The sequence below is a fragment of the Lycium barbarum genome, chromosome 9, assembly GCF_019175385.1.
Source record: "Lycium barbarum isolate Lr01 chromosome 9, ASM1917538v2, whole genome shotgun sequence".
In the NCBI taxonomy this organism is placed as follows: Eukaryota; Viridiplantae; Streptophyta; class Magnoliopsida; order Solanales; family Solanaceae; genus Lycium; species Lycium barbarum.
This window is the reverse complement of record NC_083345.1, coordinates 59,324,132-59,396,220: the sequence shown is the minus strand read 5'-3', so window position 1 is coordinate 59,396,220 and position 72,089 is coordinate 59,324,132.

The window sequence follows — 72,089 nt, the reverse complement described above, 5'->3', positions numbered from 1 at the left end:
ATGCGAAAGTTGCAGATTTACACTTCGGCCCAGTGGGTCGTAAAATAGAATACGACCCGTAAAGTGGTTTACGGACCGTAAACTGCTATCGTCTTTCAACATTCTAAAACTTCAACTTTCTTCCAAATGTCTAAATGGTTAAATACGACTCATAATACGGACCGTAAATCGAAATACGGCCCGTAAACTGTGACCGTAAACTACCATGACCTCCAGCAAACCTTACTGGTTCTGTTATGCTTAAATACGGTCGTGAAAGACGGACTGTAATCCAGAATACGGCCCGTAATCTGGGTTTACGGCCACTGTGCACTTCGACCACTGTTCATAAAAATTAGATTTTAAGTTAAGTATAAGGGACCCTTTTTGTCACGACCCAACCCCGTGGGCCGTGACTGGTGCCCTAGCTGGACACCCATACACACTCACTTACCTATTCGATATATCAAAACTTATTCGCATTCAGCGTACATTAATTTATACAGATACTGAAATCAGATGTCGTCTTAAGCGGTCATATATAGCAAGATATCATACAGAAGCCGATGAGGCTGGCGGAAAACACATCGCCCAAATATATATACGTCCAGACACACACATATGGGCCGTTTCGGCCATCACAACAAACGGGACCGCCTAAAATGCCTATCACAGACAAAACCAGACAATAACGACCCATGACCCACATATATGTCTACAGACCTCTACAAACAACAACAGAACATATGACGGGACAGGGCCCCGCCGTACCCCAAATAATCATACATATATACAGAAACATATACAATGAAAGATCTGTACCAAAAGTGTGGGCTCCGAGTCAAAGGAGCACTCCAAAATAGCGGAATATGTATCCTACACTGGCGGATCACCATAATGGACGTCTGCACCTGCGGGCATGAAACGCAGCCCCCGAAGAAAGGGGGGTCAGTACGAAATATGTACTGAGTATGTAAAGCATGAAATACAGTAATCCAAACCATAACTGAAGTGAGAAGTACGGAAAATGGATACAGAGTTAGTATATCAAAACATTTTCTGAAAGCATAAATAATGCAAATAAAAATCATGCATAGGCTCAGGAACGTGATCGCCACTCCGACGCTGGCTCCACAACACATCATACTCCAGAAGGTTTCAAATCTCCGTACAATCCCGAACATATCGTATCATCATAACATATCACAACATCATAACACATCATATGCCATAACACATCATATCTCCGTATATAAGCGGTACCCGGCCCTATGGCGAGGGTCTCGGGAACCGTAACACATCATACTGCCGAATATAACATAGTGCGCACGAAGACAAAATCGGCCCGGGACCCGGCGAATGATGTAATAGTAGTATGCACGAGCGGAGTAGTGAGAAAACCAATGGACAAATATATTTACCGACATCTGAAGGCTCAGAAACAAGTTTCGGGTCAATCGGAATTAGTATAAGAAAGTTGCGAGCTTTTGAAGTACAGAACCTTCTAAAAGCATTTCAGAAGCCATTTTGAAAATTTAAGTAACATTCATATTAGGAAACTTTCAACTAGCGTTATGGATCAAATCAAATAGAGCCTTTAGAACCATATGTACGTATAAAAACATATATCCAAGACTTTAGTCATATCAATTATTTTCCGAACAACATTCAGAAACATATCAACTAGAATCTTCGAACATCATAAATACGTATCAAACCATATGGAATAGCTTATGGAAGTCGAAGACATTGGCCATCCTAGTGGCTCTAAGAATAGGATTTTCTTTAGAGTCATACATATACGTCATTTATTCGTTCCATAAAGGTCATGCCAAAAGAAAGAAAGGTTAGACTTTACATACCCCGCTCGCCTCCTAAGCTAATTCCAACCTCAAGTCTCGGGCTCCCCAAGATCTACAATAACGTCATCAATTACCAAACGTTAGCTACAAGTACTTAGAAATTCAATTCTAACTAGTACTTGTCTACAGAAATTTCGGCAGCATATCCCCTGTAAATATAATAACCCCGAGAATTTAACTCGGCCAAAATTTATCAAAAACCATACCAACAATCATTCAAACAATACCAACAATCAATTTGGAACATATTCTAACATTAGTAACCCGCACAACATTCAAAACAATCCAACCAACTCTATTTCACCCGAAACTCTACAATTGCAACAAAAGCCACAACAATACATTTTCTTCCTTCAAATTTAAAAACTACAACAACAATGCACACTTTAGCAACTCCATTTCCACAATTACATAAAATCACATTAATTCCTACAACAAATTTCAATGCCGACTTGAACCATTAAACCTTCATTTACATCATAAAGTCCATAACAACACAACTAACATGCTAAATAAAATCTTATTCATCTTCATCCACCAAACAACACCACACGGCCACCAACACACACACACACCCACACGACCTACACACAACACATAATATTTCCATGATTTTCATTCAATTCTACTTACTACAACATATATAAACCCTCCATAACATATAAAAGAATATGAATTCTTACCTTTTTCCTCAACTTCTCACTTGAATAGAATTTTTTTGAACTTGCCACCAAGGGTATTTTCTTGCTTCAACAATTATATCACGTTGAAGAGGGTCTTTGAATAAGTGGGAATACTAGGAGAATTAATTTTTTTTGAATCAAAGATTGAAGGCTTCAATTTTTTATTCTTTTTCTCCTCTTGGCCGAACCCTCTCCCTTTCTCTCTCAAGTTCTTCTTTTTTCTTGAATGTTCTTAAAATGATGAATAATAGTAGTGGCCCTCTCTTTTATCGCTTGGATTTAAATTCTACTTGGGCCTTGGCCCATTTCTCCTATGCCCCCCCCCCCCCCCCCCCTTGGGCCTCTTTTTTTTTTTTTTTGATTTTTTCCAAGCCCAATTACTTATGACTAATATTTTTGTAGTTCATGAGACTATTTTCCATATTTCCAATTTTGCCCTTAGCCTTCCTCAATATTTCCGCACCAATATTTTTCATGAACAACATATATATTAATTAAAATCAAAATATTGCCTTATCTCTTACTAGTCACAATTATTTCGATTTATCCAAATGTGCAAAATTACGGGATATAACACTTTTTCATTCCATTCATTTCATTTTCACTCCACACTTCAAGAAACATCTAGAATACTCTCTAATATTCATCCACAAGAGAACCAAAGGAAAATCAAGATCAACAACACTAAATCCATGAAATCAAGAGTGTGAAACTCATCAAAGTTCATCTACACCAAGAAATTGCAAAGGAAGTGAAGTAGGGTTTTTGGTATAGAAGAGTATTGCTACTCAAGGCTCGTTCCTACCACATCTAAGGTAAGTTTTTTGACTTTCTCATGATGATTGAAGTATTTATACGTTGAAACACTTGGATCATAGAAGAGTGTAGTAAATGGGTCATAAAATGTGAATAGTGTCATAGTTGAATGATAGTTGGATTGAATTATGAATGTTGATGAGTTGGGAGTATAAATATGTTATAAATGACGTGTAGACCATGAAATAGGTGTGATGCATGAGAAAATGTGATGATGAGCTAAAACCCATAAATGTGGAGAAATTGGAGAAAAATGGTGGAATGTGGTAAATGTAGATAAATGACGATTGTTGATACGATATTGTGAGTGTCGTTGTGAATGTTTGGTAGTCGAAATGAAACATGGGAAAAGTAGTAGAAACAAAGGAAATGCTGCCCAATTTTCCCTAGAAATAGTAGCGCGTTCTTCTCGTCGATTGACTAACGATGGTACGAATTCTCTCTTGAAGGTAGAGACGTTACATCAAAGGAAATCAAGCAAACGATAGCATAGTTAAACAACAAAGGTATGTAAGGCTTATCTTTTCTTTCAAAAGGCATGAATCCTTCAAGTCTTATATAATCCTTCTACAAAATGAAGCCTATTAGTTCCTCAATATATTGAATTACATATGAATATGATGGTGATGATAATGAGCTAGAGTATAGTGATTCAAGAAACTGTGTGTCACGACCCACCCCATGGGCCATGACTAGTGCCCGAACTGGACACTCGTATACATATCTGCTAAATATAATCAAACTGAAACTAAGGACGGAATGGAAATTTATAAAAGCAACTATAGATTCACAATGCCATATATCATCATAAACCTGTCTCTTGAGGAGTCAGAGCTGATCAAGTATAACACAATACGCAAGCCGACGAGGCTGCCACTATACACGGGAATATCCAGAACAAAGCATATCGACACCGCTGATCATAACCCATATACAACCCACATATGTCTACAATCCTCTAAGAGTATCATAGTGAAATATGACTGGACAGGGCCCCGCCGTACCCCTGGATATCCATAAGTCTGTATCAAAAGATTTATATCAAAATAATCCAGGCTCCGAAACAATGGAGCTCTCCGAAACAGCTGGGCAGAAGTCCTAAGCTGGAGGGTCACCAAATTGGGTATCCGTACCAGCGGGCATGAAACGCAGCCCCCCCGAAGAAAGGGGGTCAGTACGAGATATGTACTGAGTATATACAGCATGAAATACAATAAAGAGGATCATGACTTAAATAGAGATTACAGGAGACAAGTATGACATTCAAAATACAAATACACTTGCCTTACGAAGTGTAAATCATGCATATCAATATCATATATCATACCCGGCCCATTATGGGACTCGGTGAATAGAGTCTTCACATACCGTCCTTGGCGCCATAATCACATCATCATATCATCACATCATCGTATCATCATATCATCATATATCTATACCGTACCCGGCCCTCTACTGAGGGACTCAGTGAGCAATGCAGTGAAACTGTGCACAAGAACATACCCAGCCCGCGACTCGGTGAAAGATATATTGAGGCATGCATGAGCAGAGTAGTGAGCAACCATATGCAAACTAAGTCCTATCTGAGACTCAATAGAATAATCAAGATGAACCATCATTTGAAAATCAAGATAATAGTCATATCAAGTACCCATTCGAATGTCACTACGGCTCATATCAAAATAGAACTTCTGGAACCATAGACACGTATCAAGCCATAATGAAACAGCTTCTGGAAATCAAGAACATTAGCCATCCTAGTTTCTCTATGAATAAGAGTTTCTTTGGGATTTATACATTCGTCATCAGTTTATCACACATAGATCATGCCAAAAGAAAGAAGGGTTAGCTTTACATATCTTGAACTCTATCTAAATGTCCAACGTCTAATTCTCGAGCTCATAGGTCTAAAATTAAGATAACATAAGCCACAGTCAGATCATCTACATCACTTACTAACCAGGCCAAATGCGAATGAAGCTTAACGGAATTCGGGCAGCATTCCCCCTGAAAAATTAAAAATCCTCGAGATTCCAATTTAGCCAAACATCAAACAAAATACAAAAAACAACAACACCAACAATTTCATATCAAACTAGAATTAAATCCATTATTAAATCACTTCCAAAACAGCCTAATATACATTCGTATACCAATGCTTGTATCCACTTCTTTATTTTCGTATATCCATAGTATAACAACAAACACAACAACAACAACACCTACAGCCAATCCCACGATATTCCAGCTCACAAAACAATTCATAACAACCACCAAAACGTCCCAAAATATCATCGCCAAACAGCCCCAAATATCATACCAAACAGCCCCAAAATATCGTCACAAAACAGCCACGAAAATCATACCAAACAGCCCCAAAATATTGTGAAAAACAGCCACGAAAATCATATAAAACAGCCCCAAAATATCATCACAAAACAGCTACGAAAATTATACCAAACAGCCCGGTATACGCTTTGTATATGATATCTTCATACACTTTATTCTCCCAAATTCAAGAACAGCAACTTGTCAACAACATCAACAATTATTATACATCATAACTCAGCTAATTCCATCCATTTAATCCAACTAAAACAGCCCCCGATCCATAAATCTCAACAAAACAACAAACGAGTTTCTAACGCTATTTTCTCCGTTCTAATCCGTTAAAACTCTAAATAAACACTTTAATAACATAAAAGGAATCTTATACATACCTTAGCAGCAGTTCAACCACGAAAATATCCTCCCCCAGGATCAATATTTAGCTTAAAACGACGATGATAACTCGTACTACACTTTATCCTTCACGAGCCTCGGGATTCGGGGCCTCGAACTTGATCGATTCTCCACTTTCTCTCTATAACTCTCCTCTCTCTCTCTCTCTCTCTAAAATATTATGGATATTTGTGGTGTAAAAATGAGTATAAATGCTGAAAATATCCCTTAAATAGCAAGGGAAATGGGCCTGACCCGACTTGGAATCGGGTTGGGCCGAGCTCACTGCCCAGCTTGACCTTTCTGCCTTAAAACGTCAATAACTCCTTATCCCGATGTCACATATAGGCCCACGAACTATGGTTTGAAAGTTATTTAAATTATCTAGAACTTTAATTTTAGGAGGCTTCCCAAATTCCCAAATACTGATCGGGTTATGGCCTCCCGAAGTCAGATCACCCGAAAACGTAACTTAAAAACATTTTTTTGGAGGGCTTCCACTTTGATTTGGCTCAAGGGTCCTTCTTGAGTTTTGTTTAACTTCACATATATTATCCATATAACTTGTCATATGTCCTTTATAAAATCTCGACATGTGGACCCCACCTCAGCTTACGATTACGAAGGCTAGATATCTTTTAACGTATCATTCCAATCATATTGTACGAATTTCAAATATCATACTCATGCTATCCTTATGCTAATACAGTAGAATTGCATCCTTTATACTTGTAATATTTTCTCCCCCCTTGAGCTCACATTAAGCCGTCTGCAGCCTTAGTAACATGAATTTTTTTTGGGGTGTAACATCCTTCCCCCCTTAGGAACATTCGTCCTCGAATGTTGTTCCTTGCGAGCTTATGATGATTTTATTAGTTTCTTGAAATGGTTGTCCACTTTAGTTCCTGATTTTCATGCTATTATACTATGGGCTCCTTAAATTGTTTTTTCTAACTAGTCTAGAACCCTTTCGTCCTTATCGTTACTCCTTCCCATAATCTTAATCGCATAGTCATTGCCTCTATGCCCACATTATTAAGTCAACCACGTGAATCATCTGTTACATACTGATACCATGTCGTCTCTTAACCTTTCGCGATTACTTAATAATTAGGAACCTTCTTCTTATCATTAGAATCCTCTTCGGGTGTCTCTTCTCGCTTAACTTATATCTGAATAAAGGTGAAAATACATGATGATCTTAAGGGGTTTTAAATATCATGTTAATCATGTCCCATAATGAATCTCTCGAGAGCACTCTTTTTGAGGCAAATATTCGTCTCACATCGTGAGGGAACACTTGTATAGGTAGTTTTCCCTATAGCACCCCTATCCTCACATTGAGGTAATACCTCTCTTCTATGAGTTACTCCCTTAAGAGGTATCGTTCACTGCATCTTACCTCTTAATCTTTACATAAGATTCTATAATGTGTTGTCCCTCGTCGATTAATTAGACTTTACAGTCTCTGGAGTATTTCATGCCTCTGGTAATCTATAGACCCTTTGCAGACTCGACGAGTAAAACGAAATTTCTCAAGGTGTAACATTATTTTACTTCAATAACCTTACATTGCTCTGTTGTTACAGTCCATATTTTGGAATCTTCAGCCTCATGTATCACTTCTCGACTTCTTTAAAAGACTTTAACTGTCACTCTACTTTTTAGCTCTTAATCTCAATCTTTAGAGTTGGCTATCAAGTAGTGCTGGAGTTCCCTCATATTATAACTTTACATAGCTGTTTTGTGCTCTGTCTATCATTAGTTGGTATAATTCTGAAAGAATTTTTTATTTGACATATAAATTCACTGTCATCCAGTAACCAGCTTGTTCTGATCGTCTCGCCTAAACCATTTCACAATTTCCCTTAACCCAACTTGTAACACTTTAGGCATATCATCTCGTGTCGTTTCTTTACCTTTAATTCAAACTCTTCTACTGCCTCTTTACTCAGATTTTTCTTGTAGTTTTTTTGTCACACATTATGTTGCAATCTTTACAAGAATGTGCGAAGGTGCTCAAAAACCTTAGCGTCGTTTCACTAGTCCTTATGCTTTACCTTGCATCCTTCTCTTGTATCTTTCAATTGGTATCGGGCTCAACTATGGCCATGTCCTATTTGCCCTCAGTACTAATTCTATCTCGGTAATTTGGCTCAAACCATATTACACCTTTCCTTAATGTGTCCAAAATATCACAACCGCATTGTTATTACTAAATCCTTGCTCTTCTTATCAAGTACTCACTTGGTCTCATTCTTAGCATACAAATATTCGTAGGTTACATAACTATTCTTGTACAACTTGTATAAAATATATTCGATCTTAGTCATAGTCTTTCCTTGTCCTGGTTTATTATGCTTTATATAACTCATCTGTACTAAAACTCGCTCGTAGCCTATCTTGTCATACTCATTTACCTTCCTTTATTCACCCCTTTATTTTCTCATATCCTACTATAGGAGATTTTCTATCCCTTCCCTTTGCTACTTATAAGTCACAATATCAGTAGCGCACAACTCTATTGCCAAATCTTAGCCTCTAATCTAGTATAACCTTACTATCCTTTATAATATCTCTTAAGTTACTCGTTACCATTCTCTTGTCGTACTCTTTGTTTTTTTAAGCACCCACTTTGTAATGTCATATCATTCAAGATCCTTACAAATAATTCTCAGCACTATCTCAAGTACTATCCTGACTTCTATCCGTTTATTGCAGGCTTTCAGATCTTACTAACTTGTTTCAGGAAGGGATCTCAATTAAAGGTTAAGTATCATATCAAATATATTGCAGTGTTAATTGTTCCCATCTTACACTTGCATTTCTCTTACCCGCTTCCCCCCTTAAGGGTGTACTCATACTATTATCTGTTTATACTCTGCTCTATGTCCCTATTTCATATCTCAAATTCATTTGATCCCTTTTTTCCAACTCACTTGGTATACTGTACCATATCCATGTCTTTTCTTTATAATTTATAACTTTGATTATCCAAGTACTAAACCTTAACAAAATCACGAAGCGACGAGAACCTTTCTGTATATAGTACAAAATCGCATCTGATAATTTGTGCTTGAGTAATGCAACCAATGTAGCAACTCGTCCAAGGCCACCTTCCACTTACTGCAGTCAATAATTAACTAGTACTTGTAGTCGTTATAAATTCTCAATTATGTAGCACTTATATTCTGATGATCACTGTCCAAAGTTCTTTTGTAACATTTTCTTTATCCCAACCTGTATCATCTGTTTCCTCTAATAAATTTACAATACATCATTTGTTCCTCAAACCTACAGTCCTTGTCCTTTAAGGATTTCACTGTTTCCGAGGTGAAGTCATATACACGCAGTACTCCTTTATGCCTTATGCTCTTTTACCCTTGTTGTGTACCCCGTATCGACTTCTAACTTTCTCAAAATCATATCAAGGTCATCTTAATAATGGTCTTATCTTATCACCTTGTCGTCATACTACACCTTTAAGTTCGTAGCTATATATTTTTCTTTTATTTTATACTCGTTCTCAATTAATTACGTCTACCTTTGGTGCTTCTCTTGGTATTCCCTTACCATTTCTCCAGTCTATGTCCATCTTTTATTCTGTGCACGAGGAATCTCATGCTACCTCTGTATCCTTCGGAAAACACTACTTCTGCATAATCCTTTTCTCATTTTCAAAACGTATTCTGTTCATCCCTATTTGTCCTTATCATCCCAGTCATTCTCTAACACTCATTCTACCTCGTTGCTCAGCTTTCTATAGTTTGGTCTTTCACAGTTCCGTCACTTATATTACTCGTGTTCTCAACTATACATGTCATAATCTATTACTGCACTGTTATCTCGCTTTCTTCTTATTTCCTTCTTCACATTAACTCCTTCTTTTCTTGTGCTCGCTATCATTTCCGTTATCACATAATCTTTATTCTGAACTTCCCTATAGAAGAAATTTCTAAGTCTTTCTTATTCGTTCTATAGCTCGCCTTTATACTTTAGTCACATAGATCACGTCATATCTTTTAGTCACTTCCTCGCTAGGCTTTACTCATTTTCATAACAATCCTTATCAATCCTATAGTGTAACACTTCTTAACCTTTTACCCTTTCTGGTCAATTTTATCCTTAATACCTCACAAGCTGTCTTATCAATACATTCATATTTGTCACAATTCTTCTTTGTCTATACTCTTGTCTCAATCATACTATTACTTCTTCTAACTATAAACTCGTCGTAATTTATCCCTACTTATCAATTCAGTTGATACCTCAATATAACACTCTATTAAAATTTGCCAGCCTTTTCTAAATCATCTCTTATTGTCACGAGCCCTTCCAAATTGTCCTAGCATTTCTTTTTACCATATTGATATCAACCTTATAATTACTGTTACCATCAATTCAACGGTTAACTTATTTCTCGAAGTCAGCCGTACTCGCAACTTAGTCAAAGCTTATCATTATTGTTGACATGACCTTTCAAGACTTTTTATGAGCCTATATCTCATTCTCTTTTTATTTCTTGGAAACTTTTGCCAGAGTTTAGTCTGTATTTCTTACTATCCCAAAACCTGCACACAGAAAATACCAACAATGCCTCACAGGGCCAACATATATACATATATATCATATCATAGCCACACAGGGCTCCCAATGTCAGCAACAGTATGAAAATGATGAACACCTCGTATGTCCAACTCAAACTGTACTCGTTATTCTTTCCTGTTTAATTTCCCTTTCAATCTTTAACTGCAGGTTTCAATCATACCTGCAATATTCACACTATATCGGGCATATATTCTGCTTACCGTTACTGATTCCTTCAGCTTCTTCTGTGCGCACCTTATAACTGAACTTATCAACAATATATCTACATTCAATTCATTCTTTTACTATACTTACAATAACTAGCCTTGATGATGCCCAGTTGACCATTCTGTATATATAAATTCTGATAATGTAACCTCAATGAATTATTAGCCTCTGTAACTCCCAGTAGCATTATTTACCTTCTCTTGTTGACACGATTCTCCTGCTGAAATCAAAGATCAATATATAAGGGATATCATTCCCTATCTCTTGGCTCTATCGCACGATCTAGAGTAAGAAGGAAAAGTAATATCCTAAATGTCTTGTAGCTTCTTGTTTATCGATGTGGTGCACAACACACCGATAAACAAGACTCAACTAGACACGGACTGTAGACACTCCGAGGATGAACTGCTCTGATATCACTTCTGTCACGACCCACCCCATGGGCCATGGCTAGTGCCCGAACTGGACACTCGTATACATACCTTCTAAATATAATCAAACTGAAACTAAGGACGGAATGGAAATTTATAAAAGATACTGTAGATTCACAATGCCATATATCATTATAAGCCTGTCTCCTAAGGAGTCACAGCTGATCAAGTATAACACAATACGCAAGCCGACGAGGCTGCCACTATACACGGGAATATCAAGAACAAAGCATATCGACACAGCTGATCATAACCCATATACAACCCACATATGTCTACGGACCTCTAAGAGTATCGTCGTGAAATATGTCGGGACAGGGCCACGCCGTACCCCCGGATATCCATAAGTCTGTATCAAAAGATTTATATCAAAATAATCCAGGCTCCGAAACAATGGAGCTCTCCAAAACAGCTGGGCAGAAGTCCTAAGCTGGAGGGTCACCAAATTGGGTATCCGTACCTGTGGGCATGAAACGCAGCCCCCCCCCCCCCCCCCCCCCGAAGAAAAGGGGTCAGTACGAGATATGTACTGAGTATGTACAACATGAAATACAATAAAGAGGATCATGACTGAAATAGAGATTACAGGAGACAAGTATGACATTCAAAATACAAATACACTTGCCTTAACGAAGTGTAAATTATGTATATCAATATCATATATCATACCCACCCCTTTGTGGGACTCGGTGAATAAAGTCATCACATACCGTCCTTGGCGCCATAATCACATCATCATATCATCATATATATCTATACCGTACCCGACCCTCTAGTGAGGGACTCGGTGAGCAATGCAATGAAACTGTGCACGAGAACATACCGGGCCCGGGACTCGGTGAAAGATATATTGAGACATGCACGAGCAGAGTAGTGAGCAACCATATGCAAACTAAGTCATATCTGAGACTCAATAGAATAATCAAGATGAACCATCATTTGAAAATCAAGACAATAGTCATATCAAGTACTCATTTGAATGTCACTATGGATCATATCAAAATAGAACTTCTAGAATCATAGACACGTATCAAGACATAATGAAACAGGTTCTGGAAATCAAGAACATTAGCCATCCTAGTTTCTCTAAGAATAAGAATTTTTTTGGGATTTATACATTCGTCATCAGTTTGTCTCACATAGATCATGCCAAAAGAAAGAAGGGTTAGCTTTACATACCTTGAACTCTATCTAAATGTCCAACGTCTACTTCTCGAGCTCGTAGGTTTAAAATTAAGATAACATAAGCCACAGCCAGATCATCCACATCACTTACTAACCAGTCTAAGTACGAATGAAACATAACGGAATTCGGGCAGCATTTCCCCTGAAAACATAAAAATCCTCGAGATTCCAATTTAGCCAAACATCAATCAAAATACCAACAACAACAACACCAACAATTTCATATCAAACTAGAATTAAATTCATTTTTCAATCACTTCCAAAACAGCCTAATATACATTCGTATACCAATGCTTGTATCCACTTCTTTATTTTCGTATATCCATAGTATAACAACAAACAGAACAACAACAACAACAACAACACCTACAGCCAATCCCAAGATATTCCAGATCACAAAACAATTCATAACAACCACCAAAAAGTTCCAAAATATCATCGCCAAACAGCCCCAAATATCATACCAAACAGCCCTAAAATATCGTCACAAACAGCCACGAAAATCATACCAAACAGCCCCAAAATATTGTCAAAAACAGCCACGAAAATCATATAAAACAGCCCCAAAATATCATCACAAAACAGCTACGAAAATTATACCAAACAGCCCGGTATACGCTTTGTATATGATATCTTCATACACTTTATTCTCCCAAATTCAAGAACAGCAACTTTTCAACAACATCAACAATTATTATACATCATAACTCAGCTAATTCCATCCATTTAATCCAACTAAAACAGCCCCCGATCCATAAATCTCAACAAAACAACAAACGAGTTTATAACGCTATTTTCTCCGTTCTAATCCGTTAAAACTCTAAATAAACACTTTAATAACATAAAAGGAATCTTATACATACCTTAGAAGCAGCTCAACCACGAAAACATCCTCCCCCAGGATCAATATTTAGCTTAAAACGACGATGATAACTCGTACTACATTTTATCCTTCACGAGCCTCGGGATTCAGGGCCTCGAACTTGACCGATTCTCCACTTTCTCTCTCTAACTCTCCTCTCCCTCTCTCCCTCTCTCCCTTTCAAATATTCTGGATTTTTATGGTATAAAAATGAGGATAAAGGCTGAAAATTTCCCTTAAATAGCATGGGAAATGTGCCTGACCCGACATGGAACCGGGTTGGGCTGAGCTCACTGCCCAGCTTGACCTTTCTGCCTTAAAACGTCCATAACTCTTTATCCCAAAGTCACATACAAGCCCACGACCTAAGGTTGGAAAGGTATTTCAATTATCTACAACTGACATTTTAGGAGTTTTCCCAAATTCCCAAATACTGATCGGGTTATGGCCTCCCGAAGTCAGATCACCCGAAAATGTAACTTAAACACATTTTTTTGGAGGGCTTCCACTTTGATTTTTCTCAAGGGTCCTTCTTGAGTTTTGTTTAACTTCACATATATTATCCATATAACTTTTCATATGTCCTTTACAAAATCTCAACATGTGGACCCCACCTCAGCTTAAGATTACGAGGGCTATATATCTTTTAACGTATCATTCCAATCATATTGTACAAATTTCAAATATCATACTCATGCTATCCTCATGCTAATACAGTAGAATTGCATCCTTTATACTTGTAATATTTTCTCCTCCTTGAGCTCACATTAAGCCGTCTGCAGCCTTAGTAACATGAAATTTTTTTGGGGTGTAACATCCTTGCCCCCTTAGGAACATTCGTCCTCGAATGTTGTTCCTTGCGAGCTTATGATGATTTTATTAGTTTCTTGAAATGGTTGTCCCCTTTAGTTCCTGATTTCCATGCTATTCTACTATGGGCTCCTTAAATTTTTTTTTTCTGACTAGTCTAGAACCCTTTCGTCCTTATCGTTACTCCTTCCCATAATCTTAATCGCATAGTCATTGCCTCTATACCCACATTATTAAGTCAACCACGTGAATCATCTGTTACATATTGATACCATGTCATCTCTTAACCTTTCGCGATTACTTAATAATTAGGAACCTTCTTCTTATCTTTAGAATCCTCTTCGGGTGTCTCTTCTCGCTTAACTTATATCTGAATAAAGTTTAAAATACATGATGATCTTAAGGGGTTTTAAATATCATGTTAATCATGTCCCATAATGAATCTCTCGAGAGCACTCTTTTTGAGGCAAATACTCGTCTCACATCGTGAGTGAACACTTGTATAGGTAGTTTTCCCTATAGCACCCCTATCCTCACATTGAAGTAATACCTCTCTTCTATGAGTTACTCCCTTAAAAGGTATCGTTCACTGCATCTTACCTCTTAATCTTTACATAAGATTCTATAATGTGTTGTCCCTCGTCGATTTATTAGACTTTACAGTCTCTGGAGTATTTCATGCCTCTGGTAATCTATAGACCCTTTGCAGACACGACGAGTAAAACAAAATTTCTCAAGGTGTAACATTATTTTACTTCAATAACCTTACATTGCTCTGTTGTTACAGTCCATATTCTGGAATCTTCAGCCTCATGTATCACTTCTCGACTTCTTTAAAAGACTTTAACTGTCACACTAATTTTTAGCTCTTAATCTCAATCTTTAGAGTTGGCTATCAAGTAGCGTTGGAGTTCCCTCATATTATAACTTTACATAGCTGTTTTGTGCTCTGTCTATCATTAATTGGTATAATTCTGAAAGAATTTTTTATTTGACATATAAATTCACTGTCATCCAGTAACCATCTTGTTCTGATCGTCTCGCCTAAACTATTTCACAATTTCCCTTAAACCAACTTGAAACCCTTTAGGCATATCATCTCGTGTCGTTTCTTTACCTTTAATTCAAACTCTTCTACTGCCTCTTTACTCAGATTTTGCTCGTAGTTTTTTTGTCACACATTATATTGCAATCTTTACAAGAATGTGCGAAGGTGCTCAAATACCTTAGCGTCGTTTCACTAGTCCTTATGCTTTACCTTGCATCCTCCTCATGTATCTTTCAATTGGTATCAGGCTCAACTATGACCATGTCCTATTTGCCCTCAGTAATAATTCTATCTCGGTAATTTGGGTCAAACCATATTACACCTTTCCTTAATGTGTCCAAAATATCACAACCGCATTTTTATTACTGAATCCTTACTCTTCTTATCAAGTATTCACTTGGTCTCATTCTTAGCATACAAATATTCGTAGGTTACATAACTATTCTTGTACAACTTGTATAAAATATATCCAATCTTAGTCATAGTCTTTCCTTCTCCTGGTTTATGATGATTTACATAACTCATCTGTACTAAAACTCGCTCGTAGCCTATCTTGTCATACTCCTTTACCTTCCTTTATTCACCCCTTGATTTTCTCATATCCTACTATAGGAGATTTTCTATCCCTTCCCTTTGCTACTTATAAGTCACAATATCAGTAGCGCACAACTCTATTGCCAAATCTTAGCCTCTAATCTAGTATAACCTTACTATCCTTTATAATATCTCTTAAGTTACTCGTTACCATTCTCTTGTCGTACTCTTTGTTTTTTTAAGCACCTACTTTGTGATGTCATATCATTCAAGATCCTTACAAATAATTCTCAGCACTATCTCAAGTACTATCCTGACTTCTAGCCGTTTATTGCTGGCTTTCAGATCTTACTAACTTGTTTCAGGAAGGGATCTCAATTAAAGGTTAAGTATCATATCAAATATATTGCAGTGTTAATTGTTCCCATCTTACACTTGCATTTCTCTCACCCGCTTCCCCCCTTAAGGGTGTACTCATACCATTACCTGTTTATACTCTGCTCTATGTCCCTATTTCAAATCTCAAATTCATCTGATCCCTTTTTTCCAACTCACTTGGTATACTGTACCATATCCATGTATTTTCTTTATAATTTATAACTTTTATTATCCACGTCCTAAACCTTAACAAAATCACGAAGCAACGAGAACCTTTCTGTATATAGTACAAAATCGCATCTGATAATTTGTGCTTGAGTAATGCAACCAATGTAGCAACTCGTCCAAGGCCACCTTCCACTTACTGCAGTCAATATTTAACTAGTACTTGTAGTCGTTATAAATTCTCAATTAGGTAGCACTTATATTCTGATGATCAGTGTCCAAAGTTCTCTTGTAACATTTTCTTTATCCCAACCTGTATCATCTGTTTCCTCTAATAAATTTACAATACATCATTTGTTCCTCAAACCTACAGTCCTTGTCCTTTAAGGATTTCACTGTTTCCGAGGTGAAGTCATATACACTCAGTACTCCTTTATGCCTTATGCTCTTTTACCCTTGTTGTGTACCCGGTATCGACTTCTAACTTTCTCAAAATCATATCAAGGTCATCTTAATAATGGTCTTATCTTATCACCTTGTCGTCATACTACACCTTTAAGTTCGTAGCTATATATTTTCCTTTTATTTTATACTTGTTCTCAATTAATTACGTCTACCTTTGGTGCTTCCCTTGGTATCCCCTTACCATTTCTCCAGTCTATGTCCATCTTTTATTCTGTGCACGAGGAATCTCATGCTACCTCTGTATCCTTCGGAAAACACTACTTCTGCATAATCCTTTTCTCATTTTCAAAACGTATTCTGTTCATCCTTATTTGTCCTTATCATCCCAGTCATTTTCTAACACTCATTCTACCTCGTTGCTCATCTTTCTATAGTTTGGTCTTTCACAGTACCGTCACTTATATTACTCGTGTTCTCAACTATACATGTCATAATCTATTACTGCACTGTTATCTCTCTTTCTTCTTATTTCCATCTTCACATTAACTCCTTCTTTTCTTGTGCTCGCTATCATTTCCGTTATCACATAATTTTTATTCTGAACATACCTATAGAAGAACTTTCTAAGTCTTTCTTATTCGTTCTATAGCTCGCCTTTATACTTTAGTCACATAGATCACGTCATATCTTTTAGTCACTTCCTCGCTAGGCTTTACTCATTTTCATAACAATCCTTATCAATCCTATAGTGTAACACTTCTTAACCTTTTACCCTTTCTGGTCAATTTTATCCTTAATACCTCACAAGCTGTCTTATCAATACATTCATATTTGTCACAATTCTTCTTTGTCTGTACTCTTGTCTCAATCATACTATTACTTCTTCTAACTATAAACTCATCGTAATTTATCCCTACTTTTCAATTCAGTTGATACCTCAATATAACACTCTATTAAAATTTGCCAGCCTTTTTTAAATAGTCTCTTATTATCACGAGCCCTTCCAAATTGTCCTAGCATTTCTTTTTACCATATTGATATCAACCTTATAATTACTGTTACCATCAATTCAACGGTTAACTTATTTCTCGAAGTCAGCCGTACTCGCAACTTAGTCAAAGCTTATCATTACTGTTGACATGACCTTTCAAGACTTTTTATGAGCCTATATCTCATTCTCTTTTTATTTCTAGGAAACTTTTGGCAGAGTTTCCTCTGTATTTCTTAATATCCCAAAACTTGCACACACAAAATACCAACAATGCCTCACATGGCCAACATATATAGATATATATCATATCATATCATAGCCACACAGGGCTCCCAATATCAATAACAGTATGAAAATGATGAACACCTCGTATGTCCAACTCAAACTGTACCCGTTATTCTTTCCTGTTTAATTTCCTTTTCAATATTTAACTGCAGGTTTCAATCATACCTGCAACATTCACACTATATTGGGCATATATTCTGCTTACCGTTACTGATTCCTTCGGCTTCTTTTGTGCGCACCTTATAACTGAACTTATCAATAATATTTCTACATTCAATTCATTCTTTTACTATACTTACAATAACTTGCCTTGATGATGACCAGTTGACCATTCTGTATATACAAATTCTGATAATGTAACCTCAATGAATTATTAGCCTCTGTAACTCCCAGTAGTATTATTTACCTTCTCTTGTTGACACGATTCTCCTGCTGAAATCAAAGATCAATATATAAGGGATATCATTCCCTATCTCTTGGCTCTATCACACGATATAGAGTAAGAAGGAAAAGTAATATCCTAAATGTCTTGTAGCTTCATGTTTATCGATGTGGTGCACAACACACCGATAAACAAGACTCTACTAGACACGGTCTGTAGACACTCCGAGGATGAACTTCTCTGATACCACTTCTGTCACGACCCACCCCATGGGCCATGACTAGTGCCCGAACTGGACACTAGTATACATACCTGCTAAATATAATCAAATTGAAACTAAGGACAGAATGGAAATTTATAAAAGCTCCTATAGATTCACAATGCCATATATCATTATAAACCTGTCTCCTGAAGAGTCACGGCTGATCAAGTATAACACAATACGCAAGCCGACGAGGCTGCCACTATACACGGGAATATCCAGAACAAAGCATATCGACACAGCTGATCATAACCCATATACAACCCACATATGTCTACAGACCTCTATGTCTACAATAAAGAGGATCATGACTGAAATAGATATTACAGGAGACAAGTATGACATTCAAAATACAAATACACTTGCCTTACGAAGTGTAAATCAAGCTTATCAATATCATATATCATACCCGGCCCATTATGGGACTCGGTGAATAAAGTCATCACATACCGTCCTTGGCGCCATAATCATATCATCATATATATCTATACCGTACCCAGCCCTCCAGTGAGGGACTCGATGAGCAATACAGTGAAACTATGCCCGAGAACATACCCGGCCTGGGACTCGGTGAAAGATATATTGAGACATGCACAAGCAGAGTAGTGAGCAACGATATGCAAACTAAGTCATATCTGAGACTCAATAGAATAATCAAGATGAACCATCATTTGAAAATCAAGACAATAGTCATATCAAGTACCCATTCGAATGCCACTATGGATCATATCAAAATAGAACTTCTAGAATCATAGACACGTATCAAGACATAATGAAACAGCTTCTGGAAATCAAGAACATTAGCCATCCTAGTTTCTCTAAGAATAAGAATTTCTTTGGGATTTATACATTCGTCATCAGTTCGTCTTACATAGATCATGCCAAAAGAAAGAAGGGTTAGCTTTACATACCTTGAACTCTATCTAAATGTCAAACGTCTACTTCTCGAGCTCGTAGATCTAAAATTAAGATAACATAAGCCACAGCCAGATCATCCACATCACTTACTAACCAGTCTAAGTACGAATGAAACTTAACGGAATTCGGGCAGCATTTCCCCTGAAAACTTAAAAATCCTCGATATTCCAATTTAGCCAAACATCAATCAAAATACCAACAACAACAACACCAATAATTTCATATCAAACTAGAATTAAATCCATTTTTAAATCACTTCCAAAACAGCGTAATATACATTCGTATACCAATGCTTGTATCCACTTCTTTATTTTCGTATATCCATAGTATAACAACAAACACAACAACAACAACAACTACAGCCAATCCCACGATATTCCAGCTCACAAAACAATTCATAACAACCACCAAAAAGTCCCAAAATATCATCGCCAAACAGCCCCAAATATCATACCAAACAGCCCCAAAATATCGTCACAAACCAGCCACGAAAATCATACAAAACAACCCCAAAATATTGTCAAAAACAGCCACGAAAATCATATAAAACAGACCCAAAATATCATCACAAAACATCCACGAAAATCATATAAAACAGCCCCAAAATATCATCACACAAAACAGCTACGAAAATTATACCAAACAGCCCGGTATACGCTTTGTATATGATATCTTCATACACTTTATTCTCCCAAATTCAAGAACAACAACTTGTCAACAACATCAAAAATTATTATACATCATAACTCAGCTAATTCCATCCATTTAATCCAACTAAAACAGCCCCCGATCCATAAATCTCAACAAAACAACAAACGAGTTTATAACGCTATTTTCTCCGTTCTAATCCGTTAAAACTCTTAATAAACACTTTAATAACATAAAAGGAATTTTATACATACCTTAGCAGCAGCTCAACAACGAAAATATCCTCCCCCAGAATCAATATTTAGCTTAAAACGACGATGATAACTCATACTACACTTTATCCTTCACGAGCCTCGGGATTCGGGGCCTCGAACATGATCGATTCTCCACTTTCTCTCTCTAACTCTCCTCTCTCTCTCTCCCTCTCAAATATTCTGGATTTTTCTGGTGTAAAAATTAGGATAAAGGCTGAAAATTTCCCTTAAATAGCATGGGAAATGGGCCTGACCCGACATTGGAACCGGGTTGGGCCGAGCTCACTGCCCAGCTAGACCTTTCTGCCTTAAAACGTCCATAACTCTTTATCCCGATGTCACATACAGGCCCACGACCTATGGTTGGAAAGGTATTTCAATTATCTACAACTTAAATTTTAGGAGTTTTCCCAAACTCCCAAATACTGATCGGGTTATGGCCTCCCGAAGTCAGATCACCCGAAAACGTAACTTAAAAACATTTTTTTGGAGGGCTTCCACTTTGATTTTGCTCAAGGGTCCTTCTTGAGTTTTGTTTAACTTCACATATATTATCCATATAACTTTTCATATGTCCTTTACAAAATCTCGACATGTGGACCCCACCTTAGCTTACAATTACTAGGGCTATATATCTTTTAACTGTTACACCCCGAAAATTTTCCCGTTAAGCGTACAGTGAATAGGCTAAAAAGGATATAGTGTATACAATGATGTGGAGACGAGTGGTAACGTTCATTTGATTGGTATCGAGGTGTTGAACAACTCTTAAGAAGGTCCCGTAAGGATCGGAGATTAAACGAAGAGACAAAATAAGACTCAGTGAACTGGCGAATTATACGGTAGGTTATACGGACCGTATAATGGTTTTACGGCCGCATAATGAACCGTTAAAGTGTCACAGAAAGAAGTTGAGGAAAAGTGGGTTTTACGGTAGATTATATGGACCGTATAAAATTATACGGCCCATCAAATGAACCGTCAAGTTGACACAAAAAGGGGTGATCACTGAGTCAGTTTTACGGTCAATTATACGGACCGTATAAATTTATATGGACCGTATAATGGCATCGGGACTGGTTTTGTATTTATAAAAGAATATGATCCAAGTTCATTTTTATTATTTCCCCTTCCCACTACACGACCCAATCTCTCTCTAGAAACTTCCAAACACTTCAAAACCAAGAATTCAAGTGAAAATCTAGATCAATAACACCAAATTTCATGAAATCAAGAGTGTGAAACTCCTCATAGCTCATCTAAGTCAAGGAATTCCAAAGAAGGTGGAACTAGGGTTTTGTCTAAGTGAAGTATTTCAACTCAAGACTTGTTCAACCATCATCCAAGGTAAGTTTCATGATCATTTCATGTTGCTTAAGGTATTGGAAGGCTTAGATACTTGAAATGTAGAAGAACATAGAAAGTGGGTCATTACTGAGTGAATAGTGACATAATTGAATGATAGTAGAATTGAATCATGAAAGTTGAAGAGTTGTGATTATGAATACGTTATAATGATGTTTATATCATGAAACAAGTATTAAATGCTTGAAAACACAAAGATGAGTTATAAGGAGAAATATGGGAAAATTGGAGGACAATGGTGGATTTTGCTAAATATACATAAATGATGATTGTTGATTTTGATATTGTGAGTAGTATTGTGAATGTTGGGAGTTGATATAGAACATGGGAAAAGTAGTATAAACAAAGGAAGTGCTGCCCAATTTTTCCTAGAGTTAACGATGTGTTCTTGTAGTCAATTAACTAATGTTAATTCGAATTCTCTCATGAAGGTAAAGACGTGATGTCGAAGGACAACAAGTGAGCAATAGCTTAGTTAAACGACCAAGGTATGTGAGGCAAGTCCTTTCCTTCTAATGGCATGAATCCTATAGTGTAAACTCTTTACCCTCTCCATGAGTTCCCATTCTCCGGAAAGTTAAAAGCCTATATTCATAAATGTCTATATAAAATAAGAGATGTGGTATGATGATGCAATAATGATAATGATGTTATTTATTTCCTACACTCACCTTATGTGCTAGTTCCTTCAAGGTGAGGCAGAATGTCAGTAATTGCTCCATAATGGGATCGGGGGATCACGACATTACGTCACACCGATAGAGTAAAGCTGATCTTGAGCCTTATGCACGTACTATGATAAGATAAGCATATGATGATAAGAATATTACTATAAGTATTTTATGATAAGCATGACATGAGCATTTCACACCGTGCCTAGTTGGCCGGGCAGTCACCGCCAAGGCGGGCAGCTATACGGATACACCATGACCTTATGGCATGGGCAGACACCACTAGTGGGCGGCATGAGATGGTACCCCGGACGCGGGCTAATGCTATTGATTATCACACCGTTCCGACATGGACGGGCAGCTTGCATATTATGCATATATGATATGATGATGAGTATGAGTAAGACAGCATGCATTACTTCCCTTATGATTTTCATTCAGATCCAGATGTTTCATATTGATGTTCTCATTATATTATTGATGTTTTTCTTCATTGTTTACGCCTCTCATACTCAGTACAATATTCGTACTGACGTCCGTTTTCTTTGGACGTTGTGTTCATGCCCACAGGTAGAAAGGGAGGTGAGCTTGGCCCAGATCCTCAATAGCTGTTAGCTGATAGAGAGCACTCAATTGTCCGGAGGTGCTGATGGTTATTCTTTTGGTACATATGCATATTTTGGGCACGACGGAGTCTTATTCCGTCTATATAAACAGTATGTCAGTAGAGGCTCATGGATACGCAGTGTGGCTTAGATGGTCTCACAGGATGTTATCACATATATATATTATTTTGATGGCCGAGAGGCAAATGAATATAAAGCATTTACGTTTCTATACAAAATATGTTTTCTTATACTTTCATGTACAAAGGGGGTCAGTACGAAATAGGTACTGAGTATGTAAAGCATGAAATACACTATCCAAAATCATAACGGAATTACAAAGTATGGAAAATGAGTATAAAAATCAATATACCAAGAAGCTCGTTTTAAAACACAAATGATGCATATATAAGAGTCATGCATAGGGCTCAGGAACGTGGTCGCCACTCCGACGCTGGCGCCACAACACATCATACTCCAGAAGGTTTCAAATCTCCGTACAATCCCGAACATATCGTAACATCATAGCACATCATAACATCATACACATCATATGCCATATCACATCATAACGCCGTATATAAGCGGTACCCGGCCCTATGGCAAGGGACTCGGGAGCCGTAACACATCATACTGCCGAATATAACATAGTGCACACGATGACAAAACCGGCCCGGGACCCGGCGAACGATATAATAGTAGTATGCACGAGCAGAGTAGTGAGAAACCACATGCACATAAATCAAGACTCGATGGATATGTATACTTACCGACCCCTGAAGGCTCAGAAACAAGTTTCGGGTCAATCCGACTTAGTATGAGAAAGTTATGAACGTTTGAAGTACAGAACGCTCTATAAGCGTTTCAAAAGCCATTTTTGAAAAATCAAAGCCATAATCATGTCAAGTACCTTTCGGATATCGTTATGGATAAAATCAAATAGAGCTTTTGGGAATATATGTACGTATCAAAACATATCAAAGACTCGGTGGATAATCGAACGTGTTAACATTTGGAAAGTCAAAACTTTAGTCATATCAATTGTCTTTCGAATGTCATACGGAAACATATTAGCCAAACTTCAGACATTATAGACATGCATTAAAACCATACAAAACCGCTTATGGAAATCAAGAACGTTAGCCATCCTAGTGGCTCTAAGAATAAGAATATTTCTGAAACCATACATATACATCATATACTTATTTCATAAGGATCATGCCAAAGAAGAAAAGGTTAGGCCTTACATACCTCGCTCGCCTCCTAAGCTAATCCCAACTAAAGTCTCAGGCTCCCCAAGATCTACAATAACGTCATTAATTACCAAACGTTAGCTACAAGTACTTAGAAATTCGATTCTAACTAGCAGTTGTCTACAGAAATTTCGGCAGCATCTCCCCTGTAAATACAACAACCCCGAGAATTCAACTCGGCCAAATTTATCAACAACCATACCAACAATCGTTTCTACAATACCAACAGTCAATTTGAAACATATTCTAACATTAGTAACCCGCACAACATTCAAAACAATCCACCCAAACTCTATTCCACCCGAAACTCTACAAATGCAACTAGAGCTACAACAACACATTTTCTTCTTTCAAATTCATAAACTATAACAACAATTCATACTTTAGCAACTTCCTTCTCACAATTATATAAAACCATATTAAAATCACATTAATTCCTACAACAACCCACAACCAATTTCAATGCCGACTTGAACCATTAAACTTTCATTTGCATCATAGAGTCCACAACAACACAACTAACATATTAAGTAAAATTAATTCACCTCTTCTCCACCACTCTACACTCACACGGTCACACACACAACACACTATTTCCATGATTTTCATTCATTTCTACACACTACAACATACATAAACCTTCCATAACATATAAAAGAATATGAATTCTTACCTGTTCCCTTAATTTCCCACTTGACTAGAATTTTGGACTTGCAACAAAGAGTAGTTTTCTTGCTCCAACAATTATACCACGTTAAAGAGGACCTTTGAATTAGTAGGAATACTAGAAGAAATAATTTTTTTGGATCAAGGTTGAAGGCTTCAAATTTTTTTCTTTCCTTTTTCTCTTGGCCGAAGGCCCTTCTCTCTTTCTCTCAAGTTCTTCTTGTCTTGAATGTTCTTGAATTGAGATGACAAATAATAATAGTCATCCCTTTTTATTTACTTGGATTAAATTCCTAAGTGGGCCTTGGCCCATACCTTGGCCAGCCACACTTGGGCTTATTTTTTTTATTTATTTTTTTATTTTTCAAGCCCAATTATTTCATGACTAATTTTTGTACTTAGCCTTCCTCAATATTTCCGCATCAATATTTTCATGAACAACTTATGTATTAAACAAGATCAAAATATTGCCTTGTCTCTTACTAGTCACAATTATCTCAAATTATCCGAATGTGCAAAATACGGGATATAACATCCTTTAGAACATTCGTCCTCGAATGTTAAACTGGTCTTATAGGGTCTTGCAAGAATTTCGGGGGAGTTTCTTTTTATGGACAGCACGTATAATTCATTCACCAATCAATATTACCAATTAAGGAATTTAGATTACCTGTAGGCATAGGAAACAAGTGGGGATACTTCTTCTTCATCTCGTCTTCCGCTTCCCAGGTCATTTCCTCTCGGTTATTGTTTCGCCACAAGACCTTAACAGAAGGCACATCTTTGGTACGCAGTCTCCTCACCTGACGATCTAGGATGGCTATCGGCTGTTCTTCGTAGGACAACTCCTCTGTTACCTGGATATCTTCTATGGGAAATATTCTGGAAGGATCGCCAATACATTTGCAGAGCGTTGATACATGAAATACCGGATGTACTACTTCCAGATCGGATGGTAAGTCTAACGCGTAGGCGACCTTTCCTATCTTTCGAACAATCTGATAAGCCCGATATATCTCGGACTGAGCTTTCCTTTTCTACCGAATGTCATAACACCCTTCGTAGGTGATACCTTTAGAAATACCCAATCACCAATCTGATATTCCAAGTGTCGACGTCGATTATCTGCATATGATTTCTATCGACTCTGGGCTACTAATAACCGTTTCCGAATGAGTTTCACCTTATCGACTGCTTGTTGGATCATATCTGGACCAATTAACTTAGTTTCACCCACATCGAACCAACCAATCGGAGATCTGCATTTCCTACCATATAGGGCGTCATACGGTGCCATCTGGATGCTGGAATGATAACTACTATTATAAGCGAACTCATTAAGCGGCAAATGATCATCCCAGCTACCTCTGAAATCAATAGCACAGGCCCGTAGCATATCTTCTAGTGTCTGAATAGTACGCTCGGCCTGTCCGTCGGACTGAGGATGGAACGTTGTACTAAGACTTACCTGAGTCCCTAATCCTTCCTGACACGAACTCCAGAAGTTAGTTGTAAACTGTGCACCTCTGTCGGATATAATAGATGTAGGAACACCGTGGAGTCTTACTATCTCTTTAATATATAACCGGGCATAATCCTCAGCCGAATAGGTGGTCCTGACTGGAAGAAAATGGGTTGATTTTGTCAGCCTATCAATAATAACCCATATGGAATCATACTTCCGAGAAGTGCGTGGCAAACCTGTAATGAAATCCATATTAATTATTTCCCATTTACAACCTGGAATTTCCATTTCCTGTAACAACCCTCCAGGCTTCTGATGCTCGATCTTAACTTGTTGGCAATTTGGGCACTGAGCAACGAACTCTACAATGTCTCTTTTCATACCATCCCACCAATATAAACATCTGAGGTCATGGTACATTTTTGTGGATCCAGGATGAACATAATACCGAGCATAATGTGCCTCTCCCATAATCTACCGCCGCAGCCCTGCAACGTCAGGCACACATAACCTGCCTCTATATAATAATACTCCGTCAGGTGTAATCTCGAACGGAGTCTTCTCCTTATCAAGGGCTGCATCTCTGTACTGTACCAGAATAGGATCCTTGTACTGACGTCGTTTTACTTCTTCCGTAATAGATGATTCAGCAACTTCTCGGACAGAAACCCCAATATTTCCAGAATCGGCCAAACGGACTCCAAGACTGGCTAGTTGATGAATTTCACGAACTAATTCTTTCCTTCCTGGCTGTACGTCGGTCAAGCTGCCCATAGACTTGCGGCTAAGTGCATCTGCTACAACATTGGCTTACCCAAGATGATATAAAATGTCAACGTCATAATCTTTCAATAACTCGAGCCATCTTCTTTGCCGCAAATTCAACTCCTTTTGCTTAAAAATGTACTGAAGGCTTTTGTGATCCGTATAAATATCAACATGAACCCCATATCAGTAATGCCGCCATATCTTCAAAGCATGAATTACCGCGGCTAGTTCCAGATCATGAGTAGGATAATTTCTCTCGTGCGGTCTGAGCTGCCGGGAGGCATAGGCTATAACTCGACCATGCTGCATTAATACACAACCTATCCCAATACCGGAAGCATCACAATAAATGACATACCCGTATGACCCCTCGGGAAGAGTTAGAACAGGAGCTGTAATCAACATTTCCTTCAGCAACTGTAAGCTGCGTTCACAAGCATCGGTCTGTTGGATCTTTGCTGCCTTCTGCGTTAGCTTCGTTAATGGTGCTGCAATTGAAGCAAAATTCTCCACAAATCTCTTGTAATATCATGCTAGCCCTAGTAAACTACGTACCTCAGTCGGCGTCGTAGGCCTAGGCCAATTCTTTACAGCTTCGATCTTCTGTGTATCAACCCGAATACCATCTGCTCCGACGATATGCCCCAAGAACGCCACTGAAGTCAGCCAAAATTCACACTTGGAGAACTTAGCATATAATTTCTGTTGCCGGAGCGTCCCGAGTACTGTCCTCAGATGATCTAAATGCTCTTTTTCTGATCACGAATAAACCAGAATGTTATCAATAAATACAATCACGAACATGTCTAGAAACGACCTGAATATCTGATTCATCAAATCCATAAACACTGCCGGGGCGTTGGTCAGCCCAAAAGACATTACCCTGAACTCATAATGCCCATATCGGGTCCTGAAAGCAGTCTTTGGATTATCTGCCTCTCGTACCCGCACCTGATGATAGCCCGAACGCAAATCTATCTTCGAAAAATATTTAGCACCCTGCAACTGGTCAAATAAATCATCAATCCGGGGAAGGAGATATTTATTCTGTATAGTCACCTTATTCAGCTGTCTGTAATCAATGCACATTCGCAGCGACCCATCTTTTTTCCTTACAAACAATACCGGTGCTCCCCACGGTGACGTACTGGGTCTGATGAATCCTTTTTCTAATAAATCTTTCAGCTGCTCCTTCAATTCCTTTAGTTCTGCAGGTGCCATTCTGTAAGAAGGAATAGATATAGGCTGAGTATCTGGCAGCACATCTATCGTGAATTCTATCACCCATTGAGGTGGAAGACCTGGAAGCTAGTCCGAAAATACATCTCGAAATTCATTGACAACCGGGACTGACTGGAGAGTAGGTGTCTCCGCCTTAATATCATACACACGAACCAGATGATAAATACACTTTCTGAATCATCTTCCTGGCCTTGAGGTATGAAATAAACTTACCCCTCGCCGATGCAGTATTTCTTGCCCATTCTATAACTGGTTCCCCTGGAAATTGGAAGCGAACTACCTTTTTCTGGCAGTCAACGTTAGCATAACAAGAGGCTAACCAATCCATGCCCATAATAACATCGAATTCTGTCATATCTAATTCTACCAAATCGCCTTGGTGCAACGGCCACATATAATTACAGAACAATCCTTATACACCTGCCTCGCTATAATAAAATCCCCGACCGGTGTAGCTACCTCGAACGGTTCAATCGGTTTAGGTGTTATCCCAATTTTACTAGCGACAAGGGGAGAAATATATGATAAAGCAGATCCTGGGTCTATCAATGTATATACAGCTCGAGAGAAGACCAATAATGTACCTGTAACTACATTTGGCGATGCCTCCTGATCCTGGCGGCTCGCCAAGGCACATATGCGATTCGAGGGACCGCTAGAATCAGAAACTCCGCCGCGACCTCTACCGCGGCCCGCTGGTGCTGGCATACCCCGCCCTATAGGGCGTATCGCTACAGAAGTGGAGGACGAACCAGCAGCTGATCCCGTCGGCTGAGCTGCACCACCAGAACCACCCGCCAACGGACAATCTCTCATAATATGGCCCTGTCGGCCACAAAATAATAGGCACCCGTGGCTCGATAACACTCTCCTGGGTGCGACCTCCCACAATAAGAACTTCGAGGCATAGGTGGCCTCGCCTGGTTGGAACCTCTGCTCACCTGCGAACCCGAGGCTCTGGAACTCTGGCCTACTCCAGAGTGCCCTGCACCATCGAATCGTCTGCCTATAGACTGTGGATGTGTACTCTGACCTGGCTGGGGAGGATATCTGCTATGCTACTGCTGAGGCTGCCCGCCTCGAAACTTTCCAGAATGTCCAGCTAATCTAGCCCTCTTGGGCTGCCTCCTATCACGATCTCTATCGGGCTGGCCCTCTCTATGTTGGTCCTCCATTCCTTACGCATATGCCTGTAACCGGGCAATGTCCATACCAGTCTGCGATGCCATTGCCATACAGCTATCCACTAAACAACAATCCAGCCCTATCACGTACTGATGCATCCTGTCAGCCATATCAGCTACAATTGTAGGTGCATATCTAGCCAGGGAGTCAAACTCTAGACTGTACTCCCGAACACTCCTGCCCCTCTGTCTCAGCTGCAAAAATCTGTCAACCCTCGCTCGCCGCATCTCGGGAGGCAAAAAATGGCCTAGAATGGCGGCTGTAAACTCGTCCCACACAGCTAGAGGAGCATCCTCGCCTCTGGATAGCTCCCAGGACTCGTACCAATTAATCGCTACATCCCGCAGTCTATGTGAAGCCAGCTCGACAGACTTAGTCTCAGAAGCCTTGACTAGTCTCAGCGTACGCTATATATGTCGAATAAAATCCTGGGGATCCTCCTCGGGTTTAGACCCGTAGAACTCTGGGGATTATAAGTCAAGAAATCACGACCCATGACCCACATATATGTCTACAGGCCTCTACAACAACAACGGAAACATATGACGGGATAAGACCCCGCCGTACCCCAATAGTCATATATATATATATATATATATATATATATATATATATATATATATATATATATATATATATATATATATATATATGTATGTATATATGTCTACAGGCCTCTACAACAACAACGGAAACATATGACGGGATTAGACCCCGCCGTACCCCAATAGTCATATATATATATATATATATATATATATACAGAAACATGAACAACAAAAGATCTGTACCAAAAGTATGGGCTCCGGATCAAAGGAGCACTCCAAAGTAGCAGAATAGGTATCCTACACTGGCGGGTCACCAGAACGAACGTCTGCACCTGCGGGCATGAAACGCAGCCCCCGAAGAAAGGGGGTCAGTACGAAATAGGTACTGAGTATGTAAAGCATGAAATACACTATCCAAAATCATAACGGAATTACAAAGCATGGAAAATGAGTATAAAAATCAATATACCAAGAAGCTCGTTTTAAAACACAAATGATGCATATATAAGAGTCATGCATAGGGCTCAGGAACGTGGTCGCCACTCCGACGCTGGCGCCACAACACATCATACTCCAGCAGGTTTCAAATCTCCGTACAATCCCGAACATATCTTAACATCATAGCACATCATAACATCCTACACATCATATGCCATATCACATCATAACGCCGTATATATGCGGTACCCGGCCCTATGGCAAGGGACTCGGGAGTCGTAACACATCATACTGCCGAATATAACATAGTGCGCACGATGACAAAACCGGCCCGGGACCTGGCGAACGATATAATAGTATGCACGAGCAGAGTAGTGAGAAACCACATGCACATAAATCAAGACTCGATGGATATGTATACTTACCGACCCCTGAAAGCTCAGAAACAAGTTTCGGGTCAATCCGACTTAGTATGAGAAAGTTATGAGCGTTTGATGTACAGAACGCTCTATAAGCGTTTCAGAAGCCATTTTTGAAAAATCAAAGCCTTAATCATGTCAAGTACCTTTCGGATATCGTTATGGATCAAATCAAATAGAGCTTTTGGGAATATATGTACGTATCAAAACATATCAAAGACTCGGTGGATAATCGAACGTGTTAATATTTGGAAAGTCAAAACTTTAGTCATATCAATTGTCTTTCGAATGTCATAGGGAAACATATTAGCCGAACTTCAGACATTATAGACACGCATTAAAACCATACGAAACAGCTTAAGGAAATCAAGAACGTTAGCCATCCTAGTGGCTCTAAGAATAAGAATCTTTCTGAAACCATACATATACATCATATACTTATTTCATAAGAATCATGCCAAAGAAGAAAAGGTTAGGCCTTACATACCTCGCTCGCCTCCTAAGCTAATCCCAACTCAAGTCTCGGGCTCCCCAAGATCTACAATAACGTCATTAATTACCAAACGTTAGTTACAAGTACTTATAAATTCGATTCTAACTAGCACTTGTCTACAGAAATATCGGCAGCATCTCCCCTGTAAATACAACAACCCCGAGAATTCAACTCAGCCTAATTTATCAACAACCATACCAACAATCATTTCTACAATACCAACAATCAATTTGAAACATATTCTAACATTAGTAACCCGCACAACATTCAAAACAATCCACCCAAACTCTATTCCACCCGAAACTCTACAAATGCAACGAGAGCTACAACAACACATTTTCTTCTTTCAAATTCATAAACTACAACAACAATTCATACTTTAGCAACTTCCTTCTCACAATTACATAAAACCATATTAAAATCACATTAATGCCTACAACAACCCACAACCAATTTCAATGCCAACTTGAACCATTAAACTTTCATTTGCATCATAGAGTCCACAACAACACAACTAACATATTAAGTAAAACTAAATTTACCTCTTCTCCACCACTCTACACTCACACGACCACACACACAACACACTATTTCCATGATTTTCATTCATTTCTACACACTACAACATACATAAACCTTCCATAACATATAAAAGAATATGAATTCTTACCTGTTCCCTTAATTTCCCACTTGACTAGAATTTTGGACTTGCAACAAAGATTAGTTTTCTTGCTCCAACAATTATACCACGTTAAAGAGGACCTTTGAATTAGTAGGAATACTAGAAGAAATATTTTTTTTGGATCAAGGTTGAAGGCTTCAAATTTTTTTCTTTCCTTTTTCTCTTGGCCGAAGGCCCTTCTCTCTTTCTCTCAAGTTCTTCTTTTCTTGAATGTGCTTGAATTGAGATGACAAATAATAATAGTCATCCTTTTTTATTTACTTGGATTAAATTCCCAAGTGGGCCTTGGCCGGCCACACTTGGGCTTATTTTTTTTATTTTTTTTGTTTTTCAAGCCCAATTATTTCTTGACTAATTTTTGTAATTCATGAAACCATTTTCCTAATTTCTAATTTTGCCCTTAGCCTTCCTCAATATTTCCGCATCAATATTTTCATGAACAACTTATGTATTAAACAAGATCAAAATATTGCCTTGTCTCTTACTAGTCACAATTATCTCAAATTATCCGAATGTGCAAAATACGGGATATAATAATGAGTTCCCATTCTCCGGAAAGTTAAAAGCCTATATTCATAACTGTCTATATAAGATAAGAGATGCGGTATGATGATGCTATAATGATAATGATGTTATTTATTGCCTACACTCACCTTATGTGCTAGTTCCTTCAAGGTGAGGCAGAATGTCTATAATTGTTCCATAATGGGATCGGGGGATCATGACCTTACGTCACCCCGATAGAGTAAAGCTGATCTTGAGCCTTATGCACGTACTATGATAAGATAAGCATATGATGATAAGCATATTACTATAAGTATTTTATGATAAGAATGACATGAGCATTTCACACCGTGCCTAGTTGGCCGGGCAGTCACCGCCAAGGCGGGCAGCTATACGGATACACCATGACCTTTTGGCATAGGCAGACACCACTAGTGGGCGGCATGAGATGGTACCCCGAGCGCGGGAGGCCTGGACGCGGGCTAATGTTATTGATTATCACACCGTTCCGACATGGACGGGCAGCTTGCATATTATGTATATATGACATGATGATGAGTATGAGTAAGACAGCATGCATTACTTCCCTTATGATTGTCATTCAGATCTAGATGTTTCATATTGATGTTCTCATTATATTATTGATGTTTTTCTTCATTGTTTACGCCTCTCATACTCAGTACAATATTCTTACTGACGTCCGTTTTCTTTGGACGTTGTGTTCATGCCACAGGTAGACAGGGAGGTGAGCTTGGCCCAGATCCTCAGTAGTTGTTAGCTGATAGAGAGCACTCCATTGTCCGGAGGTGCTGATGGTTATTCTTTTGGTACATATACATATTTTGGGCACGACGGAGTCTTGTTCCGTCTATATAAACAGTATGTCAGTAGAGGCTCGTGGATACGCAGTGTGGGTTAGATGGTCTCACATGATGTTATCACATATATATATATATATATATTATTTTGATGTCCGAGAGGCAAATGAATATAAAGCATTTACGTTTCCATACAAAATATGTTTTCTTATACTTTCATGTATAAAATACCCAAAAAGAGCATTAAATGAGTAAGATGAGTAGTAGAGCGCGCGGTGCTCGATAGCTAGCTCCGGGTACCGGTCGCGGCCCCTAGTTGGGTCGTGACATTAACGTATCATTCCAATCATATTGTACGAATTTCAAATATCGTACTCATGCTAATACAGTAGAATTTCATCCTTTATACTTGTAATATTTGCTCCTCCTTGAGCTCACATTAAGCTGTTTGCAGCCTTAGTAACATGAAATTTTTCTGGGGTGTAACATTGTGGCATGGTGTTCCTATAAGGCTAATGATGTTATCTTTGTTAACACTTGTCTTATGCTCTATTTCCTTCGAGGTGAGGCACGATGCTCATAAACGTTCATAATATAATCGGGGGTTCACGACCTTACGTCACCCCGACATAGTGTGGTTGCCCTTAAAGCTTAACGTATGCTCTTAATGCTAATATATGATATGTCTATAAGATGATTAACAATGCTAGTTTGTAGTACGATGATGATATGTATAAGATACCAAGAAATGATAAGATGATGCTATGTTATGAGATATGTAATAGTGATGTGTTATGATTGATTTTGTGATGATAAGATTCCACAGTGCCTATTTGGCCGGGCATGTCACTGCGAATGCGGGCTGCGTATGATTCCACGGCGCCTATATGGCAGGGCATGTCACCGCTGATACGGGCTGCTATGTTTACACCGAGCCTAGAGGACCGGGCATGATCACCACTAGTGGGCGGCATATGAGGATTACCCGGACGCGGGTAATCCTCATATGCGGAGTACGATGTGACGATGTACGTGATGAAGTATGTGATGATGTATGTGATGATGAATGTGATGATATATGGGATATGACAAAACATATACTATGATGATGTAAAATATGATATATGTAAAAAGTATGTTGCTTATAACACTTAAGCAAGTTATATCTTTTCTTACGATTCATGATGCTTCTATGACATTGTTCATTTGATTCCTGCCTTACATACTCAGTACAATGTTCGTACTGACATCCATTTTCTTTGGACGCTGTGTTCGTGCCCACAGGTAGACAGGGAGGAGACCTTGCTCCGGACTCTTAGAAGCTGTTAGCTGACTGAAAGCACTCCCTTGTTCCGGAGGTGCTCATGATGAATCTTTTGTGTACAGTTGTATGTGTAATCAATAGAGGCTTGTAAATACTCAATGTGGGTTATGTGGTTTCACGACGTGGATATTGTGTAAATATATTGATATATGTTATTGTATAAAAGCATTATGTTTTGTAATGAAAAGCAGTTTCTTTGTAAAAATGAGCATGAAATCGATAAATGATTGTTGAATGAGTCTAAGAAGTAATAGTACGAGCGGTGCTCGGTGGTTAGCCCCGGGTACCCGTCGCGGCCCCTAGCTGGGTCGTGACAGTTACGTGATTTCACGAGGTTGCCGTTATGTAAATATATATACATATATTTTGATAGCCAAAAGGTTTACGTCTATACATTTATTTATGTCTTCAAATGAAAGATGATTTACTCATAATTTGAGTATGAATGTGATAAAAGAATGTTAATGAGCGTGATAAGTAATAGAAGGAGCGGTGCTCGGTGGTTAGCCCCGGGTACCCGTCGCGGCCCCTAGCTGGGTCGTGACATATATGCCTCGCCCGAAATCACAATACCAACAAAACAACCGCAATAGCAATACTAATATCAACAACATCATCATCAACACCAATATACTCCATAAAACATCCAACACGATGTTTTTCCCAATTTCTCAACCAACCATAACAATATCCACAATACCATAATCAAATAATTATATTCAATTTAATCACAAATTAATCCAAAATCTCCTTTCAAATTCATTCCATAGTCATCATCTTCACTTTAATACTTTGTAACTTCTGTACTACAATTCTATTCTTTTATAGGACTTGCTAAACCTTCAAATCAACTTAATCATGAAAAATAGGATGGAGAATATACCTTACACTAGAGGAACTTCACCCCACTAAACTTTTTCCAAGGCCAAATTCATCACAATATTAAGTAGAGACAATAACAATCCTTCTCCATGAATTAGCTTGGGGTTTTGGAGTTTGATCCTCTTTTGTGATGGTATAGAATGTTTTGGAATGGTGGTTAACCTTCAAGAACATTCTTATAATGGAGAAAGAAGTGTGGGAGATTCTAGAGGGGTGTGGAGATATTAGGAGATTTCTAGAGGGTTGTGGAGCTGAAGAAAAATGAATAAAATGAAGTGTAGAGGCCCTTTTATTGGTTACAAACTCGAAATGGACTGGGTCACCACATAAGTGAGCCTTTATGTGAGCATTCCGGATTTTTCGCCCAGGTTCGAATTCCTATGGCTGTCCGTATTAAAACGCCCATAACTCCTTACTCTGATGTCGTATTGACGAATTGTTTGTTGTGTTGGAAACTAGACTCGACAAACTTCATTTTAGGCTCTTGAAACACCTCAAAACTCATGATATACCCCTGTAAATTTGACCCAAAATTTCTGCCCAAAATTCTGCAAGCTTTTTCCAAATTTTCGACAAACTTATTTTCTTCGATTTGCCTGGTCCCGGAATCTTACGAAACTCTCCATACATGATATTTATCGTTAATAATACTTAATAATGGTATGTCCTTTGGTTCCAAGTTTGTCCTTCCCGGTTACGACTTACGAGACCACAATTCATCATTTACTTCATTGTTACGTACTTTCCATGGCTTGTACCTTCCAAAACTTCATGGGAGGTCTCTGATACTCCATTAATACGGTGAAGTACGTGGCATGCTCATGCTCTGAAAGTGCGAGGTGTAACATTCTATTTATTCAGCTTACTTATGCATTGCATTCATTTAATATGCACAGTGACCCATGACCAGATGGCGTTATATACGCGTATATTATATGTATGTGGGTATGGGGAAAGGGATAAGCATTATATATGCATTACCACCTGATCAGTTATGTCACGACCTATTTTGCCTAAGTCGTGCGGGCACTACCTTCCCGCATCAGTAAGCGAACCCTCAACCCAACACATGAATAAATACATAAAAGAATGAAATTAAACAACGGATTTGAATAAATACGTAAGTCACACGATATATATATATATATAGAAGTAGTAGAATAGTGCGGAAAAATAGCAACACCCCCAGGGTCTAGTCTGAATAATACAAGGGCATCTAAGGGAAATAATACAATCTAGAATACTAATATATAAAGTGTCTATGTCTCCGAATAAAATAGGACATAAGATAGGAAATTCTTCAAGGCGACGGACGGCCATGCTCACCCTGGAAACTCGAGAACAGAGCTGAGGCGACTATCAGCCACGCGTCACAAAAGTTGATCTGACCTGATACTCTACATTCATAAAATGATGCAGGAAGTGCAGGTCAGTACAAGACAACAGTACTGCTAGGCATCATCGTCCGACTAAGCATAGCCAACACAATTCGGAAAATAAGGCAGATAAGAAAATAAACCAACTTGTATAAGACAATATAATCAGCCCTGTGTGGTTGAGTTGTATATCATGGAAAGATGGAATTTTAGGAAGAGTGTTCAGATACGAATTATGAGAAGAGTTTCATTATTTTACATTCTTTTATAGTAATCAGCCCTGTGTAGTTGATTTGTATATCATATGTGTTTCTATATATGGCCATATAAGGCATGAGATGTATTTTCTGGGTTGTGTGCAGGTTTAGGATTGTTATAATTATAAAGGAAACTCTAGCAAAATTTTGCGAGAACTTAAGGGAAATTATTGAAACCTTTAAGTGAGATTATTATGAGAAGAAGGAAAGGGAATAGTAGTGAAGTAATTAGAGGTGGAATTGACAGTCAGTTTGTTGCACCTTGGAAATTTCATGTTATTCGTATAATGACTAGACCAATGTAAGTCTAGGATGTGCATGAAGTCCCTATAATTTTAAGAAGAACATTTGATAATTTTAAGAGTATACCTTTAGATTCCAAAGGCATTTGAGGTGAAGTAAGTAAGTTCGTTGGAGAAAGTTAAAGTTGAGCCATGTTTTGGGAAATTCCGTATCATTTGAGCTTTGCATTGCTTAGCATCATTTTGAGGAAGAGATATAGAGCCCTTTGGATGGTTAATGAAGTTTTATACAAGTGCCAAGAAGGTTCCATAAGGATTGGAGGTCAAACGAATCAAAGAGATCACATTTGTGAGAAATAGGCAGTGTGTGCTCGCATACTGAGTGTGCTGATCCGCACACTGAGTGTGCTGATCCGCACACTGAGTGTGCTGTGCACCGAGCCACACACTGTTTGCCCACTCCCTATTTTGGGAGTGCTCAATGCCCAGTACCACCCCTTTGTTGTGGGGAGTGTGTGAGGCCGTACACTTAGTGTGCAAGGTCACATACTCTCCGCCAACTTGGTCAGAGTGCGAAATTACTACCTTTTTAAATCCCAAACGACCTTAAGTTCATTTTTTACTTTCCCCACTTATTTCCCCACCTCTGTAAAGACTTCCAATGAGTTCTTGAAGGCTCCCTAACACTCTAAATCCTTCCATATCATCAAAGTGAGAATCAAGATTAAAACCCCAAAATAATCCAAGGAAAGTGATTGTTCTTGATTTTTTTCAAAGTTGAAGTGAACATGGTCTGGAAGGGAGTTGAGCAAGGAAAGGTTCCTTGATCATAAGTTATGTAGTTCATCTTATTTATATGGTTGGATCAAGGTAGGGGTTTTGAAACCCCTAGGAAGGAAAAAAATTAAAGTAGAAAAGTCATAATTGTGATAGTGAAGAAGATGACTATGGTGTGAACTTTAAAAGGGGATTTTGGTTGAATTTGTGATTGAATTGGATGCAATTCTTAGATTATGATATTATGGATGTTGTTGATATTGTTTGGGAGTTGTTTTATAAAATGGTGGAAGTTAATGAAATAGGGGAAATGCTACCAAAATTCCATTAGCCCTTAGTTGCTTTAGTTTAAACTTAAGCACGTTTTCAATAACCTACCTTTAGCATGAATCCTCTTAAATGTAGAGTTGCAAACTTTAGAGGGAAGCATATAGTCGTTAAGAAGACTTTAAGGTATGTAAGGCTAACCCTTTCTTTCGAAAGGCATGATTCTTATGTTATATTTCTATATATGCCATCCACATCGTCCTTATTCCACAAAGAGCTAGAAGTATATGATTCTCAAAATCCTTATGAGGCTATGGATAGATGTTTCCTATGATGATAATGATAATGATGATGAACCCATTCTAAAGATTCCAAAGCTTATGTTTGTGATGCCATTATGAGATTATTGAGCTTATTTAACGACTTTCTTGATTTCACTCATTGTTGTTGATCTCACCTTATGTTACCAGTTCCTTCAAGGTGAGATATAGTGCTGATGATTGTTACATAATGTAAATCGGAGGCCAACAACCTTATGTCACTCTGATAGAATTGTAGCTTTTAATTGGGCTCTCATGCATGCTTTATTTATATGTATGTACTTTCTTACACTGTCCCTATACGGCCGGGTAGCACCACTATGGTGGGTGTCTTATGTATGATGATAGTAACACCGTGCCTACATGATCGGGCAGACACCACTAATGAGCAGCGTGAAATGATTACCCCGGATGCGAGAGGCCCGGACGCTGGCTAATGATGATTACACCGTGCCTATATGGTCGGGCAGTTTACTATATATGTATATTTATTAATTTTGTTTGGAAAATAAAAGTTAACATGGATGGTATCCACCTCAAGAGGCAGTCAGATAGACAGGTTATCTCTAAGTTATATGCCTCTTTATCCCTTGTTATGTTCTTTCTCATGCCTTACATACCCAGGACATTATTCGTACTGACGTCCTTTCTTTTGTGGACGCTGCGTTCATGCCCGTACGTAGACAGGGAGACAATCCAGATCCCTAAGAGCTTTGTCAGCGGAGATTCAAGAGCACTCCACTACTTCGAAGTTGTAGTCTATTGGTATATGTTACACCCCGTAAGAGTCTGTGCTATTTTAATTAAGACAAGAAAGAATGAGTTAAGAAAGTTCAAGGAAAGTTAATCGAGTTAGTAAGAATATCGTTATATATATGGTTGCCTTAAGTATCCCGAGGTGACATCGTAACCTAAAGGATTTGAAATCGCGTTATGAGCGTATATGAGGTAATGTGAGTGCCCTTTTAAAGTATTTGAGATTATTAGTAATGATATAGAAGATGGATAAAAGATATGAATATATGTTTGCGATTGGAGTTTCGTCGAAGCTTCGTAAGTTCTCCAGTTACGTTTAAGGTTATGGTGATTCTCCGGACCCTTCGAGACGTGTATGGATTGTTATGTATGTATATGGGTATGTATATGTATGTATAAGAGTTTACATGAGAGTTGGAAGAGGATTAGAAGATAAACGAATCTAAACAAAATGAATCGGAACAACTTCAGTAAAATCTCGGACCAGATTTTTAGCCCATATTGTTGGGGGCATATCTCCTAGTATATGAGGAGTTTTATGGTGTTTAAAAATCCTAAAATGAGGTTCATCGAGTCTAGTTTCCAACGCAACAAACCTCTCGTCAAAATGATATTTGGATAAGGAAATATGGACGATGCAATTTGGGCTGGCAGGGCAGCAAGTTTGGACCCGACCCAAACACTAATGTTTCGGCCCATTAACGTTAATATATATGGCAAATTCACTTGATGGCTGATCATTTTCAGCTAATATCCTCCAAAAACATTAGAGAGAGAGAGAGAGAGAGAGAGATCCTATGCTAAGGAAGCCATTTTGATCAAAATCCGAGCTCCGAATCCCGAAGCTCATGAAGAGAAAAACGTTGTACGTTGCGTTGCCTTCAATTTGAGATAAATATTGGTCTTGGGGGATGAAATTTTCGTGGTGGAGCTTCTGATAAGGTATTTATAAAATTCCTTTTATGTTATTAAAGTGTTTATTTAGAGTTTTAACGAATTAGAACGGAGAAAACAACATTATAAACTCGTTTGTTGTTTTGTTGAAATTTATGGGTGAGGGGCTGTTTTAATTGAAATTGATGGACTGATTTGAATTAATATTTTGGTTGTTGTAATCATAGATTATGTGATGAGAATGAAGGGATTTGAAGGTTAGAGTTGGAGTTAAAAATTGTTGTGGGTTGTTGTAAGGATTATAGAGATAATAATGTGGTTTAGTTGCATATGAATAGATGATGTGGTGTCGTGTGGCTGCTGTTGTATTTCTCAGAAATTTGCTGAAAAGATTGCATGGAATAAGGTATAAGAAGTGCATACGGGCTGCTTGGTGTATTGTGAGTGTTCGTTAGAATTTCGGGCATCGTTATATTATAGTTGGGGGCTGTTTTGATATGTTGTTGTTCTTGTTGAAATAAAAGAATTGAAGATATGGTTGTGTCCATATGTTATTGTTGGTATTTCTGTGTCAACAGGAGAGCAATTGGAAATTCGGATAGGCGAGTTTATAGGGGAAATGTTGCCGAAATTTCGGTAGGCAATTATGTGATTAAGCTTAGATTCTTGAAAAGCTTGAAATTGACAATTGGTAAACATGACCATTTGTAGATTCTGGACGAAATTGGAATTGAAGCCAAGCGAGCATAAGGCGCAATCGAGGTATGTAAAGCCTTCCCCTTTGTTCTTTGGCATGTCCTAGGTGTGCTAGGTGGAGATTTTATCCTCGGGGGCAATTCTGCTCATCGGAAACCGAGATTGATTTCTTAGTACTATTCATTCAATTCAATTGAACTTCAAAAGGTGCTTTTGTTGAAAAAAAGTGGTTAAACCTCCATAACTTTCACAAATGTAATCCAATCACTCCGAAACTTTCCTGGATGACTCCGTAGAGTCTAATGGGCGTGATTCATGTCCGCCACCCCGACTTGACCCGAGGTGGGCCCGTTACCCCCGGCGCCCCTCCTATGGTTTTGTTTGTCTCACTTCGGTGCGACAAGTCTAGGGACTTATGGCTATTATCCCGACTACTAAACGGGAGATATTTTATCTATCCTGAGACGGATTTTAATTATTATTGAACCAACTGCGGGGACAGAAACCCTGATATGTGTTGTACGGCCTTAGCCAATGTACTCTTGTCCGGAGTTCGCAGGTAACTCCTGCTTATTATGCTGTTTACTATACGATAGGTGTTATGACCACCTTCATGAGCGTTATAAAATGTTTTTGACATCTAAAACGTTTTGAAAACCTTACCCTGATAATTTGGATAAACTACTTATCTTCTGTATTTTCTGATTTACGATTTTGGCATACCTGAATCTTGTGTGATGCATGATCCTGGCACGTGTGATTTATGTTTGGGAAGTAGTGATTTGGTATCCTGTATGGTTGTTTTCTGTTTCACCGAGTCCCGGGCCGGTTATGTGAATATGCGCATATGTAATATTGGCCGCTGGACCCTCGACCGCGGCGTGTCCGACATTGACAGCTGGACCCTTGACCGCGTCATGCCGGACGTGTGGCATTGACTGCTGGACCCTTGACCGCGTCTGCCGCACTTGTGATTGTGCCTGACATAGACCGCTGGACCCTTGACCGCGGTATGTCAAATGTGTGATTGTGACCGCTGGACCCTCGACCGCGGTATGTGTGATTGTAACCGCTGGACTTTTGGTCGCGGTTTGTGTGATTATAACCGCGGTACGTGTGATAGTGACCGCTGGGTACTTGGTCGCGGTATGCGTGGTAGCGACCGCTGGACTTATGGCCGCGGAAATTGTGCGTTGATTCTTTTATATGTGTGAAACAAAAAATGTTTTTCAAAAGAAAGTAAAACATTTTGACATTCTAACTGTCGTATTTGCCTGCTGGAACCTCTTGGGTATGACTTGTACACTAGAGGCGACCCTGTGGCGACCTGGTTATTCGTGCACACCCCAGTGCACTGTCCATTGCGCCCCTCACTAAAGGGCCGAAACCTGAGGTAAATGTATACTACCTGTGCTTGTGTAAGTTTATGATTCTGCATGCATGGTTCTGCCTGTTACATTTCTGGACAGCGGATTCGGAGAATGATTCTGTTGGTGTTGCTTCTGCATGATTGAGCCGGACTATGCTTCAGTCGGCTATAGTTCTACACCCCTAGCTTCGGTTGCGGGTATGTCAGTCGCACTCTGTCCCCCGATCCGCACGATGATCCTGCCAGTTAGGCTTTGTACCTCTGTTTCATATCACGATTCAGACGGCTACACCCCGTGCTTATGATATATTTCGTGGTCCTGGCCACACACTCTGTATTTCTGTTTCGGACTCGGATCCGATACTACCTGTTCTATTTCTATACTTCTGGCTCGGTTCTTATATTGTTATATTTCCGCTTTACATACTCGGTACATTTCTGTACTGACCCCCTGTTCTTCGGGGGCTGCGTTTCATGCCGCGCAGGTACTCCCAGTTGAGTTGAGGACAGATGGAAGATGTTCCAGTGCAGATGGCAAGCTCCATTTGTTCCCGGAGTGCTGCCGAGTCAGATTCTGTATGTTATGCTTTTGGGACCTTATTAGAGACTTTGCAGAGAGTGTCGTGGGTATTGGTTGTCGGTCTGTGTACGTAATGAATTTTGTATGATCACAAATTTGTTCGGCTTGAAAGCCACGAGAAAGAATATTTCTGAAAGAAAAGTTTTGCTATGTACTTTATTATTTGTTTTAAAGAAAAAAAAAGAGTTGACGTGATTTTATGTGCAGCGAGAGTCTGAGGGTTCGCTCGGCCCTAAGTAAGGGTCGGGTGCCCATCACACCCCAGCGAGGTCGGGGTGTGACAGTATACTTCTTTTAGGTATATATTTTGGGCATGGCGGGGTCCTATTCCATCTTTATGATTTCCAGTACTCCAGATAGAGTCTCTTAGACATGTGTGGACAGTAGATGTTTTTATGACCTCACTAATGTACATTTTGTATATCATTTTTGTAGCCTTTTGGGTTTTTATATATGTGTATGTGACGGAGTTGATGATTATTGTGTAAATGAGTTTTATTTGAGAAATTATGCTCATTAAGGCTATGCTAATTGTGAGTCAGATATGTGTGGTCCATCGAGATGAGATTGGAAGGAGCATGTTAGGTGGTGCTCGACAGGCTAGCTCCGTGTACCTTTCATGGCCCTTAGGTTGGCTCGTGACAAAAGTTGTATCACAGCACTTCGTCTTAGAGTGTGTCTACGACCCGTGTCCAGTAGAGTCTTGTTTATGGGTGTGAAGCACGCCACACTTATAAACAAGAGGCTGCGGGGCATTTAGGAATGATTGACCTTTCCTCTTCTACATAGATCGTGCGATAGAGCCGGGCATAAGAATTCTCTTTTTCCTAATCGTGTGTTATGATTTCAGTAAATGCCTATAAAGAGGAAAGCAACGACTGCCCAGAAAGGCAAGACATCGGCAGGAAGGAAGACTGAACGGGAGCCACCGGCATATATAGAGGAGGGTGAGTCCCATAATGAGGTTCCATCTCAAACTTGTCACACTCCGCCCATCTCAGAGGAGTGTTAAGGGGTTTCAATTCCAGATTTGATACCCCCAGTTCCTCTACCAGATGCCTCAGGCCAACAGATGACAAAGGTTATTCAATTGCTGACCCAGTTAGTTGCCGCTTAGGCTCAGCGGCAGGGTGCGGGTCATGATGACAGAGCTGTTAGTGTAAAAGCCCGTGATTTTATTAGCTTTAATCCTCCAGAATTCTACGGGTCAAAGCCAGATGAAGACCCCCACGGCTTTATAGATAAAATGCTAAGGACGTTGAGGATAATACATGTTTCTAATACTGAGTCAGCGGAATTGGATTCCTATAGATTGCCGGATGTGGTCGTTATTTGGTGTAATAATTGGATATCTTCGAGAGGGGTAAATGTGCCTTCCCCGGTATGGCAAGAGTTTTTAGATGCCTTCATCCGTCCTTATTTGCCACCCGAGGTCTGACGGGCCTAAGCTGATGGATTTTTGAATCTCATATAGGGGACTATTAGCGCTTGAGAGTATAGTCTACGACTTAATTATTTGGCTAGATATGCTCCGGCTATAGCCGACATGGGGGACCGTGTCCATCGATTTGTGAGTGGTTTGGGCCACATTTGATTAAAGATTGCTTGACAGCTTCACTCCAAGAAGGGAAGGACATCTCTTGTATTCAGGCCCATGCTCATAACATGGAAGAGTAGCAGAAGCCGCACGGGGGTGAGCATCATTCGGATAGAGGGCATAGTAAAAGGGCCAGATCAGCAGGTGCTAGAAGTGAGTATAGAGGGGGTCAGAGGCACCAGTATTCTGGGTATTTAGGCCAATCTATGGCTAATGCACCTCCTCAATTTGTGGGGCACGATATTTGACCACCTTATTTATTCTGGACCTGATCAGATCTTTAGAGTTTCAGTTCTCACTATGGAGGCGATCCAGGCCAGAGGAGACCACCTATACCACGATGCACTCTGTGTGGCAGGCTGCTTTCGGGACAGTGTCGCCGAGGTTCAGATCCTTGTTATGCCTTTGGTCAGACTGGGCATATGATGCGTAATTGTCCATTGATGGGTGATAGAAGTAGGGCCTAGCCCACAGGATCAACAGTCGGTTCCTCATCGTTTGTATGCCCTTTGAGGCAAGGCTCACAGGCGCCATCAGGCCATGGCATGGGCAGAGGGGGGGCATCCAGTTCGAGTGGCTATCAGCCCCGTATTTATACATTACCTTGGTGACAAGATCTTGAGTCCTCCCTTGACGTGGTCATAGGTATATTATCAGTATTCTCTTGTTATGTTTATGCATTGATTGATCCGGTTCTACTTTGTTATATATCACTCCTTATATAGTTGATCGTATTGGGATGAAACCCGAGCCAATCAATCCTTTTGAAGTGCCTACTCATGTTGGTGACCCGATAATAGTTAGACAAGTATATAGAAATTACGTAGTTGTGGTTTGTGATCGTCACACTATAGCTGATTTTATCGAGGAGAAAATGATAGATTTTGATGTTATTATGGGCATGGATTGGCTGGCCTCCTGTTATGCCAATGTTGACTGTAGAACAAAAATGTTACACCTCGGAAAATTTCCCGTTGGTACGCAAGTGAACGAACTAATGATGTGTGCGAGGAGTGTGAGCGTATAAAGTTTCATGATCAATGTGCGTAAATGGACGAGAATGATTAGAATGAAAGGTCGAGAAATGAGAAAAAATGAAAGTTGGCAAAACTGCCCAGTGGTCGTATAGTGGAAAATACGGACCGTAAAGTGCAATACGGTCTGTAAACTTGAAGTCGTAAACTGGCATGTCCAACTTCAACTTTCTGCCAGCCGAGGAAATGGCTAAATACGACCTGGTGGACGGACCGTAAAGTGATTTACGACCCGTAAACCATGGTCGTAAATCACCATGCATGCAGGCCAAAGTTTCTGGTTCTGCTTAAGCTTAAAAATGACCACGAGGGACGGTCCATAAACTGAAATACGGACCGTAAATGTTATATCCCGTGTTTTCACACGTTGGGAAAAATTTGGAGATATCCTTGACTTGTAAGAAATAAGGTCATAATTAATTTTTATTTGACATAGCAGTTGTGTATGAAAGAATATTAATATGGAAGTGTCGAGGAAGGCTAAGGGAAAAATGTGGAATTTCGGAAATTAGCTTCGGGAATTGCAAAAATAAAATTTGTAGCCAATTGGGCTTGTAAACTAAGAAGTAAAATGAGGCCCAAAAATTTTGTAGGTGGCCGGCCAAGCCAATGGCCCAAGCCCATGATTTGGTTAATACCATGTGACCATTTAATTAAGGGACTATTATATACATATGAAGGTTCAAGAAAAGTTAGAAGAGAAAGAACAAAACAAAGAGAGAGCAAGAGAAAGGGGTTCGGGTTTGGCCTTGGAAAATCACCATAAAAAATCTCCCTCTAAAAATTAATTTCTTGTTGAATTCCTACTAATTCAAGGTCCCTTTTCAACTTGGTGTAGTTGGTTTGGAAGAAAGAGGCCTTGGTTCATCAATTTGATGATTTGTCCAAGTGAAGAAGACTAGAGGAAAAGGTAAGAATTTATCCCTTATTCTTGTGTTATGAAGTTTTGTTTGTGTTGTAGTATGTGGGAATGAGTTGATTGTACGGAAAAATGGAAGTTTACCAAGTGGGTATGTATATAGGCATGTGGCCGTGTATATATGTATGTGTATAATTATAATGTGTTGAATTTATATCATATTCTAGTTGTGGTTGGGGTGAAATGCATATTGGAAATGAAAGTTGAATGAATTTGATAGAAGTTGAAAAATATTGATGTAGCCGTGGGGTGTCTTTGGTAGAATGAGAATGAATCAATTTTGTTTAGCAAGTTAGTAGTGTTGTTGTGATGTTTGCAAGGTACATGAAAGTAAAACGATATAAGTTTGTTATGAAATGGAATGTAGAACTTTATGTCGTTTTAGAATGATTTTACGACATTATGAAAATGAAGTTATTAAGTTGCAAATTATGATGAGTATTGATGAAGTTTGAAGCTAGAAACATATTATGAATATGTTTGTTAAAGATTAGAAGTTTTGAGTGAATTATGACTTTGGCGGAAAAGTTGTATATTATGTATATCGTGTGTATAACTTGAGGAAAGGATATGAAATGTTTCTAAATCTATACTGTGATAAACTTGATTGATAATGAGTGTGAAATCATTGATATTAGTTTGAAAGTTTGGGTTGGAGAGAAGGTTATGGCAATTGTCGGTAAGTAGAACTAGTTGTGCCATATTATGTTTTTGATGTTCGTTGTTGATGTTGATGTTGTTGTTTGGGTTGTTTTTTGATGATTCTGAGCCGAGTTGAATTCTCTGGAGTGCTATATGTATAAGGGAAGTGCTGCCGAAATTTCGGTAGACAAGTATGAGTTGAATTGAATTCGTAACATCCATAACTTACAATTGGTAAATGTGACAATTTGCAGATTTTCGACGAAACGGGGAGTGAGCTTGGATAGGCTTAAAAAGCTCAAAAGGTATGTAAAGCTATCCCGAGTCTTCTTTTGGCATGTCCTAGAAGTAGTAGGATCAGATTTACGCCTCGGAGGATATTCTGCTCATCGGAACCCGCGTCTGAAATTGTTACATTTTCGTTCAATAGAATTGAACCCTTTTTGTATGCTTTCTTGAAAATCTTGCAAACCTTCCCCAAACTTTATGAAAAGTTATAGAATGTCCGTAGAACCTTCGTAGGTGACCCCATAAGCTGAGAATGCATAATTTGAGCCCACCGCCTTGCTTGTTACGAGGTGGGCCCACTATTCCCGGTTTTGCCCTTAATGTACTTAAGTCTTCTTTTCGAGCGGTCTTTGAAAGAAATGTTTTGACTACCATTCTAATTACCTAATAAACGTCTTTCTAAATATTCCATTAAGTCTGATAAATTGTTTTGATACTCGAAAATCATTTACTATGATTCCTTCCGACTTCATTAGATCGGTTTTTCTTTGATATGCCTCATCGAGTCTATGGAAACATTCATGATATTTTAATTGCATTAGTCTCTCACTACTCCATTCGTGGATGCCCCAATGTTTCCCACACTGAGCCCGGGCCAGGATATGTTGTCAAGCGTGATCCTTTGCATTGTTCGCCGTGCCTCGATGTGAGGGGGCAGGTATACGCGTACATGGGTTTGTGGAGTATGCTGTGCCATGTACGCTTGTTCTGATATGATTTACTATGGCCATCTGATATGACATATTATGTTACGGGGTTATGCCCCTATTCTGATTCTTCTGTGTTGTGGCACCAGCGTCGGGAGGGTGGCCACGTTCTGTCTGCCGAGTCCCTTGGCAGGGTCCGGATTTGATATGACATATGTTTCTGTACACACTCCGCATGTTTTGAAAATATATATCTGATACTTTGTATTTTCTGTTTACTTTCTATACGTTCTATACCAGTTATGATTTTGTTTCTGCAACTCAGGCTTTACATATTCAGTACATATTTCGTACTGACCCCCTTTCCTCGGGGGCTGCGTTTTCATGCCACGCAGGTACTGACGATAGGTTTGCCGATCTGTCTGTCTAGGATATCTTTTCCGCCATTTGGAGCGCTCTTTTATTCAGAGCCATCTTTTGGTACAGTCTGTCACTTCTATATGTGTATATTCTCGTTCATGGGTACGGCGGGGCCCTATCCCGCCATATGATTCTGTTGGTCCATTTAGAGGTCTGTAGACATGTTTGTGGGTTGGGATCTTTCTGTACAGCTGTGTGTATATGTTGTGTTTGGGCGATCCCATTCGCCGCAGCGGCCGGTCCGCATATATTTAAATGTTACTCTGTTGGCCCTGTGTGGCCTTTGCTGGTATTTTCTGCATGCAAGGTATATGGGATAGTCCGTAAAACAAAGGAAACTCTGCCAAAATTTTTCTGGAAATTATCTAAATTGGAAATAAAGCCTTGTCGGCTTCTGCTATATACTAGAATGTGTTTGAGTGCCCAGATCGGGCACTAGTCACGGCCTACGGGGTTGGGTCGTGACAAAAGTGGTATCAGAGCGGTTCGTCCTCGGAATGTCTACAGACCGTGTCTAGTAGAGTCTTGTTTATCGGTGTGTTGTGCACCACACCTATAAACAGGAGGCTACAGGGCATTTAGGATACTACCCTTCTTTCTGTCTTAGATCGTGCGATAGAGTTGTGTTATCAGGATGATTCCTCCCTAACGAATTGTTACATTTGCAGTTGTGCCTCCAAAAAAGGCGACAACGGCCCAAAAGGCCAAGGCAGCAGCTGTGGGAGAGACTAGTCGGGCCCAGAGGGTTACCAGGGCCCATGCACATATTGCTCCTGATATTTTGCCCCCGGCAGAGGTCTCTTCCACACCGCCACGCGTAGAGGAGATTGGAGCAGCAGCAGCTGCAGGTCGAGGGGCGGCTCCACCGCCAACTCCCGAGATTCCAGTACCTGAGCCCCCAGCTCCACGGCCAGGCACTAAGGATCAGTCCATGAGAGAGGCAGTCCAGCTATTGACCAGACTTGTGGCAGGATAGGTTCAGGGGCACGGACTGGGAGGTGACCGGGCTGACAGGCGTGACAGTTCGAGAGCCCGTGAGTTCTTGACTTGTGGTGCTCTAGAGTTCTTCGGGACTAAGCCCGAGGAGGATCCTGAGGAGTTTATCAGGAAGATGCGGCGCACTTTACAGCTGATTAATGCTTCCGAGACAGAGTCAGTTGCGTTGGCCTCGTACCGGTTGTATGATGTGGCGGCTAATTGGTACGAGTCATGGGAGTTATCTAGGGGTGACGGCGCTCCCCCAGCAGTTTGGGATGATTTTTCTCAGGCTTTTCTTAGTCATTTTCTGCCTCCGGAGTTACGGCGGGCCAAGGCTGACAGATTCTTATTGCTGAGACAGAGGGGTCGCAGTGTTCGAGAGTACAGTATGGAGTTCGACTCATTGGCCCGATACGCACCTGCTGTGGTAGCTACTATGGCTGACAGGATGCACAGGTACATTATGGGGCTGGACCGTTATTTTGTCGACAGCTGTTTGGTATTGGCTGCTCTGCCCGGCATGGATATTGCCCGGATTCAGGCCCACGCCCAGGGCATGGAGGACCGGCATAGGGAGCGTCAGCCTGATAGGAGCCAGGATCGGAGACAGCCCAAGAGGGCCAGATCATCTGGGTATTCTGGAGATTTTCGGGGCAGACAACCTCAGCAGCCTAGCAGACATCTATCCCAGCTGGCACAGAGCGCACCTCCACAGCCTACAGGTCGCAGATTTGATAGCCCAGGGTATTCAGGAGCAGGTCAGAGCTCCAAGGCTTCAGGTTCGCGGACAGACAGGGGTTGTGGTCAGACGAGGCCACCTAGGCCTCAGTGTTCTTATTGTGGCAGATACCATCCTGGAGAGTGCTACAGAGCCACAGGTGCATGTTTTTCTTATGGCCGTCAGGGCCATTCTGTGAGATATTGCCCGTATAAGGGTAGCTCGGGTGGTGCAGCGCAGCCTACCGGATCAGCCGTCGGGTCTTCATCTTCATCAGTGGCTATGCGCCCTACGGGGCCAGGTACTTCAGCACCAGCGGGTCGCGGCAGAGGCCGTGGTGGAGCTTCTGGTACTAGCGGTCCTTCGAACCGCATTTATGCTCTGTCCAGCCGCCAGGATCAGGAGGCATCGCCTAATGTCGTTACAGGTACATTATTGGTTTTCTCTCAGTCTGTGTATGCATTGATTGATCCAGGTTCGACTTTGTCATATATTTCGCCTCTGGTTGCTTGTAAAATTGGTATAACGTATGAACCTATAGAGCCGTTTGAGGTAGCAACACCAATTGGGGACATTATTGTAGCAAAACAGGTATATAAAAACTGTTCTGTAATTGTATATGGCCGTGACACTAAGGCAGATCTGGTGGAGTTAGATATGGTCGAGTTCGATGTTATTATGGGAATGGACTGGCTAGCCTCCTGTTATGCTAATGTTGACTGCCAAAATAAGGTAGTTCGTTTCCAGTTTCCCGGGGAGCCAGTTATAGAATGGGCCGGTAATACAGCATCGTCGAAAGGTAAGTTTATTTCATACCTTAAGGCGAAGAAAATGATCAGAAAGGGTTATTTTTATCATCTGGTTCGGGTACAAGACTTGACAGCAGAAACGCCGACTCTTCAGTCAGTTCCCGTGGTTAATGAATTTCCGGATGTATTCCCAGATGAGCTTCCAGGCCTTCCTCCGGAGCGGGAGATAGATTTTACTATTGATTTGCTTCCAGATACTCAGCCGATATCTATTCCCCCGTACAGAATGGCACCGGCAGAATTGAAAGAACTGAAAGAGCAGTTGAAGGATCTGTTAGAAAAAGGCTTCATCAGGCCCAGTACTTCGCCTTGGGGAGCCCCGGTATTATTTGTGCGTAAGAAAGACGGGTCGCTGCGTATGTGTATTGATTACCGGCAGCTGAATAAGGTAACTATAAAGAATAAATACCCCCTCCCCAGAATTGATGACTTGTTTGATCAGTTGCAGGGCGCCAAATATTTTTCGAAGATAGATCTTCGGTCAGGCTATCATCAGGTACGGGTACGTGAGGCTGATATTCCTAAGACAGCATTCCGGACCAGATATGGGCATTATTAATTCAGAGTTATGTCTTTTGGGCTGACTAATGCTCCTGCGGTATTCATGGATTTAATGAACCGGGTATTCAGGCCGTTCTTAGACATGTTCGTAATTGTATTTACCGATGATATCCTGGTTTATTCTCGGTCCGAGGTAGAGCACGCAGATCATCTGAGAGCGGTACTTGGGGTACTTCGGCGTCGAAAATTATATGCAAAATTTTCTAAATGTGAATTCTGGCTAGCTTCAGTGGCATTCCTGGGGCATATTATTGCAGCTGATGGTGTCCGGGTGGATACACAGAAGATTGAGGCCGTGAAAAATTGGCCCAGACCCACGACGCCCACAGAGGTACGTAGTTTCCTGGGGTTAGCAGGCTATTACAGAAGATTTGTGGAAAAGTTTGCTTCGATTTCAGTGCCTTTGACAAGGCTAACTCAGAAGGGAGCCAAGTTCCAGTGGACTGATGCTTGTGAACAAAGCTTCCAGTTGCTGAAAGAGAAGCTGACTACAGCCCCAGTTCTGACTCTTCCAGAGGGACCCGATGGATATGTTATTTATTGTGACGCCTCTGGCGTGGGATTGGGCTGTGTATTGATGCAGCACGGCAGAGTTATAGCTTATGTTTCTCGGCAATTGAAAAAGCATGAATAGAATTATCCTACTCACGATCTGGAGCTTGCAGCGGTGATCCATGCCCTGAAGATATGGAGACATTATTTATATGGCGTTCATGTTGATATCTATACAGATCATAAGAGTCTCCAGTATATTTTCAAGCAGAAAGAGCTTAATTTGCGGCAGCGGAGGTGGCTGGAGCTCCTGAAAGACTATGATGTGGATATTCTGTATCATCCGGGCCAGGCTAATGTTGTTGCAGAAGCGCTTAGCCGGAAATCTATGGGCAGCTTGGCAGATTTACAGCCAGACAGGAGAGAGATAGTGCGTGACATTCATCAGTTGGCTAATCTTGGGGTTCGTCTGGCCGATTCTGGAGGTACACGGATTTCCGTCCGAGGGGTCTCTGAATCATCTATTAAGGAAGATATCAAGCGGCATCAATATGAAGATCCTGTTTTGGCTCGATACACAGACACAGCCTATGATAAGGAGAAGACTCCGTTCGAGTTTACTCCGGACGGGACTTTATTATTCAGGGGCAGGTTATGTGTACTTGATATTGCAGGCCTTCGGCAGCAGGTTATGAGTGAGGCACATTATGCTCGCTATTCGGTCCATCCTGGGTCTACGAAGATGTACCATGATCTTAGATGCCTATACTGGTGGGATGGCATGAAACGGGATATCGCAGAGTTCATCGCCCAGTGTCCAAATTGTCAGCAGGTCAAAATTGAACATCAGAAACCGGGTGGACTGTTGCAAGAAATGGAAATTCCGACGTGGAAGTGGGAGATCATTAATATGGACTTCATTACAGGTTTGCCTCGCACTCCACGGAAGTATGATTCCATCTGGGTTATTGTTGATAGGCTGACTAAATCAACCCATTTTCTCCCTGTCAGAACTACTTACTCCGCTGAGGATTATGCCAGGCTTTATATTAAAGAAATTGTGCGACTTCATGGAGTTCCTATATCTATTATCACTGATAGAGGTGCTCAGTTCACAGCGAACTTCTGGAGATCTTTTCAGGAAGGATTAGGGACTCAGCTGAGCCTGAGCACAACTTTCCATCCTCAGAGTTACGGACAGGCCGAGCGCACTATCCAGACGCTTTAAGATATGTTGCGGGCCTGTGTTATTGATTTCAGAGGTAGCTGGGAGGATCACTTGCCATTGATTGAATTTGCTTACAACAACAGTTACCATTCCAGCATCCAGATGGCTCCGTACGAGGCTTTGTATTGCAGGAAATGCAGGTCACCTATTGGTTGGTTTGATATTGGCGAGACAGAGTTAATTGGCCCAGATATGATCCAGCAGGCCGTTGATAAGGTGAAACTTATCCGAGAGCGACTATTGGCAGCCCAGAGCGACTTATGTCCCGTGTTTTCGTATATCTGGAAATCGAGAAATAGTTAAGACTTATATGTTATAAGGAAATATGTTGATTCTAGTTGAGTTGACTATGTTGGTTATGAAATTATTGGTGCTAAGACATCGGGGAAGGCCGAGGGTAAATTTGGAATTTCAGAAATTAGTTTCGGGAATTACAAAATGGGACTTTTAATGAATTGGGCCAAGAAAAATTGAAACAAGAATTGAGGCCCAAGGTCTTGAGGTGGCCGGCCATAGGGAATGGCCCAAGACCCATTTTTAAAGCCATGTGACATACATGTGACCATGTAATGGATATATATCAATGAATTCACTTGGAATTATCTAGAGAAAGATCAAAACTCAACTTGGAGCAATAATACTCCCTTCGGCCGAACCCCTTTTTCCCACTTCAATAATTTTTCTTGCTTGGTTTTCAATCCAAATATCTTGTTCTTCCCATATTTGTGATGTACTCAAGACGCTCTCCGACGGGGTATAATTAGTTTGGTAAAAGGTGCGTGTTTGCGACAAGTCGAAAATTCAAGTAAAGGTATGAATTTTGTCACTTTTGAGTTATGGAACTTGTATGAATGTGATAGTGATTAGAATTGCATGAAAATTATGGGATTTTGGTGTGAAGATGCATGGCGTGTGTATGTGTGAAGAGTGTAGTTGGCCGTGACTTGAGTGGAGTAGAAGACAATGTGAAATTGATTTGTTTAGTTGGTTTGTGGCGTCATTGTGACCTTTATAACGTAAATGAATGGTTAACGAATTGAAATGGCATTGGAAATGGTTGTGGAGTATTATGGGAAAGTGTATATCTTTTGTATATTTGTGTATATTGTTGTATGATTATGACATTAGGACTTTAAATGTGACTTATGGTTGTTGTTAATGAATTTGGAGTGAAACAATGTAAGTTAGTATGTTCGTCGGCATTGTTGATGGTTCGGATGAAATATGGAAAGTAATGCACTTCTTGAAATTATGTATAGCGATTGGAACATAATTGGGATGTGTTTGAATAATCTTGAATGAGTGAATGAATACCATAATGTGGACATAAGTTTGGAATCGTGAAGTTTGAATGAAAGTTGTCAACTTTTATAGTAAAGAAGAATATTGAAGTTAGAATGATTTAGTTGTGGTTTATGTTGTTTGTGACGTTTGGGTTGTTGTTGTTGATGTTTATTGAGCCGAGCTAAGTCTCGGGGGTGTTAGATATATAGGGGAAATGCTGGCGAAATTTCGGTAGACAAAAACGAAGTTAAGGGAAATTTTAAGCTTAAGAATCTCTAATTGGTAACTTTGACCATTTGCAGATTCTGAACAAAACGGGATTTGATTTTGGGGTGAGCGTAAGACGTCTATAAGGTATGTAAAGCTCCCCACTTCTTCGTTTGGCATGTCTTAGTATGTTAGGCGGATATCGGAACCCCCAGAGCAATTCTGCTCCTCGAAACCCGATCTATAAAACGGCTACTATTCATTCAATTCAATTCAATTGAAGCCTAAAGGCTCTATTTTGGCTAGAATGCAACCAAATGTCCGAAACCTATGGAAATGTGATCGGGTCACTTTGAAATCTTTATGTATGAACTTATAGACCCTAAATGTCCGTAAATTATGTTCGCCCCCTCGATTTGACCCGAGGTGGGCCCGCTAACCCCGAGATGCCTTATTTGTCTTATCGGGCTCTCTTTTTGGATAAAGTTTGATATGAAATCTTCGATTTTGAAACATTCCTCTATGAAATATGTTTTGATCGCTATGATACGATAAGCTATGTTTTGGAACCATACGTACCATTTTGGGAAACATTTCGTGAAATGAACTTTTGTACTAGTTAATTTTCCGACTATTTTGATTAATGAAATGACTTATGAAATCTTCAAACTTTGGAAGGCTATTTTGAAATACAATTTGCATTTGTTTGCTCACGACTCCGCTCGTGCCCTATTATGACTTCGTTCGCCGGTTCCCAGGCCGGTTATGATTCGTGCGCCCTATGAAAATTCGGTCGTATGCTGTGTTACAGTTCCCGAGGCCTCGCCATAGGGCCGGGTTCCGTTTGGAGTTATGCTGTGATATGGCTGGTGATGCGATACGCTCCCATGTGTATGTGTGTTCAGGGATGTACGGAGATTTGAAACCTTCTGGTGTTATGCTGTGTGTGGCACCAGCGTCGGAGTTGTGACCACGTTCTTGAGCGTTGCATGATTTCGTTTGCATTACGTATATATATATGATTTTGATACGGATTTTGACATACTGATTTGCACTCCCCTTTGTTATCTGGTTGCTTTCAGTTTTGGCCCATATTTCTGTACTCTGTGCTTTACATACTCAGTACATATTTCATACTGACCCCCTTCCTTCGGGGGCTGCGTTTCATGCCCGCAGGTACAGACATTGGCGATCCTCCACTGTAGGCTTCATTTTCTGCTATCTTGGAGTACTCCCCCTGATCTGGAGTCCACTTTTGGTACAGACATCTTTGCTATGTATATGTATTTGTACATTTGACTATTTTGGGTACGGCGGGGCCCTGTCTCGTAGAGGCCTGTAGCCATGTTTGTGGGGCGAGGGTCCTATATGTGTTCGTTTGATTTTGACATTTGGTCTTAATGCGGTCCGTTGTTATGGTGGCCCCAAACGGCCTTATGCTTATGTTTGTACTTATGACCGGCGATGGATATTCCGCCGCTCTTTCCTGATCTGATATGATATTTTGATACACGCGACCGCTTAAGACAGATTTTGATATAAATTATGGTTGAAATGGCTTTTATGAAATTTTGTAATAAGTTTGGATTGGATAAATGGATATGCGACTCGGTCTGGGTGCCCAAGTAGGGTGGCAGTCGCGGCCCACGGGGCTGGGTCGTGACAAAAGTCCTTTGGAATTCCAGGTTGGTGATTGGGTATTTCGGAAGGTATCGCCTATGAAAGGCGTAATGCGGTTCGGCAGAAAGGGTAAGCTTAGTCCGCGCTACATTGGGCCTTATTTGATTGTGCGGAAAATTGGTAACGTCGCCTATGAGTTAGATCTGCCATCTTATTTGGAAGCGGTACATCCGGTATTTTATGTATCTATGCTCCGCAAATGCATTGGTGATCCTTCCAGAATATTTCCTGCGGATGACATTCAGGTGACGGAGCAGTTATCTTACGAGGAGCAGCCCGTAGCCATCTTGGACCGCCAGGTAAGGAAGCTACGGAACAAAGATGTAGCCTCTGTTAAGGTGCTGTGGCGGAACAACAATAGGGAAGAAATGACCTGGGAGGCCGAAGAGGAGATGAAGAAGAAATATCCTCATTTATTCCCCATGCCCACAGGTAATCTCGAATCTTTGTTTAATTCCATTCAATAACGAATGTATGTCACATGTGCTGTCTATATACACGAACTCCCCCACGGTATTTTCAAACCCTATAAGATTAATTTAACATTCGAGGATGAATGTTCTAAAGGGGGGGAGAATGTTATATCCCGTGTTTTCACACGTTGGGAAAAATTTGGAGATATCCTTGACTTGTAAGAAATAAGGTCATAATTAATTTTTATTTGACATAGGAGTTGTGTATGAAAGAATATTAATATGGAAGTGTCGAGGAAGGCTAAGGGCAAAACGTGGAATTTCGAAAATTAGCTTCGGGAATTGCAAAAATAAAATTTGTAGCCAATTGGGCTTGTAAAATAAGAAGTAAAATGAGGCCCAAAAATTTTGTAGGTGGCCGGCCAAGCCAATGGCCCAAGCCCATGATTTGGTTAATACCATGTGACCATTTAATTAAGGGACTATTATATACATATGAAGGTTCAAGAAAAGTTAGAAGAGAAAGAACAAAACAAAGAGAGAGCAAGAGAAAGGGCTTCGGGTTTGGCCTTGGAAAATCACCATCAAAAATCTCCCTCTAAAAATTAATTTCTTGTTGAATTCCTACTAATTCAAGGTCCCTTTTCAACTTGGTGTAGTTGGTTTGGAAGAAAGAGGCCTTGGTTCATCAATTTGATGATTTGTCCAAGTGAAGAAGACTAGAGGAAAAGGTAAGAATTTATCCCTTATTCTTGTGTTATGAAGTTTTGTTTGTGTTGTAGTATGTGGGAATGAGTTGATTGTACGGAAAAATGGAAGTTTACCAAGTGGGTATGTATATAGGCATGTGGCCGTGTACATATGTATGTGTATAATAATAATGTGTTGAATCTATATCATATTCTAGTTATGGTTGGGGTGAAATGCATATTAGAAATGAAAGTTGAATGAATTTGATAGAAGTTGAAAAATAGTGATGTAGCCGTCGGGTGTCTTTGGTAGAATGAGAATGAATCAATTTTGTTTAGCAAGTTAGTAGTGTTGTTGTGATGTTTGCAAGGTACATGAAAGTAAAACGATATAAGTTTGTTATGAAATGGAATGTAGAAGTTTATGTCGTTTTAGAATGCTTTTACGACATTATGAAAATGAAGATATTAAGTTGCAAATTATGATGAGTATTGATGAAGTTGGAAGCTAGAAACATATTATGAATATGTTTGTTAAAGATTAGAAGTTTTGAGTGAATTATGACTTTGGCGGAAAAGTTGTATATTATGTATATCGTGTGTATAACTTGAGGAAAGGATATGAAATGTTTCTAAATCTATACTGTGATAACCTTGATTGATAATGAGTGTGAAATCATTGATATTAGTTTGAAAGTTTGGGTTGGAGAGAAGGTTATGGCAATTGTCGGCAAGTAGAACTAGTTGTGCCATATTATGTTTTTGATGTTCGTTGTTGATGTTGATGTTGTTGTTTGGGTTGTTGTTGATGATTCTGAGCCGAGTTGAATTCTCGGGAGTGCTATATGTATAAGGGAAGTGCTGCCGAAATTTCGGTAGACAAGTATGAGTTGAATTGAATTCGTAACATCCATAACTTACAATTGGTAAATGTGACCATTTGCAGATTTTCGACGAAACGGGGAGTGAGCTTGGATAGTCTTAAAAAGCTCAAAAGGTATGTAAACCTATCCCGAGTCTTCTTTTGGCTTATCCTAGAAGTACTAGGATCAGATTAACGCCTCGGAGGATATTCTGCTCATCGGAACCCGCGTCTGAAATTGTTACATTTTCGTTCAATAGAATTGAACCCTTTTTGTATGCTTTCTTGATAATTTTGAAAACCTTCCCCAAACTTTATGAAAAGTTATAGAATGTCCGTAGAACCTTCGTAGGTGACCCCATAAGCTGAGAATGCATAATTTGAGCCCACCGCCTTGCTTGTTCCGAGGTGGGCCCACTATTCCCGGTTTTGCCCTTAATGTACTTAAGTCTTCTTTTCGAGCGGTCTTTGAAAGAAATGTTTTGACTACCATTCTAATTACCTAATAAACGTCATTTTAAATATTCCATTAAGTCTGATAAATTGTTTTGATACTCGAAAATCATATGACAAGTAAGTCTATGATATAGAAGTAACGGTAATGATGATGATAGTAATGATAATGATATCAATAATGATGCTAAAGGTGCCTACGGGCTATTATACTTATATGTGCCTATGAAGGGCTATAATGAACCCCGAGCTTATAACGCCGGGTAGAATATATGTATATGAATATGTATGAAGTATGTATACGATTATGAAACGCGCGCCCACGTCTACAGATGGTACGGATAACCCTGAAGCCTTTGTAAGGCCAGGTAGAAATAACATTGAGCCTTGGTTGGCTAAGTACGTATGAAACACCGAACCTTATGGTCGGGCCCGCTATGTATGTATATAAGTGTATGGCTATGTATATAATATGAATATGAATGTGAAAAGACTATGTATAAGAATACGAATAAGGACATGTATACGAATATGAGCACAAGTATGGTACGAGTACTATTATGGGATACGGATGATGACGTAGGTGTACTAATACGTATGAAAAATGGAAAGTCCTACGAAAGGCAAGTAAGCGACATGATGATGATGATATTACTGTCTTCTCTCCTATGCTATTTTCATATGATATCTATTATGCTTCTATATTGATGTTGATCAAGCTTTACATACTCAGTACATTCTTCGTACTGACGTCCTTTTGTTTGTGGACGCTGCGTCATGCCCGCAGGTGCACAGGGAGACAGACTTGATCCATAGCTGCTTATTGAGAGATTGCATAGCAAAGCTCCATTTCTTTCGGAGCCGTAGCTTTTGGGTACTTATTCTTTTGTGTATATAATTATGGGCACAGCTGGGTCCTGTCCCGCTCATACGATATGTCATACTCTTAGAGGCTCGTAGTCATGTGTATGTGGGTAGAGATGTTCGGCCATGTCGGCCCATGTTTGTATATCTTTTGTTAGCCACGTCGGCCTTGTACTTATGATGTGGCACAGATGCCTATGATATGTTAAATGATGATGGTCGTCTAATGGGATCAATATGATTAACGATAAGAAAAGCACGAATTAACTTATGGTTCACCTAGATGTTATGTTATGTACGATAAGGGGGTGCTCGGGTGGGGTAGCACCGGGTGCTCATCGCGGCCCCCTAGCCGGGTCGTGACAAAAGTGGTATCAGAGCAGTTCAGTCCTAGGATGTGTCTACGAGCCGTGTCTAGTAGAGTCTTGGTTATGGGTGTGTTGCGCGCCACACTTATGAACAGGAAGCTGCGGACATTTTAGGAATGAATGACCTTCTTTCATCTCTAAGATCGTGCGATAGAGCTAAGCCATAGGAGATGAGATTCCCTATACTAACCCCTGATTGCAGCGGAAGGTTGGTAATGATAGAAGAAAGTGATTGATGACAATGAAAGCTACGGGGGTAAGCCCCTTTGTTGAGGCTACGTTACCGTAACATGTAATACTATGATGATGAATTTATTGCTGTGAAAGTAAGTCGGTGTTCATATGATAGAAGAATTGATTAAATGTGTCTTTTGATGATAAGTTCAGCTATAAGTTGAGAACTAAGCAACTTGGATGAATCAGAACAGAGATATGCGTCAAATAAAGTAAGAATGTTGAGATATGATTGAAATGTGAAGCTGAAGGATGAAAGAGAAATAGGGAGAGGTAACAGGGCAGATCGCTATAGGATCAGGTACACCTCGAAGTGCAATATATGAGGTAAGTGTTGACGTCCTTGTGCTTTTACTTGACAGTGGGAGCCCTGTGTGGCTGAGATATGTCATATATTTGTATATATATATATATTGGCCCTGTGAGGCATTGTTGGTATTTGCTGCGTGCTGGTTTTGAGATAGTAAGAAATACAGAGGAAACTCTGCCGAAATTTTCCCAGAATCTAAAGGAGATAAGATATAAGCTTGCAATATGCAAAAGAGTAATGGCAGAATGCGACTAAGTTAGGAGTATCGTTAATGACTACAGGAGTCGAGTTAGATAGTATTGAATTGATAGTAATGGCAGTGATGAGAGCGATATTGATACGGTAAAGAGAAATGTTAGAGTAAAACAAAGGGGGGTTGGAAGCACTAAAACATGACATGGAGGATAAAGTGTAACTCTAATAAAGTGCGATACTGGAGTAGCGATTGGATGTATAAGCACGAGTAAATTACGATAAGTTTATTAGCAAAATAAAGTAACAGCGCCCGGAGACAGAGATACGAATATGAAGGGTTATAGTGAATGTGAATACAATGGTGAAATGACTTACATGGTAAAGTGTAAGAGGGCCGATTAGAAGGAGTAACTGGTTGAGTATACTTACTTCGTAAGGTTTATATTATTCTGCGAACCGGCTTGCGAATGAGACCAAGAGGTGTCACTTGTAGAGTTGATTATGATCAGGATATAATGAAGACATAGCGAGAACTGGGATACGGAGTAAGTAAAGTATAACAAGGAAACGACTAAAGATGTGACATGTTCTATATGAATAAGGAGTGAATGCAAGTATGAAACCCACAAGTGAGCCCTAGAGAAGTAAACGAGAAAGCTTATAAGACCTTGCTAAAGGAAAGCCCAGCATAGAGGTTCTTCACTGACAAGAAATGATAGTAGCAATGAAAAAAAAAGAGGGGAGTTAACTTGGAAAGGAAATTAGGGAAAGGTGATATGGCAAAGTCGTAGTAGTGGGTGATTAGTATAATCAAGAGTACAAGTGATATCTTTAGCTGGATGTAAAAGACCAAGACTGTCGAAGAATGAATTGTACAAAGGCAGCATACTCTAAAGGACAAAGCGGTGCTAAGTTGAGAATAAGGTCCCTCATGCGAAGAATCAAGGATTGATTATAAAACGGGAGAAAACAAGATAAATTGAGGAGGAAGGTATGTAGAGGAATAAGAATGACAATAGAGAGAAAAGGAAATATGCGAAATACGTATGCTTAAGAAGAAATTGTGTTATGGCTAAGGGAAGGTGCATCTCCTCTGAATATCTTATACCAAGTTAGAACGAGTAGAGTATATGAAGTAACAGTTGAAAACAAAAGATGATCATGAGTTATGAATGCTTACCGTACGACAATAAAATGATAGAATAAAGCTATCGCCAAGGACAAACGCCATATGATTATGATTGGTTTTGAAACCAGCGTGGAGTGCAAAACAAGGGTAAAAGAGTATGAGGCATAAGGAATATTAGTTGTGCATGAGGCTTGGGTCCTGAACAGCAACGGCGACGTTACAGGTAAAACACAGGGGGAAGCGAGTGAAGGGAATATAAGTGTAGAGATTGAAATGATGGACTCCAAGGTGTGACAAATATAGACTCTAAAATAAAGAATGAGAGTTATGTAAAAATGAGTCTAACAACGAGTAAATAAACGAACTTGAATCGATCAAGCATCTGACACTGTAAGGGGAATCATTTACGAAGACCTTGAACCATGTGACATTGACGAGTAAATAACTCAAGGGGTATGTAAAGGATATGTGTATGATATGATTACGAATAAGAATATGTACATGACATGCATTTGAATGTGACTATTGATACGACGGGTAAATGAGTACGATTACGAATACGAATACGGATGTCGACACCTGTATATGTATAGAAATGTATGTACACGAATCACACAAGAATGATTATGCCACTTGCAAGTATTGATGCGTCACCAATGAAACCAGGTGATTGCGTATGCTTCTAGACAATTACGGAAACATGAACAGAACTATCCAACCCACGATTTAGAATTAGTCGCAGTGGTCCATGCATTAAAGATATGGCGACATTATTTATATGGTGTCCATGTGGATGTTCATACAGATCATAAGAGCCTTCAGTAAATCTTCAAGCAGAAAGAGTTGAATTTGCGACGACGACGATGGTTGGAGTTGCTAAAGGATTACGATGTTGATATCTTGTATCACCCCGAAAAGGCTAACGTTGTGGCTGATGCTCTTAGCTGCAGATCCATGGGAAGTCTAAGTGATGTACGACCAGAAAGGAAAGAGATGGCCCATGAGCTTCAACAGTTAGCGAGCCTAGGAGTCCTAGTAATGGACTCAGGTAGCAGCGAAGTTAGTATTCATGATTCAGCAGTTTCATCGCTAGTAGCGGAAGTAAAAGAGCGACAATATGAGGATCCCATGCTAATGCAGTACAGAGATACACTCCCTCAGAATGAGGAGTCATCATTTGATATTTCGGAAGACGGAGTTCTCCGATGTCGAGGTAGGTTATGTGTTCCCGATGTGGTAGGTCTACGTCACCAAATATTGAGGGAAGCTCATTGTTCCCGTTACTCACTCCACCCCGGAGCGACGAAGATGTATCACGACATTAAGTTTATATATTGGTGGAATGGGATGAAGAGAGATATGGCGGAATTTGTTGCTCAATGTCCTAATTGTCAACAAGTGAAAATCAAGCACCACAAGCTAGGTGGATTGTTGCAAGATATGGAAATCCCAACTTGGAAGTGGGAAGTGATTAACATGGACTTCATTTCAGGTTTGCCTCGTTCTCGACGTAAGTATGATTATATATATAGGTGATTGTGGATAGACTCACAAAGTCAGCTCATTTCTTACCGGTCAGAACGACCTATGTGGCAGAAGATTATGCAAGGCTTTACCTTAAAGAGATAGTAAAACTCCATGGCGTCCCGGTATCTATTATCTCCGACAGAGGGACTCAGTTTACAGCTAAGTTTTGAAGATCGTTCCAAGAGGGTCTAGGGACCCAAGTACGCTTAAGCACGGCATTTCACCCACAGACCGATGGGCAAGCTGAACGCACTATTCAGACTCTCGAGGATATGTTACGAGCATGTATGTTAGATTTTGGGGGAAATTGGGGTGATCATTTGCCACTCATTGAATTTGCTTACAATAATAGTTACCATTCCAGCATTCAAATGACACCGTATGGAGCTCTATATGGGCAAAAGTGTAGATCCCCAATTGGGTGGTTTGAAACCGGAGAAGCTAAGTTGATAGGGCCAGACTTGGTCCAGCAAGCAATAGAGAAAGTCAAGCTCATACAAGATCGGTTGCTAACGGCTCGAAGTCGTCAGAAGTCCTATGCGGATAATCGTCGAAGGGACTTAGAGTTCCATGTTAAGGATTGGGTATTCTTGAGAGTGTCGCCAATGAAAGGCGTTATGAGATTTGACAAAAAGGGGAAGCTCAGTCCCCGGTATATTGGGCCATACGAAATTATGCGCAAAAATAGGCAAAGTGGCCTATGAGCTGGATCTACCTCTAGATTTGGAGTCAATCCATCCAGTATTTCATGTCTCGATGCTTCGGAAGTGTGTTGGAGATCCTATGAGGATCGTCCCAGTAAATGATATTCAGGTGACAGAAAAGCTAACTTATGATGAAATACCCATTGCCATATTGGATAGGCAAGTATGGAGGCTTAGAAACAAAGAAGTGGCCTCAATTAAAGTTCTGTGGAGAAATAACAATCGAGAGGAAATGACATGGGAAGCAGAAGAGAATATGCGATCCAAATACCCACATTTATTTCAGCCCTTGGAAGAAGTCCAAGATGAGACGTCAAAATCATAAGGTATGTATGACTCCTTTTTATGCATTTAGGTCGTGTGTGGCCAAATTTCTATTGCTGTCGTATTATTGTCCTATGAGGCATTGCTATTGTGGGATGTTGTGACAATATGGTATTGCCACATTATAAAGGAAACTCTGGCGAAATTTTTATAGAATTCCCCAAGCCTTTAACATTCGAGGACGAATGTTCCTAAGGGGGGTAGAATGTTACACCTCGGAAAATTTCCCGTTGGTACGCAAGTGAACGAACTAATGATGTGTGCGAGGAGTGTTAGTGTATAAAGTTTCATGATCAATGTGCGTAAATGGACGAGAATGATTAGAATGAAAAGTCGAGAAATGAGAAAAATTGAAAGTTGGCAAAACTGCCCAGTGGTCGTATAGTGGAAAATACGGACCGTAAAGTGCAATACGGTCCGTAAACTTGAAGTCGTAAACTGGCATGTCCAACGTCAACTTTCTGCCAGCCGAGGAAATGGCTAAATACGACCTGGTGGACGGACCGTAAAGTGATTTACGACCCGTAAACCATGGTCGTAAATCACCATGCATGCAGGCCAAAGTTTCTGGTTCTGCTTAAGCTTAAAAACGACCACGAGGGACGGTCCGTAAAATGAAATACGGACCGTAAACCTCCATGGACGACCACTGTTCACCCAGCACAGATTTTTCAATTCATTAAATATGAGGATCAAGACTTGTCTTATTTCATTTCCACATTACACCACTTCTCTCTAAAACTTCTCTCTACATTTATTATATGAGTTTTCAAGGATTATAAGCCATCAATAACATTAAGACAAGTGAATCAAGGATAAGGGAATCATCAAGGATCATCCAAGTCAAGAAATGCTAATGGAGAAAAACTAGGGTTTTGCTTAAAGTGGGGTATTATCAACCAAAGCTTGTTCCTAGAACTTCTAAGGTAAGATTCATGATTTCTACATGATGTTTAAGGTATTGGAGAATTAAAATACATGGATTGTAGAAAATATGGTCAAGTAGGTCATGAATGATGAATAGTGACATTTTGTGGAATAGTTGGAATTGAATCATGAATGTTGTTGTGTTGTGATATGAATGCATTATAAATGTCACTAAGATCATGAACTAGACACTTTAGACGAATGGACGAAGTTGTATGTCATGACCATAAATATGGGAGAATTAGAAGCAAATTGGGAAATCTAGATAATGTGGATGATGTGAATGACTAATGGACATTGTTATGATATTAATGACAGTATAGACGCTAGCATTGGAAGGAAACGTGCAAGTGTAGAATAGTCCGACGAAAAGGTATGTAAGGCTAACCCTTCTTTCATAAGGCACGGTTCTTGGCCAAATTTCTAATTCCTCTATATGAGTATGTTGTATTCAAATGATTAGCACTCCGAGCTCATAAGCTCAAGATCCTCAACATGTACTACGATTGTACTACGCCCCTCATATGACAAGTAAGTCTATGATATAGAAGTAACGATAATGATGATGATAGTAATGATAATGATATCAATAATGATGCTAAAGGTGCCTACAGGCTATTATACTTATATGTGCCTATGAAGGGCTATAATGAACCCCGAGCTTATAACGCCGGGTAGAATATATGTATATGAATATGTATGAAGTATGTATACGATTACGAAACACGCGCCCACGTCTGCAGATGGTACGGATAACCCTGAAGCCTTCGTAGGGCCAGGTAGAAATAACATTGAGCCTTGGTTGGCTAAGTACGTATGAAACACCGAACCTTATGGTCGGGCACGCTATGTATGTATATAAGTGTATGGCTATGTATATAATATGAATATGAATGTGAAAAGACTATGTATAAGAATACGAATAAGGACATGTATACGAATATGAGCACAAGTATGGTACGAGTACTATTATGGGATACGGATGATGACGTAGGTGTACTAATACGTATGAAAAATGGAAAGTCCTACGAAAGGAAAGTAAGCGACATGATGATGATGATATTACTGTCTCCCCTCTTTTGCTATTTTTATATGATATCTATTATGCTTCTATATTGATGTTGATCAAGCTTTACATACTCAGTACATTCTTCGTACTGACGTCCTTTTGTTTGTGGACGCTGCATCATGCTCGCAGGTGCACAGGGAGACAGACTTGATCCATAACTGCTTATTCAGAGATTGCATAGCAGAGCTCCATTTATTTCGGAGCCGTAGCTTTTGGGTACTTATTCTTTTGTGTATATAATTATGAGCATAGCGGGGTCCTGTCCCGCTCATACGATATGTCATACTCTTAGAGGCTCGTAGTCATGTGTATGTGGGTAGAGATGTTCGGCCATGTCGGCCCATGTTTGTATATCTTTTGTTAGCCACGTCGGCCTTGTACTTATGATGTGGCACAGATGCCTATGATATGTTAAATGATGATGGTCGTCTAATGGGATCAATATGATTAACGATAAGAAAAGCACGAATTGACTTATGGTTCACCTAGATGTTATGTTATGTACGATAAGGGGGTGCTCGGGTAGGGTAGCACCGGGTGCTCGTCGCGGCCCCCTAGCCGGGTCGTGACAAAAAATGGCTTGATTCCAATTCTTGGGAGAACCCGTGTTAGAATGGAAAGGTAATGCAGCATCCTCGAGAGGTAGGTCTATTTTCTATCTCAAAGCGAGGAAGATGATCGCTAAGGGTTATATCTATCATTTGTCCGGGTTCATGACACCGAAGCAAAGCCGCCAACTCTTTAATATGTTCCGGTAGTAAATGAATTTTCGGATGTATTTCCAGATGAGCTTCCAGGCCTCTCACCCGAACGGGAGATTGATTTTACTATCGATGTGTTGCCGGATACCAAACCTATATTTATTCCGCCTTATAGAATGGCTCCTGCAGAATTGAAAGAGCTAAAGGCACAACTAAAGGATTTACTCGAGAAGGGATTTATTAAGCCTAGTTCATCGCCACGGAGAGCAGTTGTATTGTTCGTGAGAAAGAAACATGGTTCCTTGTGAATGTGCATTGACTATAGGCAATTGAACAAGGTGACAATAAAGAATAAATATCCGCTTCCGAGAATCGATGATTTATTCGATCAGTTGCAAGGTGCCAAGTGGTTTTCAATGATGTATCGGAGATCAAGAAACCACCCAGTGAGAGTTAGGGAAGAGGACATTCCGAAGACAGCTTTTAGAACTATATATGGCTGTTATGAGTTTCGGGTAATGTCGTTCAGATTGACTAATGCCCCTGTGGTATTCATGAACTTGATGAATAATGTGTTCAAGCCTTTCCTAGATTTATTTGTGATTGTGTTCATCGATGATATTCTGGTGTATTCTCGATCAGAGGCAGAGCATGTAGATCATCTACGTACTGTCCATGGAATTGTTTGGACTCGGGGATTATATGGCATGTTTTCAAAATGCGAGTTCTGGTTGAATTCTGTAACTTTTCTGGGGCATATTATTTCAGGTGATGGCATTCGAGTATGATACGCTCAAATTAAACATATTAATGGTATAACGTGGACGTTGTCAAATATAGTAACCCAACAAGGTTGGGGTCAAATCCCACAGAGAATATGGTGTGAAATGTTTAATAAACGAGTATTATACTAATCTTGTGGTCCTGGTGTATTCCAGAAAAGGGTTTTATAATTGATTTGGTTTGTGGACTAATTTAAAGTGACTGGAAATTTAAAGTTGTAAATATATGGGTAAAAAAAACCAAAGTTGTATCCTCGTCAGATAAAGTGTATGATCATGGGTTTCGATCTTGATATACCTCTATGTGAATCTAAACTATTTCCGAATAAGAAAATATTATTTCCTTCTATGCTTTTTCCAAAGATAAGAAAGTATGCATGAAGAACGGTTAATTATGTCAAGTAAATTCCTGTTATTTCTAAGTGAATTTATTGAACAAGGTTTAAAGCCCTGAGTTCTTGTTATCTGTTCTTACCTAACCCTAGCTATTTTCCCAAATAAACTAAAGTTTATGGCGTGAGCTAATGTTTGCAACCACTAACTATATGATGAATACGAAGAACAAATAAACCCTAACAATCCATTATGCGTATATCTTTCACGGTCACCAATCACAAAACACCCATCCTTGGGTTCACACCCTTAGTAAAGGTGTTTAGCTACTCATGGCAATAAGAAAACAATAAAAGATTGAAGATTGCATAATTGAATTCTTGTATTGAACTTACAAATAAACATGAAAGTAATGAATGTAATTGTCTGGAAGTCTTCAAAAGCGAGAATAACTCAAAAGTAATTACTACAAGTCTAAAACTCCATATGTCTAAAAAAATAAAACCTAAACAGGTATTTATACAAGTTAAAACTCGTAATAATCAATCCCAGTCCTGTTCCATCTCGGCTAGCAGTTCGACGGGTCGTCTTTGCACTTCGACGGGTCGTCTTTGCACTTCGACGGTCGTCGACATGGTCGACGACCAACTCGACGATCTAAGTACCCTTTTATCACCCTGCAGGAATTCCACCGTCGAAGCACTTCAACGGGCCGTCGATCATGTCGACGGTGCAAGTCGACAATCTGCGCATGCTTTGATGTTTTTGTTACTTCGCAGGAACTTTTGACGAGGCGATTTGACGGTCCGTCTTTATGCTTATCAGAACAGATTGCCTATTTTCCTCGTTTTTTCGCTTTCCGAGCATTCTAACTTCGAAACACCTGCACAATACATAAAACACATCAAACTACCACGAACTTGCTCGAAAACAAGTAAAACTTAGAGTTAAAAAGCATTAGATGTGCCAAAATCCCGGCACATCAACACCCCCAACTTAAAGTCTTTTCTTGTCCTCAAGCAAGTCAACTAACAGACTCTATCTAAAAACGTCGCGATATCACAAAGTAAAGCTATCTACAGTGGTTGTGGCAATTAACTTCCGGCATATCCAATGTATCACAATGACTCTCCCTCCAATAAAGACAAAACCAAACAAGGACTCGTTGCAACTAATCATGAGGCTTCAATTTATGACATCTAGTTGTCACAAAAACGATAGTGCACACGAATCAAGACTCACGGGAAACCAATCACTTAACAAATTCTAATGCCCTCACAAAGACCAAAGAATGTCCCAACATATATGGACACACAGAACGGGACAGAAGACAAAGGAGAAGAGAAAGGCTCACACTCACAGAGAAATTCTCTAGATATGTATGCAACTAACATAAGCTTGCCCTTATTTTCAGCACCCTCAACCTGGAGAGTTCGGCTGTGATCACATTAGGACTTTTTCAAGGTTGTAATGTAGGCTTGGGGATGGGGAGGATAGATATTTGGGCAACAGTGACTCACCCTCCTTGAACACTACATCTCGTTCTTCTCTTTTTACCCGTTTTCGCCTTTTGTTTTCTTCCCTTCTTTCTTTTTGTTGCCTCGGTGTGATTTTATTGTGATTCTACTCCTCTACACATTTTTATCCTTCCTTTTTTTTCTTTGGTTACTATTTTTTTTTCTTTTCTTTTACATTTACCACACCGTTGTCTGTTAACTAGGCACTTTTCTTCACCCCAGTTTAGGCTTATGCCTCATATTCCCCTTAGTCCACCTACCATCCCCAACTTCGGCTTTTAGCCTCAATCTTATTTTAGTACCAAAGAGGGACGAGGTGCAAAAAGAGATGGATATTAAGAACGGGTATTGGCTTGTTACGGCTAATCCAAGACAGGTTTTCAGGCTCAAAATGGCTAACAAGGGATATTAATCTATGGGTAGGCTTATATTCAGGCTAAAAGGGGGTTTCCTATCACAAACAAAGCCTAAGATCATTTCACAGCTTCACTTATCTTCAGAATGCAGGCACGACTGACCAGGCAAGTTCTAGATCACATATAAAACTAGAGAATATATCTACAAAACCTCACAACACATGGCATCAGAATTGTCAACACACTAGTCTCCCCGCTAAAATTCCTTACACAAGGTAACCCAATAATCTAAATGTCACACATGGAAGCATGCTTGTCAATTAAACAACCAAGTCCATTTTTTCAAAAATTTCGGAGGGGAGTAAGTTTTCTAAAAATCAAAATAAAACATCCCTAAGTTAATCAAACCACTACCACATAAGTCAACACTACTCTACTTTATCTAAACACAACCTAAATTCAAGGTTCAACAAGAAATAAACCCCTCAGGAAAAGAACCATGGCAAAGAAAAAGCCAAGGGGGTCCTAAACAAATATATGATACATCAAATACTCCCACCCCAACTGAAAAAGTCTGCAATGTCCTCAATACAGAAAAAGTAATACTAGGGAGTAGGAATACCTGTGGCGCCCTAGGCACGCTGCTCATCACGTGACTCATCGGTCTGCGAGGCATCAGGTGGTGCAACCGCACCAACAACAGTCTCTGTCGTAGCATCAGAAGCAACATCAGTAGTGGTGCCCGTAGGCACTGGCACTGGAATAGGAAGAGGTGGTGGCAATGTCTCACCACTGGGAGCACTGCTCGAGGTGGCTCCTCTAGTCCCAAACTGGACGTTCTCCATGAGCGATCTCTGAATGGCCTCTGCCACCTGCTGCTCCTCTATACTAGGACCCCTAGGGCGAGTGCTCTCTGGCACCTCCTCCTCATCACGGGCCTCTCTCTTCCTCTTTCCCCGACCACCTGCTACGGTAGGCGCAACTAACTGCACCACTGGGAGGTCCTCCTCAATATACTCCACAACAGACTGTGATGCTACTACTAGGCTCAGATCATGGGCCTTCAACAGTGCAACATTAGCCTTAAGCTGCTCTAACTCTGCCCTCAAAGCATCTGTGGAAGTGGTCGAGAGCCATCTCCAATGCAGTCAATCTTAACTCAAATCCATCCAGCCGAGCGGATAGTGTAGTCCTCACAGGGTCTAATGCCTCCTCCACTCTCATCCTCACATAATCATCCAGCTGGTTGACTATAATCTTTGACTGTTGGTCCACCGTAGCCGCCTGTTTTGCAAATTTCCTAAAGTTGTCCATTAAGAAGGCATATGGATCAACTCTAGCAATAACCTGGGGCTATGCGGCTGGACCCGCTGGCTGTAGGACTGAACTCTGAGGCAGTGGAGCCGAAGTCTGTGGGTCAGGAATACTAGTCTGAGTCTCAATGGAATCATCACCAACATCAGCAGCTGGAGTCTCAGAATCTGCAGCCTGGACAGTATCAATAACAGGGGCAGCAGTGGCGAGTAACTCCA